Raw genomic sequence first — 72,089 nt, forward strand, 5'->3', positions numbered from 1 at the left:
CTAAACTAGCACTAAACTAGAATTAAATATGTAATGCAAGAATAGAGGTTATCTTAAAATAAAATAACAAAATTTCTAATGACACAACTCAAGCTCCTAACCTCGAACACAAAAGCAGAGCACCTATCCACTTATACATTGACTTAATTACGACGGAATCCAATAGTCAAACATTCAAATTTTTGGGGCGTTACAACACTCTCTCCCTAAAAGAAATTTCGGCCTCGAAATTTACTTGACTCAAACAGATATGGGTATTATCGCCGAATAGATTCTTCGAGTTCCCACGTGGCTTCCATAATGCTATGATTCTGCCACAAAACATTGATTAGAGGAATAGTTTTATTCATCAATACCTTAACATCACGATCTAGAATCTGAATAGGTTCCTCTTCAAAAGCTAAGTCCACTCGCACCTCAATTTCCTCAATCAGAATAATATGTGACGGATCAGATCGATACCATCTCAGCATCGAGATATGGAAAATGTCATGAATCTGCTCCAACTCCGGCAGTAACTCTAATTGATAGGCAACAAATCTAACATGTTTCAATATACGATATGATCCAATGAACCTCGGGCTCAACTTGCCCTTACGTCCAAATCGAATGACCTTTTTCTACGGTGACACCTTTAGGAACACCTGATCACCTACAGAAAATTCAATATCTTTTTTCTTTAAATCGACATAAGATTTCTGTCAATCAGAAGCAGTTTTAAGATGTCACGGATCAACTTGACAATATTCTTAGTTTCAAAAACTAGCTCGGGGCCCAAAACTCGACTTTCACTTAACTCAATCCAACACAGAGGAGGGCGTCACTTACGACTATACAGAGCTTCGAAAAGTGCCATCTAGATGCTAGACTGAAATTTGTTGTTGTACGCAAACTCAACCAACGGTAACTAATCTTCCTAATTATTTCAAATATCAATTACACAACCCCGAAGTATATCCTCCAAGATCTAAATAACTCGCTCAGACTGTCTGTTGGTCTAAGGATGATATGCAATACTGAAATAAAGTCGGGTGCCTAAAGCCTAATGAAACTTCTTCTAAAATTAAGACGTGCAACGCAGATCTCTATCAGAAATAATCGAGATTGAAATCTCATGTAGTCTCACGATTTCAGTAATATACAGCTTAGCTAACTTCTGTAGAGAGTAATATGTTCTGATAGGAATGAAATGAGTGGATTTGGTCAATTGATCAACGATGACCCAAACTGAATCTTTTTTAATAGGGGTTAAAAGTAACCCACTAACAAATTCCATCGTTACACGCTCTCATTTCCACAGAGGAATCTTAATCGGCTGAAGTAAATTTAAGGGTAACTGATGTTTGGCCTTAACCTTTTGGCACGTCAGATAGTGGGATACAAAAGCAACCACTTCCCGTTTTAGTGTGGGCCACCAATAGATTTCTTGAAAGTCCCGACACATTTTATTTCCACCAGGATGCATAGCGTAAGGGCTACTATATGCCTCTTGTAGAATCGATCGCCTCAGCTTCTTATCATTAGGCACACAAATCTGACCCCTGAAACACAAGACTTTGTCGCTGTTCAAACTAAAATCTAAAATCTAAAATTTTGTTCGAACCAATCTACAATTACAGAACTAGAGACTCATTGTTCAACTGTTTAACCCGAATCTGTTTGACCCAAGTTGGTTTAACATGTAATTCAGCTAACAGTCCTCCATCCTCAACTAAACTCAGACGAGTTAACATTGCTCTCAGGTCAGTCACCGCTCTACGGCTAAGAGCATCGGCTACCACATTAGCCTTACTTGGATGATATTCTATCATACAGTCATAATCCTTAAGTAACTCAACCCATCTACGCTGTCTAAGATTTAACTCATTTTAAGTTAACAGATATTTGAGGCTCATATGATCGGTATAAATGATACATCTCTCACCATAAAGATAATGCCTCCAAATTTTTAGAGCAAACACGATTACACCCAACTCAAGATCGTGCGTAGGGTAGTTACCCTCGTGTGTCTTAAGCTGTCGAGACACGTAAACTACCACTTTACCGTCTTGTATTAAAACACATCCTAGTCCAACGTGTGATGCATCCCTAAAAACCACAAACTCCCGACCCGATTCAAGTTGCACTTGAACAGGAGCTCATGTCAGAATAGACTTGAGCTTATCGAAGCTAGACTGTTGTGTCTCAGACCACACAAATGGAGAATTCTTACACAATAGCTTCATTAGAGGTAATAAAATCAAAGAGAATCCCTCAACAAACCTTCGGTAGTAACCTGCTAAACCTAGGAAACTACGAAGCTCATGTATATTTCTCGATTGTTTCCATTCAACTATAACTTCTATTTTCTTGAGATCAACCTGAATCCCTTCAGCAATTACCACATGACTAAGAAAAGAAACCTCCTGTAACCAAAACTCGCACTTACTAAACTTAGCATACAACTATTTTTCTCGGAGTATTTGGAGTACAATATGAAAATGATTATCATGCTCAAACTAGATCTTGGAATAAATCAATATGTCGTCAATAAAGACTATCACAAGTTGGTCTAAATACAGTTGGAACACCTGATTCATTAAATCTATGAATGCCATTGAGGCATTTGTCAACCCAAATCCCATTACCAGAAACTCGTAGTGTACAAAACGAGTCCTGAAGGCGGTTTTGTACACATTAGTCTCTTTAACATTGAGCTAATAGTAACTAGAACGAAGATCAATATTGGAGAAAAAAGATGCCCTTCGAAATTGGTCGAACAAGTCGTCAATCCTCAGTAGTGGATACTTATTCTTAATTGTCAATTTATTCAATTTTCGGCAATCTATACACATCCTTATCTATCCATTTTTTTAACAAACAAAATTAGTGCCCCCCAAGGAGACACATTCAGTCGGATAAACCATTTATCAAAAAGTTCTTAGAGTTGAGCCTTTAGCTCCGCTAGCTCTTTCGGTGCCATGCGATAAGATGCAATAGACACTAGAGCAGTACTTGATAACAGGTAAATACCGAACTCCACCTCTCTATACGGGAGTATTCCGGGCAATTTCTTGGTAAAGACATCCGGGAATTCCCTTACAATATGAATATCTCCCGCAGAAAGCTTCATAAGAACAGAATCAGATACAAATGCTAAATATGCCTCGTACACCTTTTAGACTAACTTGTCAGCCACAAGAGCGGAGATTACATTAGAAAAGTAATCTCGACGCTCACCAACCATAACAACCTCATTATTCTCATCCGTCCTTAGAATAACTCTCTTAGCTACACAATCTAGACTGGACCGATACTCTACGAGCAATCCATTACCAGAATCAAATAAAAATCATCAAAATACAACTCTATTAAATTGGCTGGAAATACTATACCCTAAATCTCTAAGGGTACCTTTCTGTATACCCTATCAATACGAACTAACTGACCCAAAGGACTAATCATAGAAAACTCTCTAGCAGTTCTTTCAGCAGTTATACCTAGACATGCAGAAATAGTACTAGTTATATACGGGTGATTAGACCCAATGTCAATGAGAGCAAAGTACAGAATAGAATGAATAAAGAATGGACCTGCTATGATGTCAGCATCATCACTATTCTCACGGTGTCTCGTTATATAAAATAGTGCCAGCTGTCGTACCTCAGTCTAACCCACACATCTGCCTAGTGCTCTCTATTCTCTCCCCAAACCATTACATCCTCTAACACTACCATGACCTCTAGGTGGCTGCTGACCTACTCTTAAAGGCTGAACAGGACTTGAAGCTGAAGTCTATGCAGCAGCTGGCACCTGATCAGGTCAACAGGGGCAGTCTTTAAACCAATACTCCATCGACCCACAACGAAGGCATGCTCCTAACTTTTTTCAGCACTTGGCCGGACAACACTTCCCATAGTCACCACAGAGCTGAATTTTGGTCACTGCACTGACGCCTTAGACCTTGGAGGCCTATCAAACCTCGCTCGTTTCTTAGGGAGTTGTCTAGAACCAGAGGGGCCTGAATCCTTTTTAATCTTACTCTGATCTCTCTCACAGTCACACCGTTCGCGCTCATTACGCTTTACATCTTCTACTATTTTAGCCTTATTAACCAAAATCACAAAAAATCGCTCCCTCTGAAAGGCATTCTTGCTCTGGAAGGCATTCTTGAAATAGTCTCAATTTACATGTTCGGGCTGAGCACATTACTCAACCGTCAGCCATCACTGGTAAACCTTATCCCGGAGTACGGATACAAGACCCCTCAATTTTTTAGTGGGAGTGCAATCAATTTCAGTCATGATACGCTCAGTGGCTTCGAGCTAATACTCAACAATAGTACGAGCGACACCAATAACGCCCCTAAGCAACTCAGCACCATTCGACCGGAGTCGTTCAGTAACCAGCCCTCAACCTTCATATCTAGAATGGGTCTCAACGACCTACTCAAATGCCTAAATCATGGTCTAAAACAGTATGTCATCCCTAGCCGTCGGAGTCTGGGACCTCTTCTCAGTAGTAGGAGTAACAATTGTCTCATTAACCTCCATATTAGGCATACTGCCTATAGAGGATGACTCTGCTTAAGCTCCTCCTCAGCGTTCATGATGCCCACAAGTTCTACGTCCACAACTACCACATCAACTCATAATTGCAATCTATCTACAATGTTAGAGTGCACAAATCAGTTCAGGATTTCAACAGAGTGTTCGTACTAGTTCATATCAAAGTATTTAACTAGATAACAATTTAATCACTACAGTGTTTCCATTAATCACCATAACAAAATAGAAATACTTACAAGTTTGACATCAGAGGCTCGGTCATTTAATAAGAACCAGTTTTCAGATTAACTCAGATATCGTATTTTCATTAAACTACATTGTAAAACACATTATAAGCCCAAAACATAGCTCGAGTTTTGACTAACCCGGTTCTAATACTACTAAATGTAACATCCTAAACCCAACTTAAACGTCTAGATGAAGTCCAAAGAGTTACATTACCGATACTGGAAACTCACATTTATAAATGCAAATATATAAAAACATTTAACATGTTATAGCAATCATAGCAATCAACCAACCATTCAATCCTTCTAAAATGTCGTATTATTAGAGAAAACTGAAATTACTAATAGTATAACCAAAAGCAAGGATAAAGTGGATTGACCGAGCTCCCTCAACATCGACCAGTTTAAGTCTATGAACCACTTGAAATTCAATCAACAACGAAATGAGTTGTGAACCCAATGTATAACAGAAATAAATTTAACTAAAGCACAATTATAAAAATAGTTCTCGAACCCCAAGTTTCAGTTGGAATCAGAAAATATTCAGTACATATTTAACATATCAGTTATATGATAGAAATAAATTCCAGTTCAGATACAAAATAGATCAGAAACACATGCAGTTATTCCTACCTATCCGCTACACACCATCTTTGACCATCCCAACACACCGTTAAGGGCATTTAATACCCATCCAACCCTACACATTATGATAGTATTAGTATGACATGTTTACTGATGCGCAAACTAGTTACCAAATCGAATAGCGACAAAGTGCCAGGTTCACATATAAATCGTGGCTAAGCCACTGAATCATAACAGATTGCTTTCTCCTTCATATAATTCCCAACCAATGCAAATGCAAATTTCAGATATCGATAACATACGTACAGTTATTCCGATTCAATTAATAGGTAGGTAATGTAGAGTAATATCATTAATAGTCATTACAGTACGTATACATTTATATAATTCATATCACAATCTCAAAGCATCAAATAGTACTCATAAAATCTAATTCTAATCATAAATACATTATAGAGAAAACAACACTTACGGCCTCAGAGACAAGTTTCAGATTTATCTACACACCACACAGCCTAGCACACAGTCTACCCGAGTGTCACACACGGCCTAACACATGCTCGTGCTGTGTACCCGTGTGATCCTAAATCGTAAACAGTGAGTTACACGGCCTGGACACACACTTGTGTCTCTGGCTCATGTGGTCTTAAATTATAAGCAGTGAATCACACAACCTGGACACACGCTCGTGTAATTCTTATCTTGTACTCAGTGAGTTACATGGCCTAAACACATGCCCGTGTCCTTGGCCGTGTGAACTCTGCACTAACATGGCCACATGCGCCTAGACACGCACCCATGTCCTTTGCCCATATGGCTCGAATTGGATGAACAGTATGTTACATGGCCTAACACACGGCATGTCACACAGCCTACTACACTGCCTGCCACACAGTCGTGTGGCATCGACAACCATTCGTAAATTTTAAATGATTTTGAAGCGGTAACAACGTAAATGATCTTCGAAGCCTAAATTAGACAATTAATAACCAATTAACGATAAATCATCACATTTACTAAGTTTAACGCGACATTGACATATTTCGACACAATATCCCAATTCAACAAAACTATTACCTCTGCACCCAAGCGAAATTCACGAATTACGAACGTTAGAAGAACTGTAGTTCTCGAGACTTCCTCCTAAAGACAACAATCAAACACGCAAACAAAGAATTCCGTCATTAATCATGAAACTAATTTCTTGGCAAAAAGGACAACAACCAAAGATTTCAGAAATTGCACAACCAAATTCACAAAGTTTACCGAAAATGAACTCACAATGAGCATGAATCTACGTAGATGGTAAGAAGAAAAAGAAAGAAACCAATGACAACAACAAGCGAAAGAAAAGAAAAAAGAGAAGCGAAAGGAAATAAGAAAGAAAAAATAAAAGATTATGGAGAAGGACGTTAAATTAATTTTTTAAACCACCAACCAGAAATCCGACAGTTATTCAAACACAAGACCAAACAGAATACAAATACTTAACCAATGAACTAGCAGTCTCATTCTTAACATAGGTTTGCACTAAACTAGGCTTCAATATGTAACACGAGAATAGAGGTTATCTTAAAATAAAATAACAAAATTTTTAAGAACACAGCTCAAACTCTTAACCTTAAACACAAAAGTAGAGCACCTATCCACTTATACAGAAACTCAATTACAACAAAATTCAACAGTCAAACATTCAAATTTTTGGGGCATATAAATACTCTAACAACATTCAAATTCTATGTATAATTTATTAGAGCAAAAAAATATATTAAATTTTAAGTATCATATTTATGATTAAGCACTTAAATTTTAATCATTTTGTACTGACAACAATGTCGATGTCAACTGAGTTAAGAGTTTATTCAATCAACAATAAAAATAAAAATAAAATACTATAATAAATTATGTAAAATATAGAATAATTTAAGATGTGATAAAAATATATAAAATAATTAAAACATGTGGGTGTTATAAAAAATAATATATATATATAAAAACACATACTCGAACACCATTTAAAATTTACGCAAAACAAGCCATTGATGTCAATGATGTAAATAATAATAATAATAATGTGAACACAATATGAATGATTTTTTATATAAATTGAATCAACATAAAAAATATATAATAAATTTTAAGTATCATATTTATTATTAATATATTTAATCTAAGGATAAAATTTTGAAGTCAATGAAATTAAAATTAAAATACTATAATAAATTATTTAAAATATGAAATAATTAAAAATGTAACAAAAATATATAAAATAATTTAAACATGTGGGTGTCATAAAAAATAATATTATATATAACACAAAGACTCGAACAACATTTAAAATTTACGCAAAACAAATCATTGATGTTAATGATTTATACAGCAAATAATAATAATGTGAACATGAATGATTTCTTTTATATATAAATTGAATCTTCATAACAAATTATGAAATATATGAGATAATTTAATACATAACACAAGCACAAAAGTAATTTTTTTTAAATAATTGAATTATTGTGAAAATTATATAAAATATAATACAATACGAATATAACATAAAAATAATTTTTAATTGAATCACTATGATAAATTATATAAAATATAATATAATACAAAAAATAATTTAAACACAACAAGCATACAATACGTTAAAATGTACATATAACGAATAGTGTGAAAGTTATATATAAGTTTATAGTATTCTTAACACATAAATATAACACAAACATGAATATAATATATGTGAGGAGTAGCGGAGATTGAAATTTTGTTGGGGGCCGGAATTAAATTGTATATTTTTACAACAGTAAAAATGTAATTGAATCATTTTAATAGCCTTTATCTCTATAATTTTTAAAGGGTTAAATCAAATTTTTATCATTTTTGGGAGGTCAAAGTACAATTTTATCATTACTAATTTAAAATTTTATAAATTGTAAAAGGCATAAATTAATAATTTACCATTTTAGGGGAACCATGGTCCCTTATGTCTCCGCTACGCTCCGCCACTACATGTGAATATATAAAAAAATATAGAGAAAAAATTGAACACAAATTAAATGCACAATGAAAAGAAACATGATATAAAATTAAAAATTGAATTGAATAATTAAAACAAATAATATCACAAAAAAATAACAAACATAATATAAATATATAAATATGTTAAAATTTACATAAAATTAATTAAAATGTGTTACAAGTCTTTGTACTTTTTAAAAATTAAGAATTTAATCCCTATATTTTTATTTTCTAGAATTTAGTGATCTCTCCCCTTTTCAGATTTTAAAATTCAAGTACAATTATTAACTTTGTTAACTTCTCTTTTTTTTTTTTGTTAAAACATGTATAAATATGATAATCAACCAAAATATGTGCAATATCTTTTTAAGTCACATGAGAATAGGGATAAAGTCAGAAAATATTTTTAGGGGTCGAAATTAAATTATAATTTTTACGATAGTAAAAATACAATTTTATCATTTTAATAATTTATAATTTTATAAAATTTAAAGGATTAAATCAATTTTTTATCATTTTAAGGGGACTCAAAGTGTAATTTTACCTTTACTAATTTAAAATTTTAAAAATTTTAAAAGACCTAGATAAAATTTTCCTATTTTAAAAGGATCGAGTCCCTGCCGGTCCCTAACTAGTCACTTGCATGGGAAGCTATTAACGACATTTTGATAGCAATGAAACTATTAAAAGAAAACATTATTGGATTACTTTGAATCAATTTAGTACATAAAACTAGATATCTAATTCATAAACAAATTTAATCCATATTAATGGACACATTATTTGTAACCTCCCAAATCCAGCCTAGACATTATTGCTAGATTGAGAAGGCTACATTAGCCACCGAAATGGCTAAGCTAACTTACATTACTTTTTAAGACTTAAATAAACTCATTTTAAAGAAAACTGTAGTTGTACTTTGAGTTAGCTTAAAAGCATTCATTCATTAGGTCGTGTATGCTTAAGATTCATTTTATTATTGACAGTATTTTTTTAGAAAAACTGTTCGCTTGTCGCTCTCCTTTAAAAAAAAAACTTGAAGCTAAACTAATGCAGCGGAAAAACCATTTTTCAAGTCATTTTGGAAAATTAGTTGCCTTATCGATTTGTTTTTCAAAAACAATTCCTTTGCAGTGTAGTGGAAACTAGGGAACAATATCAAATTTTACTTAAGCCCGATATCATGCATTATTCGGTTATTATGCTTGAGTAATCCATTCATGCAAAAATCCCCAAAAGAAAAGTTACCAAGCCACAAACCAAAAATAATTAAAAATTACAAGCCAAAACCAATAAAGACTTAATAATACTTAATTAAAATAATAATAATCCGAGGCCCAAGTTGATTTTCCGAACGCCGAGTCCGGTCCTAATTTTGAAGTTTGCTTGAAAAGTTAAACACTATTGGGGTGAGCTTATGAAAAGCTCAGTGTGAGTCAAACAATTATTTAAACGGGAAAAAACATCAAATACAGTGGAACGTATTAGCATTAACAAAAGAAAACAGAACCATCATAGGAATTTCATGTCATTACATAACCATTATCAAATTGAAGTCAAATAGTGTATGAGCATAGGTCATCATTCATTCGAGTAACAATCATTAATTTCGATACCATTCAATATAACACAATACACCACATATCATAAATCAATAACATTCGAATACGTCGTAAGCATGATGCAATGCAAAAAGGTTCCTACCCATACCATCCGCTACACACCACGAGTTCCCCAAAACCCGTCATCCGAACTCCAAAACATTATGGGCTTAAGCCTATTGTGGTTAAAACCACCGATAACAATATGTAGAAAATTCTGCCAAAAAAAATGCAGACAAGCTGCCAGTAAAAATGCTATAAATCACCATTCCTCTCGGTACTCCAAGTGCAGTGCATTGACTACGAATAGTGCCGACTTAATATGCCGCCGGTACCCCACGGAACTCATCCGTCAACCACAAAATCCCAACCCAATGCTTATGCAATATGCCACACAATCTCATACATAATTATATCTCAATACTTTTCATATTCATTTGACATGCTTAGCATGTCCTTCATATTAACATATTTTCAGTAAATGGAAACAATGTTCCAATCTTTCAAATTACCATTGAGTTGATATCAATTAATATCGTTCAATTTCACATACCATACAGATTTTCATTGTGCATAAATAGCACCCTTTTCAATACACAATATAGCAAATATCTCATGCGTTTAAATCATACAAAATCTTAATATTTCAACACATTGTATCATTCAGTCAACCATTCTCATATCTCATAACTCAAATATGCAATTACAAACTCAATCAAACATTCATACTATCAAACTAGCAATTTTGCCAACATGTTAATCTTTTAAGGCTCGAAACATACCTAGTTCGGCCACTCAAAAAATCAATAATTTGGCTATTAAGACAATCCAAACAGCAAGCTAATTTATCATATATAACATGATATTTAACATTTTCAAACAATTTTATGAGTTTAGGACCCACACTTTATTTTTCGCTTCCTCGCAGTGTACTAGCGAATCTTCCAATTTTCCTTAATAATTCCTTAAACAAACCTAAACAAAAATTCAGTATGAATTCAATCAATTTACCATTAAACCAGCCCCCAAACACCCACTTATGAGTTCAAACCAGTCGTTGAAATTATAACTATTTTATTAGTCCAAATTAGTTAGATTCCTTACACTGTATCGATGTGAAACGTACGTACAATCATTCTTCGCCTTTACGGATGATTTGGGGCATTTGGGTCAGCACCTAATTCAATAATATAATGGAAAATCAGTAGCTAATTAATGATTAAATTCCTTCATTTAATCAATTCATAACCTTTACCCAAACAAACTAGTTACCCTTAATTGCACTTACGCTTCATGATTTGTGGGATCCGAATGGCCAATCGATCAAGAACATTTTTCCCTAATTTAAATGGGTTTAAAAGCTTATTAGGAGGGTTCAAGAACTCAAATTAATGCTGGAAAAATATAGGCAAGAACCAAGAAACAAAACAATCACTTTTCTTGCCCATAGGTGCATGCACTACCACTTGTGGTAGCCAAAATTGGGGTTGAATTTTAAAACGGTTTGAGATCTCATTAAATTCTGGAAAAATACCTTTGAAATCATTAAAAATCCCCAAAATTCCAGATCTGGAAATTAGGTTTTTAATGGACAATATTAATTAAGAAATTGAAGAGTGTAGAGACCTTACCCAAGCTAGTCAAGAGAAACGGCAATGGCACTTTCTTGGCAATGTTCGGGATCGATCTTGGAGTTCAAGATTTCAGATTTGGGGCTGATTTTAATGAGAAAAAATGACAACAAATCTTGTGGCAAAAAGAAAAAGAAAAAGAAAGAGATGGTAAAACCAGGTGTAGGCGCCGACAACAATGGGAGAAAGAAAGAAAATTGAAAAGAAAAGAGGAGAGGAAGAGGGTGAACAGCTTGGGTAGGTAAAAGTTGAATTAAAGGATGAAAAATGCAATAAAAAGTTATATTTATACTTAGGGTTCAAAGGTATGGATGGCACATGCATTAAAAAAACAAGGGATTTTGTAAAATTTAATTATTTCACAAGGAAAGGGATTCGATCTTGGGACCTCATTTAATTTCCATGTTTTCTTATATCTCGTTTAACCATTAGGATTTTTCCTCATTCTTAAAATAATTTTGCAATATTTATTTTAAAAACAAGGCATGTCGCATACTAGGATTTAAGGCAAAATTTGCAAAATAATAAAAATTGTGAGAGAGAAGGGATTTGAACTTGGATTTTTAGGAATGTTTCACTAACACCTAACTAACAAACCAATATCTCATTTATTTCCTAAAAATGCATAGATAATCTTAAAAAATTAAGGCATGACCACTCTCTCTCGATTCCCAAACCTAATTCTAATAACCCCTAATTTTTGGGATGTTACTATAACAGCCCGGTTTTAGCTAAATCCTAACAGTGGTTTTGAAACCACAAATCTGAGGTTGTAAAATTTTTTTAATATTATTTTTGATGTTTAAAATATGTGATTATATATGTGTGAAAATTTCGTATGTTAATTTTATTGTTTAAGTGGTTAATTTAACTAAAGGACTAAATCGTGTAAAATACAAAATATGCATTCCACTTGTTAAAAGTACTTAATTGCCATGACTTATAAAAAGAAAGGTCCTTATGTTTCAATTAGACCATGGTTAGTGGAGATGGACATATATGACCTTATATTAAGTGATTTATATGTTTATTATTAAGGGTTAAAATTAGAAATTGATAATTAAGTTAATATTAATAAAACAAAATATGAAAAGTAATGTAAATGTTCATATTTGTCACTGAAAATCAAAAGAAGAAAGACCATTTGAAGAATTTTAGGGTTTGAAAACTTAAAAGCTTGATTAAGGTACGGTTTTGACTCAGTTTTTGATGATTTCTATATTTTTGTGATCGTTGCTTTGAGTACTAGCTAGCCCGTACCCTAATTTCTGAAATTTTTGATGATTTTGTGAAATTCCATTGATGAATCCATGAGTTTTATGATGTTTGATGATGAATTGTGCAAGTTTGGTGTTTGATATACATGTTTTGTAAAGTGATTTTTGACAAAAATGTCAATTAGGGATTAAATTGAGAAAAGTGTAAATTGAGGGGTTAAATTGTGAAAATATGAAAAGTATGGGCTGCTAAGGACCTATAAAAAATTCTACATAGCATGGGTTTTGTCCAATTTTGTGAATTTTGTGTATTTATGAAATAGGGACTAAATTGAATACATGTGTAACTTTAGGGGCTAAAGTGAAAAAATGCCAAAATATATGTTTTTGGATGAAATTGAATGTGTTGATGAATAAAAGAGTTAATTATGAATGTATATAGATCAAGAACAAAAGAAATCAGATTTAGATCGGGGGGAAACGAAAGTTATCGAATAATCGAACCCGTCCGTTACTTCCGACTACGAGGTAAGTTCATATGCAAATGAATGTATTTAAATTGAATTATATGTGTTTACTTGATTGAGTTGTTATGAATGTTGAATGAGCAGTTACGAGCAAGAATCTATGAAGTTACGACATCCGAAAGTCCTGTACGAACCTTAGGAATAACACAGGATACGAATGTCATGACATTAGGATATCGAGATGTGATTACATGTAAGACCATGTCTGGGACATCGGCATTGTATTGAGATTACGTGTAAGACCAAGTCTGGGACATTGGCATCGTTAATCGATTTCGTGTAAGGCCCTATCTAGGACAGTGGCATCGATATGTGATAACATGTAATACCATATCTGGGATATGGCATTGTACGAGTTTATGTGATTTTCGAGTATCCTTAATGATTCTGAATGGTTCAAAGGGCAAAGACAAGTCGAGAAAGAATGTCTTAATGAGTTGAATGACTCAGGTACTTGCGAGATTCATACCAGTATTGGAAAGTGAAGTATTTGATGAATTCAATGGTGAAATTGAATATGTGTACCATGAGAAAGGTTTGTGATCATGTATGTGGTTAATTATGCTTAGCATATTTAAATTGATATGTAAATATTCATATGATGATTTTATTTTCATATGGCTTACTAAGCTTTTAAAGCTTACTTTGTGGGTTTTTCTTTTCATGTTTTATAGATTATCGAAGCTAACTTGGACTCGGGGATCATCGAGAAACGTCATCATACTATCGACTACTTGTTGGTACTTTTGGATCTTTGTATATATGGTATATGGCATGTATAGGCTAATGTCATCTTAGTATATCTTAAGTTGTGATTATAGCCATGAGATTTGGCTTGTAAATGTAAATGTGTTTATAGCCATTTAAGTTGGCTTGAAATATGTGTTTGATGACTAATATATGATGTATAAGTTGCCTCATGTTTTGGTATGGTTATATGGTTGCTCATGGAGTTAGTTGCCATTTGGTAAGTTAATGCTTGAAAGATGATGTGTTGTGGATTGATTTTGAGGCATAAGATAGATGACAAGTTGATGAGTTAATGCATTTGAAATTATGCAAGTTTTTGATGAATTTGGCATATTAAAATTGTATGTTTTGATTGTGGAATTGAGTGGTTGTATAGGTTGTGAATAGATGGCATGATATGAGTATGAATTTGGCATGTTTTTTGGTTGCCTAAAGATGTATTGAAATGGTGTTATTTTGGTTGCTATGTGTGATTGTGAAAAGGGTGGTAAATTGGTTTTTCAAATGGCCTATTTTTGTCCACACAGGCAAAGACACGGGCGTATATCTCAGCCGTGTGCGACACACGGTCATGTCACAAGGCCGTGTGTCCCCTGGGGTAGCCCTACGAATTAAGTCAGTATACCCTATAGGTTTGGCACAGCCTAGACACACGGACGTGTGACTGGCCGTGTGATATAAGTCAGTATACCCCCTAAATGGTACATGGCCTAGCACACCCACGGCCATGGCACACGGGCATGTCTTCGACCGTGTGATACAAGTCAGTATGTATGTCCTGTTTTCACACGGCCTGCGCTAGGGGCATGTCTGGTGGCCGTGTGAGGCACACGACTTGTTCACACGGGCGTGTGACCCTTAAATATTGGAAAATTTTTTATGTTTCCCTAAGTTTGCAAATGTTATCGATTTAGTTCCAAACCTTTTTTAAGCATGCTTTAAGGCCTCGTAGAGCCATAAAAAGGGGACGATATGATTTTGTTGGATGGGTTATTATATATGAAAGCATAAATGTATATGTTATGTATGTGAATAATGTGTATTGATCGGTAATGCCTCATGACCCTATTCCGGTGACAGATACGGGTTTAGGGTGTTACAGTTACATTATTTATCTATAAAAACATTACATCTTAAATCGAAACAATTTATTAAATCAAATAGTAAATTATTGAATAATAAATAGCAAGCGCCACATTATTACTAGTTGAATGATGCCGTCATTATTGGTGTATTGCAGGATGGATCAATTATAAGATTAACTAAGTATCCATATTTAATATTTCTAGCTTTATATTCAGATACGTTTTGATCTGATGATTCTTTTACCGAACGCCTATCAATTCCTCTTTCACTTACTTTATTAATTTTACTATACACCTATAATTTATATTTAATACATAAATAAAATAAATTAATTATTATTTGAATTTTTAAAATGTTAAATATTAAAATTTTATATTAATTTTATATTTTTTATAATTGAATTTAACTAAAAATTATTTTATATTTACTTCATGAATGTGGTGACGGCTCAATAAGCATGACCTTTATAAATAGGATTTCAAATATATATATAATTTAAGTTGACTTTGCTTAATTATTATGCAACAATTTTTTTTTAAATTGGTTAAAATATGTTATAAGTTTTGTACTCTATGTGAATATGAAATTTAGTTTATACACTTTTATTTTCTTGAATTTTGTTTTTTTTTTATTTTTTAGATTTTAAAATCCAAATACGATTATTATTACCATTAAAATTCTTCTGTTAAATTTACTCGTGTGACATTTTGCAATAAAAAAATACTCATTTGGTTGACAAGGTTGAAGCTAGAAATTTTTTTATTTTTGTAAGGGTTAAAATGTAACTCCACCATTGTATTGGTTTATATATTTATAGTTTTAAGAGAACTAAATCAAAATTTTATCAATTTTTTGGGCCAAATTATAATTTTACCATTTTATTAACTTAAAATTTATAATTTTTGACATATTTAAAGTACAAATTTCTAATTTTGGGGGGGCAAGGCCCTTGCTTCCCCCCTATGTCCCTATTGGTTTTCATATAATAAAAAAATATGTAAAAAAATCAAGATTTTATTAAAGAATTTTATTGAAGAATTTTATTCGAAATACCTGCAGCCTGGAGGGAAGCATCAATAAATTCCCAACGAGCTCGATCATATGCATTCTCAAGATCAATCTTGACAGCCAACCATTTTTTTATTCTTTTGTTTGCTTTTCATGGAGTGAATCAGTTCCTGTGTTATAATAATATTGTCTGAGATGTTCCTACCTACAATTAACCCAGTCTACTCTTTCCCAATAATTCTAGGAAAAATCATTTTAAACAGATTAGCAATAACTTTCATAATCAGTTTGTAGAGAACCGAACACAGACTAATAGGTTGAAATTGTGAAGAACTCTATGGAATTTGAACCTTTAGAATAATGACAACCAAAGTGTTGTTCAACTCAGGATCAACGCACTCCTCTGCGAAAATCTTCATAACCTATGTGCAAACAGAAGCACCAACACGGTCCCATTGACTCTGAAAGAAAAGAGATGAAAATTGTAGCTACCTGGAGCCTTTAGAGGGCTCATACCAAACAAAGTAATCTAAAGCGTGCCCCTATGAAAAAATTTTGTATTCTGGTCACCTAAAAGAAGCCAATCACATCTTACCTTCTATTTCCAATAGAGTTCTTCATGCTGAAGAACATTATCTAACTCCTCATGAACCTCTATTTCTAATTGAACTAAATAGTCAGACAATTAATCCTAAGCCTTCTAAATACAAATGAGCCATTGAATTAAACTTTTTTTGTGAATCTCGATGTGACCGTAAACATCCTTATTTCAGTTTTTAAGCTGACTGATAAAATGAGTAAGTGAGGCCGACATACATCCATTAAAACTCCATTTATCTTGAACGAACTCCGAAAAATCCGAGTGTTCTACCCATCCTATAAGAAATCGAAACGGTCATCCCTTAGGAGAGTGAAGTGAAGGCCTAAGGGACAACAAAAGTGGTCTATGATCGGATTTGAGTCTATGAAGATAAGCCACCACGCAATTATGGAAATGAGAGACCCTCTCCAACTTTTAAATAAGAGTATAATGCGCTTCAGTGCACTCAAACCCACGTCATCTTATACTGACAACAATGTCGATGTCAACTGAGTTAAGACTCAATCAGCAATGAAATTAAAATTAAAATACTATAATAAATTATGTAAAATATGGAATAATTTAAGATGTGATAAAAATTTATAAAATAATTAAAACATGTGGGTGTCACAAAAAATAATATATAAAACACAAATACTCGAACTGTAACATCCCAAAAATTAGGAGTTACAATTTTAAAATTATTCAAATATTATGTTTTTTTTAAATAAAAGATAATTTAAATAGAATTAAAATTCCATCACTTTTTTTATCTTCTTATCCTAATTTAAAATCATATCTTATCCTTGTTTAAAATTAAAATTCCATATATTTTTATCTTCTTATCCTAATTTGAAATTATAACTTATCATTTTTTAAAATTTAAATATAATTAAAATTTCATATCTTTTTATCTTCTTATCTTAATTAAAATTTCAAATTACTCGTTTTCAAATCCTAATAAAATTTATCCTTCTTCATTCTATTTATTCTCTATTTTTCTTCAAAACCCCTATTGCAAAATTCTTTCAAATTATTGAGTTCTTTCTTTTTCTCTTCCATTGTTAAATCATGTTTCAATCAAGGAATTCAAAATCTTCAAAATCATCCCTCTTTTCTTGAGTAGATCATCAATCTCTCCAAAGCTAAGGTTTTTAAGTCTTCAAATCAGGTGTGGGATCTAAACTTAAAACTTTATGTATAATTAATTGTAGTATTAGGGAGTAAAAAGGGTTGTTATACAAACTATGTATTATGCAAACCTATAGGAATAACATGTAAACACTATAAGAATTGTAATGTGAACACGTAGAAGTTATATGTGAACCCATAGAAATTATATGCGAACCTTAATTGCTTAATCGGTGAGCTGTGCATATTTATCATGCAAACCCTATACATGCTATGTGCAAACTCTCTATATGCTTTTTATGAAACCCTGTATATGCAATATTATTTTTTTTTACACACACCAATTATATGTAGGTTTATGTGAGATTGATTGAATGCATGATTGCATGCCTTTTGATGATAATTTGTGACAATAAATGTGCTAAATAAGCATATTATCAAATATTGACAATGAGTATGATATGATTAGTATATGTGCATAATACATGAAATTGGGAATGGAAAATGGAGGAGTTCAGTTTGAGACAGTGGCAATTTAAGTCCACACCAAAAGTCAGTATTGCACGAAGTAGGAGGTAAAAAGTCATCAAAATCGGTCAAGCTATGATGGTAGGCCAACAAGCCACCAAACCAGGAATAATCGGGATGGCTAAGTTATTGTAGTAAACCATCTAAACCGGATAGGACCGGATGGTCGTTTAAAACACCATCAAAATTGGAGCAAATCGAGGTGGTAAGTTAGTAAAAAACATCTTCATCAAATGTCAAGTGGACGGCCATCGTCACTGGAAATCAAACTGGGATGGTCAGTATCGTAGTGGGTTTTTAGAGTGTCAAGCAATGCTCGAGGGCGGTTCGAATGGACGGGTAGGAAATTAAAACATGAATTTGCATTTATATTTACATTTACATCTTGAATATATTACGTTTATACATTGATTTAATATATGTTGGTTACATTATACTTTCAATTGTTATTATGTTGAATTTACTATTATGTTATAAATTTTATGTTTTACTATTTGAATAATTATATATAATGGTTTAAGGTTAGTCTTACATTGAGTCATTGTAAGCTCACGCCTCATTTTCCTTACCTCTCAAGTAGCAGAAATATAACACCCCTAACCCGACCTTAACGTTATGGCCGAATTTAGGTGTGTTACGAAGAAGGGTTTTAAATTATATCTTTTAAGTTCAAACGTATCATTTTATTAGTTTACCAATCGGAGTCTTAATATCTCGAAAAACTTGAGTTTATAATCTTATTTGAAACCATTTTAAGTTATCAAGAATTTGCAATGGAAGTTTGAAAAACGTTTTATTCGAAATCAAGCTCGTGTTTCCAAAAACCATTTGTTTGCGTAAGATGTTTTTGTCAATGTTGCGGAAAAGAAAGCAAAACAAAAACCAAATTCAAAAGTTAAAAACCATACAGTCTAGAGAGTCCCAAAAATTACAAACTCCCAAGAAAAACCAGATTTTAAAATAAAATCGATATTACTAAATAAAAATAGTTCTTTGTCGAGTGCTCACCGCTAAGCCTCCGTCTCATCGACCCACCTAAGTCTGTGGATTACCTGAACAGAATAGACAAACAGATGTGAGTTTTCGTAAACTCAGTGTGTAACCCAATAGAAATAGTCATGCAATATACACAGAATTTGATTTACATTCAGATACAGATATCAGAATCAAATAAATAGAACAAATATACAGAATCCTACCCCCATCCTCTACACACCATCTTCGACCATCCCATCACACCATGTGGGGTTAAAAATACCCACCCATCCCAACATACCATATAGTGTCAATGTGACACATAATAGAATAATATACAGTCAGCTGCCAGAATATAGGCGAAAGGTCGCCGTACAGATCACTTTCTCCATATATGCAAATCCTACCCTAAACACAGATACAGAATACAGAATTAACAGAATTAGCATGCTTAACATGCTCGTATACAGATAACATATATACTCCAACAAAACAGTCAGACATACCTATCAGTGTCCTACTCAGATCAGATTATCAGATCACATGAATTAGGGTTTGGTTAGCCCTTACCGACCCTACAGTAGGCCCACAGTCGATCGGAACGACTTGTATGACCCTAGGGAAAATTTTAGAATCCTGAGCCCACATGCTCATGTGACTCATACGGCTTGGACCAAAACCCACACGCTCGTGTGGCATGCCCATGTGGCCCACACTCCCAATCTGGCATAGCCTGTGTAGCCCACACGGCCATACTCACACCGCCACACGACCGTGTCTAGCGCATGGCCACACCTATGACATTCACACGATCGTGTCTCGCACACGGCCAGCCACATGGCCGGGCATGCGCCTGTTTGGGGCCGACAATGTCCTTTTTTGGCTTTTACCGAACCTTAATTTTTCGTGTTTAGGGTATATACCTAGTACGATTTTGATACTACTGCAATCCTGAGCTTACCAGAACCATCAACGAAAATAACTACAGACACGGTTTAAGCCGTTGAAGTAAAATTCACTGATTCAGCACCTTTTCCTACGAAAGAAAAATCCTTAACGATCAAAAACTTCCAACCACACCACTACGCCAATTCCGAAAAGAAAGAGACGGTCACACTAAAGTCAAAACCACCATCAATAAAGCCCTACTTACCTAAACCGAATGGGAAGCAATGATTTTACAGATGCAACGATAGGAATTCAATAGATGAAAAGTAAAATTTGAGAGAAAACAAAAAAAAAGTGGAGAAGGAAGAAAGGGAATGTCAGAAACAAAGGGAAAATTAGGAAGAGAGAGGAAAAAATAAAAATAAAAATAAAATAAGATAATAAAACAATATCTCAACTCCCCTCATTATCCCACTAACTAACCGACCCACTATCTTACAACTTGACTCTCATCCAAAAACTTCAGAGTTTCGATTCCATCGAAGCAAAAATTATCACCCACACTTACATAGGGATTTAAACACAAAATCTCCAACACACTAACTCCTTACCACTCGAACCAATAAGCTCATTTTGATATAAATTTACAAACAATATTACAAAAGCCTACCCAGTAAGGATAAGGCTAGGATCAAAAATAATAAAATTGCCAAAAATGAGACTTAAACCCAAGACCTCACACACACACCTAGAACACTTAACCACTAAAACAGATACACATTTATGCCAAATTTCACCAAAATCAGACTTAAATTATTCAGGGCATTACAATTAAAGTTGTTCATGGGCCAGGCTACCCGGCCCGGCCCGAAGGCCCGCCGGAAATGTGGGACGGTTTGGGCAAAAATATAGGCCTAAAAAATGAGTTTGGACAAAAAATAAGGCCCGTTTAAAAAATGGGCCGGGCCTCGGGTAAGATATATTTAGCCAGGGCCCGAATTCACTAAAAGACAAAAAATCTGCATTTTTTTAATTTTTGAATGTTATTTTCTTGTTGTTTTCTTCCTATTTTGCTACCATTTTACTTACTACTATTTTGTTGTTATTGTTTGGAAATTATATAAAACTTATTTTATTGTTAATTTTGTTATTATTTTAAAGGCATTTGTTAATTTTTTTATTATTTTAGAGGTATTTATTTGTTAAGTTACATCAATCTTAATGTTATTTAAGTCTACTTATTTTTTAAAATTTATTTTCAATTTGTTGGAAAATATTTATTTTGATGTTTTTAGTATTTTTAATGTATTATATATATTTAAAAATAATATAAAAAATTAATACGGGCGGGATGTGTCGGGCCCGAGTTTTAGTATTTTTATCTGGGTAGGGTTTGGACAAAATTTTAGGCCCATTTTTTGGGCCCGGCCCGAGCCTAATAAATGGGCATTTTTTAGTTGAGCCCGACACAAACCCGGCCCGGCTTGACCCATGAACGCCTCTAATTACAACAAAAGAATAGGATTCGATTCCACATCATAGGACCTTTAGATTAGCAAGTTGTTTTCTTTATTTATTTCTACTTTTAAGTTTTATTCAAAAATTTTCTTAATCGTTTATTTTTTTGGGGTTTGTAATTATGTAGTATTTTCCTCGTTTTTATATCTTAGGTTTGGGATTGCTAGTTTATTTATTTTATGCATGACATTTAAATATTGCTACTAGTATTTGCATGCCATTTGGTTCTGCTTTACAAAATACTCAAAGTTTTGATAAGACTTTTCTTGAAAAACCTTACATCGTTCTATTTAAATCCTCACATTAATATTGAATTACTAAATAAATTTGGTTTAAATTAATAAATGGTTCTCCTAAAAAATAAAGTGATTTTCAATCAAATCGACTCAAGTAAAAAGAATGGCTTTACGGGACTATTTCGGTGACCGAATGTAACGTATTTAACTTTGTCAAAACTCTTAAACCGGGTTGAGGGCGTTACACGAACAACATTTAAAATCTACACAAAACAAACCATTGATGTCAATGATATGTACGGAAAATAAACCATTGATGTCAATGATGTGTGCCGATAATAATAATGTGAACACAATATGAACGATTTCTTTATATAAATTGAATCAACATAAAAAAATATATTAAATTTTAAGTAATCTTGAAGTCAATGAAATTAAAATTAATATATGAAATAATTTAAGATGTAATAAAAATATATAAAAAATTAAAACTTGTGGGTGTCATAAAAAAGAATATTATATATATATATATAACACAAATACTCGAACAACGTTCAAAATCTACGCAAAATAAGTTATTGATGTCAACGATCTATACGGAAAATAAACCATTGATGCCCATGATGTGTACGGAAAATAACAATAATAATAATAATAATAATGTGAATTTAATATGAATGATTTTCTTTATATAAATTGGATCAATCTAACAAATTATGAAATATATGAGTTTATTTAATACATAAAACAAACAAAAAAATTATTTTTTGAAATAATTGAATTATTATGAAAAATTATATAAATATAATACAATACGAATATAACATAAAAATAAATTTTAATTGAATAAATAATATAAAATATAATATAATACAAAAAATAATTTAAACATAGCACACAATACGTTAAAATGTACATATAACGAATAGTGTGAAAGTTATATATAAGTTTATAGTATTCTTAATATATATTTATTCAAAAATTAAGAATTTAATCACTATATTTTTATTTTATGGAATTTAATTTCTCTACTTTTCAAATTTTAAAATTAAAGTGCAATTGTTAATTTTTTTTTGGTTAAAATATGTATAAATATGATGATTTATAGTAATTTTAAGAAGTAGCAACCAAAATATGTGCAATACCTTTTTTAAGTCACATGAGAAATATTTTTAGGTGAGACCAAAATTAAATTATAATTTTTACGATAGTAAAAATATAATTTTATCATTTCTAATATCCTATAATTTTATAAATTTTTAGGAGAAGCCAGAATACAATTTTACTTTTACTAATTTAAAATTGTAAAACTTTTAAAAGACTTAAGTAAAAAAAATTTCTATTTTAAAAGAGTTGGGCCTCTACCAGCAACCTAGCTACATCCTTGAGAAGCTATTAACAACATTTTAATATCAACAAAACTATTAAAAAAAACATTATTGGATTACTTTGAATCAATTTAATACATAAAACGAGCTATTTAATCCATATTAATGGACACATTATTTATGTATAAAAAAAGTACATCTTAAATCAAAATAATTTATTAAACTAAAGAGTAAATTATTGGACAATCAATAGCAAGCGCCACATTTGAATGTTGCCGTCATTGTTGGTGTATTGCTGGTTGGGTCAATCATAAGATCAGCTGAATATCCATAATTTTTATTTCTAGCTGTATACTTGGGCACGTTTTGATCCAATGATTCTTTTATCGAGCACCAGTCAATTCCTTCTTCACTTACTTCATTAATCTCACTATACACCTGCAATTTATATTTAATACATAAATAAAATAAATTAATTTTTTATTATTTGAATTTCTAAAATGTTAAATATTAAAATATATATTAATTTTATATTTTTATAATTAAATTTAACTGAAAATCATTTTATATTTACTTCATGAATGTGGTGAAGTTCCTCTTCAAGTTACTTTTATAAATAGGATTTCAAATATAGTTCAGGTTGACTTTGACTAATTATTATGCTAACAATAATTTTTTTTAAATTGATTAAAATATGTTATAAATTTTATATTCTATTTTTTTTATAAATTTTGTCTTTTTATTTTTCAAATTTTAAAATTCAGATACATGCGATTGTCATTATTATTAAATTTTTCCTGTTAAATTTACTTGTGTGACATTTTGTAATAAGAAAAAATACTCATTTAGTTGGCAAGAGTGAAGCTAGAAATTTGTTTTTTTATAAGGGTTAAAATGTAATTCCACCCTTGTATTGGTTTATATATTTATAGTTTTAGAAAACTAAATCAAAATTTTATCAATTTTTAAGACTAAATTATAATTTTACTATTTTGTTAACTTAAAATTTTATAATTTTTGACAGATCTAAAGCATAAATTTTCAATTTAGTGAGGCCAAGTCCCCTGCTTCCCCCTTTTTTCCTATTGATTTTCGTATAACTTAAAAGATGTTGTAATAAATCAGGATTTTATTATAATGATATTAATAATTACTGTAATGAACTAAAAAAACATGTTATAATAAATCACGATTTGATTAAATAATTTTAATAATTGAATTTATATTTTTAAATTAAAAATAAAAAAATTGAAATAAAAATAGGTGATTAGCAATATCTGAAAATTATAGCATCTTTTAATAAAATTTTTTTTATAAAATTCAGGATCACATTGCATAATTATTAAGTAATAATAGAAATATTTTTATTTAAATTTAATTATAATATATATTAATATAAAATGAGTTTTAAAAATTAGATTGCAGTTTGTTTTATTTATTTAAAAAATAAGTAAATTAATTTATGTATGTCATATAAAAAATAAATTAGTCCTTTTATTAAAAAAATTATGTACTTTATGATTAAAAACTAATTTATTTATATTATGAGATACAAGTAATATGTCACGTGTTACTGTCTAATTATTTTAGTAGTGACATTAATTTTTAACTCAACTTACTCTTTTATATAATATATAAAGATTAATTAATTAATTTTTTATTGTAAAGGGTTTCCAAAAATAACTGAATATGAATGAATATGATACCTTGTTAAGCTTGAGCGTATCTTCTCCGCTGTTGCTCCAGGCAATAATCCACCTAACCTTATCTCTGACAAGATACGAAACAGCTCCAACTGAACCTACGGTGTCACCCGAGTGCCTAAACTCACTTGCCGACTGTTGAGCTATAGTTTCCGGTGGATCTCCATATCCATGCCAATAAATGTGGTCTTCCAGCTTTAAATCCTGACCGTAACGGTTCCGAAACTGGCACTGCGTAAAAAACAGAACCCCCATTAAATTTGACGACGACGGTGACGACAAAACTTCAGGGTTGGCAGCCATGATTCTCGTGTCTGAGCTTCTGCTGGGAACCGAATTTCTACGTAGTAATGGGGACTGTGTCTGTGTGGGTGTAGAAAGAATCGAAGCTGCACGTCCGTATTTCACTGCTGGATTGGCAGCCGCCATAACTTTGTGGCTTTGGGTCGCTGTATTTCTATGAACACCCATAGAATATGGTGCTGCTACTGCTGGATTGATGGCAGCCATGGTTAAGAGCTTAATTTCTTTTTTGGTTTACCCAATTTCTAAAACCTTGAAATGAGTATTTAGTTTTGATTGCTTTGTGCTTCCAAAGTTGTGTATATATATATATACTACTTCGTAGCTTGAACCGGCTATGATATTGACAAGTATGAACTCTTTTATTTTTATCTATTTTTATCCTTAAATATGTAACAATTAAGTCTATTTTTTTACCTAAATTTAATAAATATAATAATTTAATAATACTATACTATAAAGATATATTATGTCATCACTTAAAAATTAAAAAAAAAAAATTTAACCATGATATTAATGGCTCCCAATCACACCCATGTTTAACATATTGACAAAATTGGACCGTCACATAAAGGTTTGTCAATCCTTATCTATTCACGTAAACGACAATGTGAGGTGCATGTTAAAACTACAAACCGACCACTATTATTATTTTTTATCACAGCCACCCATGTGTAATTCATTTTGTTTTACAATTAATTGTTTATTATATTTCCTACTTAATCAAGCAGATAACTCAAATTTAATTTTTAATTTTTTAAAAATAATATTTATTATTTTTAAACTTATTAAAAAACAATAAAAAATAAAATTCCAAAAGCCCCAACGATTATGCAATTTTTCAAAGGCGGATAAGTAAAAATTTAAAGGTTATGATATTCTTAAAATTTTTGTACTCTTTATCTATTTAGAATTTGTGATAATAAAATGTCGATAATAATAATGTGTTGCAAAGAAGAAAAGAAAAATAGAACACATAAGATTTTACATAAAAGTTCTTTCGGGAAAAAAATCACGGCCAAATGAGAGGAAAATTTACTATATTGAATTCGAATAATATAAGAGAAGAGACGATCGATTACGTCTATTTATAAATTTGTAAAATCATATTCTAATTAAAATCAAGTAGAAGTAATGAGGTGAAGTTAAAACACATTATTCTGATCAACATCAAATAGGGGTAGTATACTTCTATACAAAATTCACTTGTGTAGCCTGTACTGTACCGAGGCCCTCACCCTCTTAGATCCCTCTATCATGCCACTTGTATTTTATTTTAACAAGAATTTGAGTTACATATCTTCAACAGGGTTTAATCTTTATATTTTTATTTTCAAGAATTTAATCCCTTTTTTTATTTTTAAAATTTAGGTACATTTGTTAACACTATTAAAATCTTTATGTTAAATTTATTGGTGTGATATTTTGAAATTAAAAAAAAATCATTTGGTATCCATGTAATAAAAAATAACCTTATAATGAACTTGAATTTAATAGAGAATTTAATGGTGTTAACAATTTTTAAAAATTCACCTCAGCATTTTAATCAGAATAAAATATTTAGACTAACTAATTTGAGCGAAATATATGGATCAAAATTAAAATTTAACCATTCTTGTATAATTTTAAAAAAGTAGATGGATTAGAACTGAAATTCATTATTTTCTCATGTCAAGAGAAGAGAAAAGAAAAAGAACGAACAAGTGTCTAAATTATGTCAAAATTAAAGTATAGAAATTAAATATCAAATTTGAACCAAATATAAAGATTGAAATTGAAATTTAACCATACTTATATAATTATAAAAAAGTAGAGAGGTTAGAACTGAAATTTAACCATTATTTTTCCATGTGAAAAAATAGTCGACATATGTCTTTTAAGGAATCTGACACAGGTAAAATTTTATTATTAAATCCTGTACTTTATAAAAGCTTTGAATTTAGTCCTTATACTTTAATTTGATCATTTTTAGTCTTTGTACTTTTTGAATTGGTCAATTTTATTCCTTATACTTTTTGAAGTTTGAAATTTTAGTCCTGTACCAAATTTAGCAGCTAAATTCATTTAGTTAACTTCAATTACTAGTTGTGTATATGCGTACAGTTGTAGATTTAGCTCATGTTCTCCAATTGGATCATTCTAAGTCCCCATGCTTTTTAAAATTTGAAATCTTAATCTTGACACAAACGATAGTTGTTAATCCATTAATTGAAAAAATATTATCATACGTGTAATGTTATGTTAGCTTGTTACTTTCACAAAGTACTTACTAAAAACCCAGATAATCAATTAATAATTGTCATTTGCATGTCAAGACTGAAAATTCAAATTTTGAAAAGAATAGGGACTTAGAATGATTCAATTGGAGAATATAGACAAAATCTACAACTTACATATAGTATAGAACTAGTAATTAATTTTAACCAAATAGATTTAACTATTATTATTTGGATTAGGACTAAATTTTCAAAATTTTAAAAGTACAGGGGCTAAAAGTGACCAATTCAAAAAGCATAGGAATTAAAATTGATCAAATTAAAGTATATGGACTAAATTCACAACTTTTACAAAGTAAGAGACTAATAGCACAGTTCAAATTTAACAAAATAGTTTTAACTATTACTGTTCAGATCAGGACTAAAATTTCAAAATTTGAAAAGTAAGTAACTAAAAGTGACCAATTCAAAAAGCACATAAACTAAAATTGATCAAATTGAAATATATAGGCTAAATTCATAATTTTTGCAAAGTAAGGGACTAATAGCTAGTTTAACCTTAGCAAAACAAAGCTACGACTTTCTGAATAATAAAAAAGGATTATAATATTACATTGCCGGGAATAGAACCCGGGTCTCCTGGGTGAAAGCCAGATGTCCTAACCACTGGACGACAATGGATTTTTGATAAGCGGTAGTGTAAAACTATTTTTAAACTGTATAAAGTTGTTGAAGTCCAGAATATGAAAAATTAATCTACCTTTGATTAAATAACTAAATTTAAATTGATTTTTTTGGATTATTTATTTGATTAAATAAATAAATTAAAATTAATTTTATCATTTTAATTAATTAATTTTAATGTTTTAATAATATTATTTAATATATTATAATTTTTATATTATATATGAAAATTAGATTTACAATAACAGTTTAGGATTAACTAAGTATATTAAATCTATTTGGGGATAAATTTAAAATTATATATAAAATTTAGTTTAATGTGTAATTTTATATATAGAATTTTGATTTTAATCAATTCTCACAATTTATTAACACAATTATTGGTATAGCATAATTTTATGTTTATATAATACATACATAAATAATTATATTTATTTAATATAAAAATACATTGATGTATTTATTTTTTAAATGTGTATGATCGAATCAAAATTAAAGTTTCATATATCAATTTCGTATTGAGTCAAAGTTCATGTATAATTTTGAGTAGTGGTGAAGCCAGAAATTTGTTTTAGGGGGGTTGAAATTAAATTGTAAATTTTACGATAGTAAAAATGCAATTTCACCATTTCAATAGCCTATTTAGTTATAATTTTAAAGGATTAAATTAAAATTTTATCATTTTTAAGGGGCAAAGTACAATTTTACCTTTACTAATTTAAAATTTTAAAAATTTTAACGAGATTAAATAGAAAATTTTTCATTTTTAGAAGATCGAACCCTCTTAACTACTCCCTTGATTTTGAGATTAATTCCACTCTACTTATGAGTTAAGTTAGAGGCATAAAGTGGAAAAAATCTTGTTGAATTTGAATATTAAATGAAGCTCTAAATAAATCTAAAAAAAATATTTTAATTTTTTCAAAAAACTACAAACAAATTAGGTATAGATTAAAAATATAAATATTAAAAATATTATATTTTTTAATTTCTAAAATTAAATTTATGATAATTTATAAAAATATATATATACAATTATTATTTTAAATTAAAAAACTTAATTTTTTTTCTAAATGACTAAAGAACAAATACTAAATCGATTTGAGAGCAAACAGATGGATTAACTTAATTAAATACATTATTTAAATATTATTTTTATAAATTTTTTATCATATTTCTAATTTTACTTGTGAAATTAAATACACTATTTAAATATTATTAGTCTATCAACTATCATTTTAACTTTTTAATTTCACAACCAAAATTAAAAAGAAAGTACAAACTTTTATTTTTTTCATTTCTATTTTACTTTTCTCGTTTTTTAGCTTAATTATATCCTCGATCTTTATACTTCTCAAACTTTTGAAATTTAGTTATACTTTTAATTTTAAAAATTTAATTTCTCTAATTGATTGGTTTAAAGATTAAAGTTCAATCGGTGACGTTTTTATTGGATTTCTGTTGATTTTGAATATGTGACATTTTAATATTCAAAGGCTTGATTTAAAAATTAAAATTTAATTAATAACATATATTCAAATTTAATAGAAATCAATTAACAACGTTATAAAAAAACAATGAAGCTAAATTTCAAAAGTTGAGGGACAATTAGACTCGTTTTTTCCCTCTACTTTCCGTTTTGTCCAAATGCTTACATGTCAAACATTTGAAGTTCAATTTTATGTAGTACTCTTTAGTATTTCTTTTTTATTCTTTATGTCCATTTTACCCCTATATTCAGGGTTTATGGTTGTCCCTTCCAGTGATATCGTCTCTAAGGTTCGAACTTACGTTTCTCCATGAAAATGTAATGTGCCTTACAGTCGCATGCAACACTTATTTTAATATATATATTTATAGATGTTTTGTTTTAGGTAAGATATTTTGGTAATGTACATTTTGAAAAGTTTAAAAAATAAAAGTGAAAAGTTAAATTTGCATAAAAAAATTATAAGGATTAATTATATAATTTGACCTAAAATTTTATCCAAACAATAACATTATCATGTCACATCAGCTTGCATTTATACACTAAATTAGAGTTAAATGACCATAACGTAATAAATCAATAATATTAATAATCATATAATTTTTTAAAGTTCAATGGTCAAAAAGTAATTTCAAGCAAAATCAAGTGGCTAAATTTGAAATTTTCCCTTTATATTTGTTTTGGGCTTATAGGTGATTTGGAGTTGGCCCAATAACAGCTCAAAATGCTTAATTAACAGACATCGGCGCTTCGTTTTTGGGGTTTTAGGGTTTTGCTTATTGCTTCTGCCTTTGCTTTTTGCTTCTTACTCTCAACCAAAAATGACTGCTCAGGCCGACAAAGAGATCGAAGAGATTCTGGCAGCCCATCTCGACCAACAAAAAATCGATGTATTTTCTTAAGATCAGGATTTCTTCTTTTCTCCTGATTTTTTAATATTTTTTAATTTTTTTTTCTGATTTTCAGTCCGAGAAACCAGAGCAACCTGTTGTTGAAGATGACGACGAGGAAGATGACGATGACGATGATGATGAAGATGATGCCGAAGGTCAATATTCATTTTCCACTTTCTTTTTCATTTTCTAAACTTAATTTTTTTTTTAAGATTTGGCTTGAAGTAACCTGAACGACGCTATCGTATTTGGTTATTGTAGTACCTTTAGTTCATGGATTTTTATTTGATCTTTGGTTTGTGTTATGAAATGTGCTTAAATCTTCTTTAAGATTCACTAGTCTGAGATTGATTCTGAGATGTGCTCCTACTTGGCTTCCCGATCTAGTTTAACTCAAATAGTTCAACTAGTCGATCTAGCCCTATTTGAGTATTTTAATAGGGAGCTGAGTTTCTCGAACCTTGAATATATGCATACTCGAGCTTCAGAGAAAGGTTTATGCTCTTTTGACTTGGATTGACTCAATTGCGCTCCTGTATAGGCTTACCTCTAAGCTGTGTTGTTGATATTATTTAAATATTTGTGCTTGCAAGCTACTCGGGTTTGAGTAAAAAAATAACTTCAATTTTTTCTATATCTCAAGTATCGATTGGAGTAACTTGTGAGCCGAATAGAGTTTTTTTTTAAAAAAAAAAAGAAAAAGAAAAAGAAAAATTGATATTGAGAAAACTTAAATCGAACTTGATCTTGAGTTCAAGAATCAGTTATGAATTTGAAGTCAAGCATCTGAATCGAGCACATATTTTACTAGGTAAGCGAGTTTAATCAACCCTAATCAGATAATATTGAGTTTTTAGAGTGAAACTTGATTGAGCATGAAACTAATATTGAGTCTCGAATTTTGAGTCAAGTTTGATTGTAGCTCTACTTCCACTTGTATGGGTAGTTTTACTTCTTTGGAATGTACAAAGAAAATTGGCTGTCATAGTTGTGTATTAAATGTTCATTCATATGGATGTAGATACTGTATCATGAAGTGTTTTTAAGGGTTTAAGATGCACTGAAAGGCACTTAAAATCCTTATTGTCGTTTGAGGCAAGAGACAAAAAAAAGGCTAACTCAATCAAGCACAATATGTATATTTGTGGGTTTATGCTGAAGATGTAAAACTTTGTTTCAAGTTTGTTGTTGAATATCCAAGTACTGAATTATAATTGTGTGTATAAATGTTATATATGCACCAATTCCTTATATTTTTAAGTTTATTGTTGCAGTGTTATCAAGGCACGTGCCAAGGTATGCTTGTACCTTGCACCTTAGTGCTAGACAACAAAGCGTGCATGGTGTCTTGACTTATAAAGGTTGAGATGCTTTTGTTGTCTAGTGTTATGGTGCTGCACCTGTCATGACAACATTTGTCCCGTGTTAATCTTTGAAAATATTAAAACATCAAATGCATAAAGGTCTTCAAGCAAATTGTTTTAAGCATTTCCTTTTGGCATGCTAAATGTATCTATTATCTTACCAAATTAACATGACAGGATTTTCGTGAATCACTTTATTCATTAGTTTCACATTCAGGGAATTCATATGTCAATGTTTATATTGTTGTTTATGTCTTAGGTCATCATGAGGGAGAAGGAGATGGAACTGTTAGGTCAAAGCAAAGCCGAAGTGAAAAGAAGAGTCGCAAAGCTATGTTGAAGCTTGGGATGAAACCGATCTCTGGTGTCAGCCGGGTCACTGTGAAGAAGAGCAAGAATGTAAGTCGTTCTCTTTTCACATTGTTAATCATTTATCTGGATTTAAATAGCTCTCCTAATATGATACTAGGACCGTCTTTTGCAATTTGTTCTTTTGGCTACCATAATGGCATTTATTGTGTTTTCAATCACGATAATTGCCCCACGATCACAATTCTTTGCAGCAAAAGTAGACTTCAGTCGTTGAGATTTGAATTCTAAACTTGAACCAACGTTTATTTGTTTTGATAACTGATATTTACATGTTGAATCCAGATCTTATTTGTCATCTCAAAACCAGACGTGTTCAAGAGCCCAGCATCAGATACTTATGTAATATTTGGAGAGGCTAAGATTGAGGACTTAAGCTCACAACTGCAGAGTCAAGCTGCAGAGCAATTCAAGGCTCCTGATCTAAGCCATGTGATATCGAAACCGGAGTCATCAACAGCAGTCCAGGACGATGAAGAAGTGGATGACACAGGGGTGGAGCCCAAGGACATTGAATTAGTTATGACACAAGCAGGAGTGTCCAGGTCAAAGGCTGTCAAGGCACTCAAGGCTGCTGATGGTGACATTGTTAGTGCTATAATGGAGCTTACTACCTAATAACGGTGTTGATTTAGCAATTGTTTTGGTTGCTGAAAGTCGTGTGCTTCATTTCAGATATTCCTACTGTTTTTTTGAGAATGTTATTGTGTCGTTTTTCTTCTTGTCGGTTGTTGTATTAGTAAAAAAAACCATTTGTGAGGACGTTTCTGTTATAAAAATGGTCTCGGTTAAGAATTCTTGGTTGAGGGAGAGAATCCCGTTACCAAGAAATTTCACAAATTTTCTTAGCTGTATCGACTGAGTTCCTTAACAATTTTCCTCATGGCACAAATTGAAAGAGAATTTCTTGAAAATGTCGAAAGGCAATACCTTTTATTACAAGAGAAATAACCAATAACAGTACAAACTAAAGAAAGAGTAAAAAGCTTCTCTTCAGAGATGCCAAGAAGAATGTCCTATTTCCAAGGATCAAATTGTGATTTAAGAGGAAACAGAAATGATAGCAGAATGATTAGAACTCTCCCAGACCTCAATCCCTTCCACATTTTCTCTGCTAACAAACAATCTCTCCCCACCTCCTTCAATTCTCTTTATCAACCCTCTCTCTCCCATCTCCACTTTATCCACATAATTCCTCTTCAAACTCATCTCATCTCTTCCATTTTCACTATCCCCTCTTTGCTCACTCCAACCACCTCTCTCATTCAATCTCGACCAAACCTCCAATCCTCCATCTTTCCCCACGAATACCTGCCTTTTATAGCAATGCAAATGAACCTCATTCCCACCATAGCTAGCTTCTCTCATGCTAGGATTTGTATCTTCCATATATACCCAAGGATCATCCCCTAATTTACGAATATCTGCCATTGCCAAATCCCCAGATTTTGAACATATCTTGAAGAGTATCGAATCGTCAATGTCGACACCGACGTCGGCGAATGAGTCTCCGAACCTACTGCTCCGCCCTGAACCTGGCTCGTTCGTTTCCCATACCACTTCCTTATTTCTCGGGTCCCATATCCTAATATAACCTGAATAACCAAATGCCCCACATGTGACAGCACTTCCGATAACCAAACCAGTTTCCGGTAGCCACGTCAGTTTTCCGGGGAATGTGTTCTTGGCGGCGCTTCCTGATTGGCGAGTCAGCTCTGATGAGACCTGAAGCGTTGATTTGTCGATAACGAGGACGCTGTTTTCTCTATGGGGACAATCGAATGATACGAAGACCGAGTCGGGTGAGTTAGCGATGGCGCAGACTCGGGCTTTGTATATCCGTGGATCGTCCTGGTCGGTCCAGTGAACTGAACCGGTATAGTGACCGCTGGAGAGGTCGTAGATATGGAGACCCGATGAGGATTCGGATCCGACAGCGGCTATTTCTGGCCATACCCGGCAAATCGAGGTGATATCATCGAGATGCGTACGGACGGCGGTGGAGTATGATAAGTAGGAATCGTATATTGAAATTTGACCACCGTGAGCGATCCAAAGTGAACCATCTTCTCCGGCGGAGAAAGTGGAAGGAACAGCGTCTGAGGCAGGGCGGATGGTATCGACGATGGCGGCGTCTATGCCATGAAGCGGCGAGGGCAAAGAGGCAGAGCGGAGACGGGACTCCACGCCGTAATAAAGAGCCTCTTCGGCGAGTTCCTGGATAGAGAAGCGGCGGAGGGCGGCGGAAGGGAGGCGGTTAGAACGGAGGAGGGAGAGAAGGACGGAAAAGATTTCAGGATCCCGGTCGATGAAGATAGGGTTATAGGCAGCGCGGTTGGAAAGGGCAGCTAGGAGGGAATCAGGACCGGCGGACTGGAGGGTGGAGAGGGTAGTTTCAAAAAACTTGCCCCCGACGTTGAGCTTTATGCGGCGGCAAGGCGCGATTGGATTGGAAATTTGGGCAGCCATTGAAGCTCATATAATTCAATGATTAAAGCTTTGAGATCCCCTTTAAGAGACCACAGCTTTGTCTTTAAGCTTTAAAGTCGATGCTTTGGGTTAAATATAAAATATGAAAAAGTAGGGAAACCTCCCCGAAATCATCGACTTCAACACTGTTACATTTCTCTCAAACATTTCATCGAACAGTTTATAAGCAAATGTTTAACGTTACTTCCACCACACCGCTCGGCATGATAGAAGGATTAAAGCTTTTCATTTAACTTAAATAGTATGCTTCATGATTCGATTTGGAAGCTTACCGTGAAACGATTAACGTTGATTTATGTTATTGTAGTTTGCAATCTCATAGTAACATATATCGCAATTCGTACCACTCAAAGAGCTTAACATACATTCCACCAGCTCACAAAATTACAGAGCTTCACTTTTTTTTTTCACCACACATGTAGTGTGAAAATCCCATCCGCCATTTAAGTAGCTCATCTAAGCTTCCCCACAGCTTTCAATGACACACGGAGGCCATTTGGGAGAGTGTATGTGATCAATGATCCCTCGACAAGACATCTCAAATAAGGCTGACCGAGAAAACCCTCATATAGATTTCGTTCAAATACTACTTAAATGTATTAGGGTCGATTTGATTTTCAGTTCACAAGTTGAAACCTCGTAAGCATACATGATTGGTACGATACAAGGGATATGGGTTTCGACGGTGCAACAGAAGCTATAACATTCTTAAATGCAGTTAGAGAACACCCTTAAATGCAAGCTTTATAATTCAAAATTAATAGACTTGGCAACATCACCCAGCAATGAAACATAATCAACTATTCTTCGAGGAAGTGTCATATTTCCATATCTATGCCTGAATATGCATTGGAGACATGAGTGTTCAAACACAAGAAAAAAAAAGAATCGGAAATAAAAAATCTCGGTGACGAGAACAAACAACTTCAGACCTGGATAATCAACCTCCGGTATAAATGAAAAGTAACCAAACCATATCATCACCAAATAAGTAAAGCAATCATTTTCCATATGTATGATTGTAATTAGAGGAACACCAATGACAAGGGAAAAAAAAAATGCTCATGGCTGAGAAAAGCATATGGAGCTCCTAATAGTTTCAGATTCCAAACAAAATGATGACCAACTACCCTGGCCATGATTTACCACATAAGTTGATCTATGAATAACATCATATTGCTAAAAAATATATAGCACATGTTAATGTATCTCAACCATTAGAGTAAAAATTCTCCCATACTTGATACCAACCAGTATAAAGGAATAATAAACAACCACAACATGGATCCATCAAAACAACACACTGGATTCATCTCAATTATGGCAGCCAAAACTCCTAAATAATTTCTCCAACAAGTAGGGTAAGAAGCAGATTTGCAAGTTCTATTCAAAATTTAAACATAGCAAGAGAACAGTAATGTCACATGTGAAGTTCCAAGATAAAAGCCAATATAAGAAAATATTTTCGCTCGGTTTAGTACATTATTTCTCGACTACCATGACAAAAAATTTAACATTTGCAGAAGAGAAAAAAAGCTGATTGTAATATATTTTTTATATCTCACTTTCTATAGAAGTGTTGCCAAATTTATAATATATATATTAAGGAACAAGATGACAAGCAAGCTAGAGACAAGATATTACACCAGAGAATTAATATGGAAACTACTACTTGATAACCCTGAAGTGATTCTTCAAGTACAAGAGATCAATTAAAAAAGGGGAAAAGAAAAAACCTTAAAGCAAGAGACCTTGAAGTTAAGGTTTTAAAAATGATGCCTAGGAAATGAAATTAATGATTATCTCATAAATCTCACAAAAATGGGGGTGAATAAGTGGTTGAAAGTTTAGCCATAAAACTAATACATCATGAAACTTATAGTTCGTAGAATATGTCAGTCAGCCGAGACAAAAGTAAACAACCAGTGACAATTAAATAAGGGATCCATCCATTTACATGACAATCAGGTCAAGGGATGAGGAGAAAAAAACAGATAAAACCTATTGTAGTCATTATTAGACCCGTACGAAGTTAATCCTTTGCTCGTTAGGCCTTTGAAATAAAGGTGCAACCTGAACATTACATGTAAACAACTCTATTTCAGTTTTCCACACAAATGGAACCAGAGTTAAAGCTAAAGAACCCGAATTCATTATAAAAAGAGAAAGCCCAAAACTGAGTGTCAACATATCAATTACATGAGCACATTATTCACATTATAATACCATTTCATCCCGAACGAATAATACATACCGATATGTAAATGAGCAATGCAGCTATATCATGATAATATCAAATCTTAACTAGAAGCTAACCTCGAATAGCTTGATCCTTTATATAGACAAATCTGAAACAGAACAATAACCAGTCATGAAACGAAATGTGATATTCTAGCAGCCATATTTGCCACCTGAGCCTGCATTTGAGCTTCCTTAACTTTGGAGGCAGTAGCCCTATGGAAGAACTGCTCCCTTGACAACAACCTCACATTCCTCAAATACTGATCAAACGGCACAACCCCATCTTGCACTGCCTTATCCAAGGAATATACCACATCTTCGATAGCTAAATCAGCAGCTGTGGAATCCAAGACTTGTTTAGAAAGAACATCGACGCAATGAATCGCTTCATCAACAGCTACATTATTATTCTTCTTCCCTAAGTTCTTTATTTTCCCTTCATTATCTCTAATCCAACTATCCAACACATCTGTATTCATCAAAACAACCTGTAATTGTTGTTCTAAACCTTCTTTTTCATCTTGCATCTCTTTCAACCCTTTATTAATCTCTTCCTCTCGCCTTCTTAAAACAGCTTGAGCCGAAAACATTCCTTCCATTTCAACTTCCCTTGCTTTTCTCATCCCAATTATATCCCCATGAACCATCTCCACCAACTTATTCATTGCGTTCCTCTTATAAACCTCGGCGGCATCATCCGTTGAAGTAGGACGAGCTTGCGAATGCTGTGGATGCTGTACCCTCCCATAAGGTGATGGGGGGTATCCTGCCGCCGCGGCCGTAGCAGCCACCCTAGGTCCTGGCGGCGGTGGATGTTGCCCATAAGTAGACGTCATGGAGGAATTAATCGAAGGGTTAGGGCTGGGGCTAGGGTTAGGGTTAGGATTGGGGCGGCGTTGCGAATAAAGAGGCGGATCACGAGAAAAAGCAGAGCTTAAATGAAGGACTAAATCGACAAGATTAGAACTTGGGTAAATCCAATTATGCAAATAAGGAATCGAAACTAACCCAGAAGGGGAAACATGAGGATGGGGTCGTTTGATGATCATGTCGCGCGTGGGATTGACATAGACGGCGGGGGCGTAACGAGGGTAAGATTCCATGAGCCAGATAATGATGGGGATGTTGTAAGTGACGCCTTGGAAAGGCATGGGGATGGTGCCCTCGGCTTGGAGGAGGTTAACGGATCGGCCGTCGTTATGGGTAAAAGTGGCGGTCTTAGGTTCGAGGGAAGGGTAGTTGGAGATGAGGGAAAGGAGTTGTTGACGGATTAGCCATTTGGTGTCTTCGGAGTAAGGGAGGGCGGAAGGGCCGCGTTGGGAGAGGACGGAGGAGAGGAATTGTTGGATTTGTTGGGGGTTTGGCGGCGGTGTTGACGACGGCGGAACCATTGGTGGCGGTGGGCGGTGGTATTGGTAGGTTGGGTACGAGAGATTGTATTTGTTTTTGGCTTTGGGATTTGCCTCGGCTTAGCGATGAGAAGCCTTGAGAAGTTTCCTTTCCTTAGTTATGAATCCTTTGCATTTTTATTTTATAAAATTACTATTTTATATGATTTTTTAGTATTATATGATTTTATAGGGTTAAATATAAATTTGGTACTTAAATTTATTCACTTTTTTTAGATTGGTATTTAAGATTTTTTTACCCCAGATTGGTACCTGAACTTTTTTTCCATCAACTAATTTGGTACTTTTTCTGTTAAATCTTAAACAAGTGACAGTATTTAGACCACACCACCATGATTGGCCATTTTTCTAGCCCGAAATGACACCTAATTGTTACTCTCCATTCCCTCTTTTGAATGCTTCAATTGGTACTTATATAACGTCGATCTAAAGATTCGACTGTCGAACCATCATATAACTTCGACCATGACTTCTCTTGGGTATGATGAACTTCTTCATTGCTCAGATCTCTCAAATGGGTTTCAAAAAAACTTACATTAAAAATCTAAAACATTGGGTTTCAAGTGTTTGATGGGTTGGCTATTACAACCATTGTGGTGGGTATTTAGCCTTTTGCCAAATCATTTTCTATAGCAACGGGATTTAAGGGTTTAAGTATAATGAAGGGTTTTAGGGTTGGTTGATGGGGGTTAAGAGTTAATGATTCAAGTACCTTAGATCTCATTGTTGTAATTTCTTGTAAGCAAACAAAATTGTTGCGGAATTAGGGTTTTCATTTTTCACAACTCCAAATTTAAGTTTTTCTTTTTATTTCTTGATATTCTAATTGATTTTAGATTAAATGAATGACGTTTTCCTTTTTTTGTTGAATATTCATTTTAAGTATTCATTTAATTATTTTATTTGTTTGCATGTCTGTCTGTTATCTTGAATCAATGTATTATTGGACTATTAATGAATGTTCTTAAACTTTTTTCAAATTTATTTGCAAAATCTCTGCTAGATTTGTAAAATAAATCTGAAATAAAACCTAATAAACTAGGATTTATCATGTCAAATCATCAAAAATAAATCAAAAACAAATCAAGAACAAAACTAGATGCGAAAGTGTACCTATATCCATAAATTTCTTGAAGTTTTACCGGATCTTGGGGATCTGATCTTCCAAATTAGCACACAAGAAATTTAGAGAATATCTGCTCTCTCTTTCCTAATGATGGGATATTAGAAAAGATATCTTGTATATAATTTAGGGACCATAACCCTAATATTTATAACCTTGACGTATTAGTTCTAATCAAATTCTAATTAGCCCATCATTAATCAGAATTTGATTAGAATTCAATTACTAGAGTATCTACACATATTTGACCCATACTTTATTTAATAATTAAAGCCCAATAAAATTTTAACCAAATTAGATCACTTCTAATTTGGGCTAACCTATCATGATAGTAAATAATAACATGTAATTACCCTTATTATATATGTGATGTCCATATTTTTCAACAATCCCCACTTGGACCACATATATATACTAATTACTCTATAATTACATATCATTATATAACCTTATGAGCTCAAAATTTTCCTATCATATCCAAAAGGTATTCCGAACAATCTCATCCATTAATTATGTTAACATAGAACCAATGCAACTTTCGTTACATATATCATAACTAAATCCATCCATGATCATGTATATTAACACAACTAAATGACATAGATCAAGTATGGATGTGTAGCATGGAAATTACATGCAATATGATCTAAACATGTCTATTTCCAACTGGTCCTCCTTAGTGAGATCAAACCTTACCAAAATCAAAGTGTGAATAAACCAAATAAACTTTAGTTCTGCAGCAAATAAACTTTATTTCTGCAGAAAATAAACTTAATATCTTTAAACTAAAATAACTAAAAATGTGTTTATAACATAAAAGCATTTAAAAGTACAAACTCTCACTAAAACCAAATATCCTTAAATGATATTACACCCATATGAGCAATGTGCTCATGAAAAACCTTGGGTGTAGTCTCTTAGTAAACGGATCCGCAATCATGGAGTTTTTCCTAATATGGTTTATAGACACCTAACAAGTTTGAACTTTTACTTTAACAACCAGGAACTTAAAGACTATGTGTTTTGACTTTGATGTGCTCTTGTTGCTATTGGAATAAAAGACTGCAATTTGTTTTCACAATTTGCACCTTAGTGACAAAATCTTGTATCCATATTCCATCAAAATCGGAGTCTGTATACCTGATGATATCTAAATGGTTAGACCTCCGATATGTGAGCACGTAATCTTTTGTTCTCTGAAAATACCTTATAACTTTCTTGGATGCTAACCAATGGTTCAAACCAAGGTTGCTTAAAATATCTCCTAACATTCCAATAGTGTACACAATATTCCAATGTATACAAACTTAAACGTACATTAGACTTTCCACTGCTAAAATGTAAAAAATCTAATGCATTTTTGTAATCTCAAAAACATTCTTAGGGCATTGATTGAGTCTATACTTATTATTGACAATCAGTATACCATTAACATATAAAACCAAATATAAAACCTTACTCCCACTAAACTTATGGTATATACGATTATCAATAAAATTCATCTCTAAACCAAATAAGATAATCATTTGGTAAAATTTGTAATATTATTGACGAGAAGTTTGCTTAAGCCCATAGATGAAGTTCTTTGCAAACCATTAACTTTGCATCATTAGACACAAAGCTTTCTAATTGCACCATATAAATGTATGATTAATGTTACCATTGAGAAACCATTAACTTAATATTCATCTGATGTAGGTTAATGTCAAAATATACCACTAAAGCCATTATAACCATTTCTCTAGTTGACATTTTTAATGACATTCAGTCTGGAGGTTGTTGAGTTTTTCTTCTGGAACAATTACCTCATCTTGAATAAGGAGTTGTTCAATATTGTCTTATTAAAATTCTAGATTCACTTCTTAATCAATAATAGGTATGAGAACCTAAACATCATCAAAAGTGATAGTAGGAACTGAGTTAGAATCCAATTCCTCCTCAAAAGCAATGTCTCTAACCTTATTTCTCCCCCAAACTCAACATCCTCAAAGAATGTTGCAATTCTCGTCTAAAAAATATTCCTAATTGTGGGATCATAAAACTCATAGCCCTTAGATCGCTTAGAATTTCCTTAACCCTTAACTTTACAGACATCAAAGAAGTTATAAGTGATGTCATTTCAACCTTATCGTTTTTAGCAAAACGTTTCTCAATTTTGTCAAGGAAACCTTGGCCTGAGTAATCTTTTCAGATTCTATGCCCCTAAAGGCTTCTAAAATGTTGTGCTTCATGATCATTAGACTTATGCAATTTGAACGATCCCATCTCTCAAAATCCCTTTTAACATAAGGGGTGTTTTCCGCAGTAAGAGGTGCGGGTTGTTCTTCCCTTAGTGTAATGTCTATGTTCATACAGCCAAACACTATAAATAAGTGCCTTTTCCATTCATTGAAATTAGTCCCATTAAGTATGGGTATAGAATTTATATTAGCAGATATTGTGGCAGTAGAAGATGAATTAGCTGATTATAGAACAAAAAATAAGCTCACATCAATATTCATAAGTAAACAATAAATTCAAGATAATGACTAATCCCATCTCAAGATACCAAACACAACACTAATATCAAGTCTTTGTATAATAATATTAACAGTAAGCAGTACTCTTGTTGTAGCAATCAAACATTGACAATAAATTATGTCAAACAATTAATCAATCTTTGGACTAACTTATTGCTCACATAAAATACCTTATAATTGTCACACATTTATCACTACAGATGTCGTTGAAATTCTGTCAAATATTAACTTACCTTTGAGTCAATTAATAAATGCATGAATCACAAAAACATATAATCATCTTAATATTTCAAACAAACTAATCTACACAAAAGAGGTCACTTTGGCAACATTTTGTTTCAACTAACCTATTTTAGAGGTGATCATGGGCCGGGCTGGGCCGGGTTTGGGCCGGGCCAATATAAAATTTTAGGCCCATTTACTAGGCCCGGGCCCGGCCCGGCCCGAAAATGGGCCTAAAATTTTGTCCAAGCCCGACCCGAAATAAAATTACTAAGCCCGAGCCCGGCCCGGCCCAGCCCATATTAATTTTTTTTCTTATTTTATTAAATAAAAAATTTAAAAATTTAATAAATCAAATATATTTAAAAACATAAAAACAAATATTAAAACAAATAAAAATAATACTAAAACAATTCTTAAAACAATACACAAATTAACAATATAATAAAAAATAGTTATATTAAAAATTTAAAATAATAAAAAATATATATTAATATATAATTCGGGCCGGGCCAGGGCCAAAAAACTCTTACCCGAGGCCCAGCCCGTTTTCTAAACGGGCCTCGTTTTTTTGCCCAAGCCCATATTTCGGGCCTATATTTTTACCCAAACCCTTCAATTTTTCGGGCTGGCCTTCGGGCCGGGCCGGACCACCCGACCCATGATCAGCTCTAACCTATTTAAAATATTAGACATCATTAATTAAAACCCAAAGCTAAAATTTGAATTTATTTGTTTCGAAATATTTCTTTTAATTTCATCTTTCAATCAAATTAAAAGATACTAGTATATATATGTAAATATAGTTATCCTAAAACAACATACAGTGAAGTTGGCAAATATAATAATAGTTGAATAAATCATAAACCATAAATAACTTCACATAAGACTTCAAATTTAAACCAAAATAATTTGAATAAATGTAAACCTCATCTTAAGATATCGGACACTCCATTAATATTTTATCTTTGGACAAAATATTAGCTTGCAAGTGATATCTTGGTGTAGTAATCAAACATTGACAATAAGAACATGTCGAATAATAAATCTTCCTTTGGGCCGATTTATTACTCACATGTAAAACCGAATAATCTTCACATATTTATCACCATAGTTGCACATGTAATATTATTAACATTCATTGGGGCCGATCAATATCAACATAACATAAGTTACATGCACAAAAACTTTTATATTTTAAAACAAAATAATTTATACAAAAAAAAATCATTTTGGTGACTTATTGCTTCAATTAAGTTATTTTAAAATATATATAAACATACCAATATTCAAATTTAAAATTTCTGCAATTGTCAAATGTCAAAACTATTTTCTTATTTCTTTATAGGCTCCGAAATAACGCAAAATAATGTTGTCTTAATAATGCAATAAAAAACCGAAAACCTTAATTTTTGACTATTTCTTTTTTGTTCCAAAACCATATATATCAAAGCCAAACAAAAATAATGTAGTGGTTCAAAGCTAAATAATTAACAAGCACATGTATTCATAATTTTGGCATGGATAAAAACACCAAAGCAATTCACGCATATATATGTATTCATAATCAAATAGAAAAAAAACTTACCCTACATATATTACGTAAATCCAAACTTGTATTTATAATTAAACAGAGATTCAAATGAATAATTAAAATAAAAATTTCAAGTCAATATATCTCATAAATAAAACCATAATAGTTGACATATCCCATAATTCATACCATAGACTATATCAATATAATTTAACTGAATATTAAAAATAATAATTTGTCAAACCCAAATATTATTCGACCAAACTTAAAACTAAATATATATGTGTTTATATCTTGGCAGCATAGATAATTGAAATTCATCGACTAATATTAATAACTTAAAAATAAGCAAATATGCCAAAAACAGGAATCAAAGGCGGTACAATTGGTAAATTTCAACAGCAACTATGATGCAAAGCATTAAACATTAATGATTAATTTATCTTGCACCAAAGCGCCCATAAAATTGAATATAAAACCATAAAAAGAAACTAAATTCAATGATATCCATCAAAATTTAATTTCACCAATTAAACTATAAAAAATATCTTATTGAATAATAGTTATAAACACCTATTCATGCCAACAATAATCATGCATTAATCCTCAAAATTATTGATATGCATATAATATATATACACACAATTATATAAAAAAAATACTGGTTTGCCTAACATATTTCATGTAAACTCAAATTTATATTCATGGCTAATTACATTACCATAAAATTTCTTTATACACACAAATATTTTAAAAACAAATCCACAACCACCAATTATAAATTCATGTAACACCAAAAAAAAAAACTTATAACCTTTAAGGTAATTCGCAGTCGCCGATCTTAATATATATATTTTCTTATAAACAAAACTTGATTCTTAAAGGAATTGATAACATGAAAATTCGTCATATAAACAAATCATAAATATTACTAACATAATCAAACTGATATGTTTCGCCAAAACATAATAAAAATGTTATGATAATAAATCCATAAAAAAATTAATGATTAATAACCGATCACCATTAATGATTAATTATCAATCACGTTTTAATAGTCAAGCATTAACTTATATTTTATAAGAATAATATTCATATATAGTTAATAAATTACCGGACCAAATCAATTGAACTCAAAATCACATGGGTTAGGTCATTGTGAATTGAAAGACAATAATTTACAAAAGACAATATCAAAAATTGAAAGTAGAAATTACGTAGGTTTAGTCCACAATAATTTCAATTTCAAAGGAAAAGTTAAATCTTTTATGTATAAACCCTAAAAGGATTGAATCGTAATTAAGCAAAACTTAAAAGAAATTTATCAAGAATTTAAAAAATTCAACATGAAATATCATATCTATGAAATTTGAAAATCGAATCAATCAAAATTAATAGAGCATCAATTCATTCTCAATGATTCAACATGACGAGGTTCTGATACCACTTGTTAGATTTGTAAAATAAATCTGAAATAAAACTTAATAAACTAGGATCTATCATGTTAAATCATCAAGAATAAATCAAGAACAAAACTTGATGCGAAAGCATACCTGAATCCATGTATTTCTTGAAGTTTTACCGGATCTTAGGAATTTGATCTTCCAAATTAGCACACAAGAAATTTAGAGAATATCTACTCTCTCTTTCCTAATGATGGGATATTAGAAAAGATATCTTGTGTATAATTTGGGGACCATAATCCTAATATTTATAACATTGGCATATTAGTTCTAATCAAATTTTAATTAGCCCATCATTAATCAGAATTTGATTAGAATTCAATTACTAGAGTATTTACACATATTTGACCTATACTTTATTTAATAATTAAAGCCCAATAAAATTTTAACTAAATTAGATCACTTTTAATTTGGGCTAACCTATCATGGTAGTAAATAATAACATGTAATTACCCTTATTATATATGTGATATCCATATTTTTCAACAATCTCACAATTTCTCAGAATGTGATCTCCTTTAACGTGAAAGACGCTTGGTGGAAATGAAATTGATTAAAACCCAAGTTGATTCAACACATCAACTCAAATAGAAAAATAATAAAAGCTAATGTAAGACAAATAAATGGAGCAAGAGATGAAAGGCAAAGTAAGCAAATGAAAATGAAACAAATCTGATGGAGATGGCTTATTTGAATCCTATTGAGAAAATCTAAGGAATAATTTTTTTTAATTTATTTATTTTATATAAATTTTAGATTTTCAAAATTTAAAAAATTATGATATTTAAAAATATTTTTATTTATTTTTAATATATATTTTAAATTATAACATCATTATGATGTCATTAATGTCATGTGTCACAACTATATTCTATCACTTATCCTACACTTAACGACATTAAAAAAAAGTATCAAACTAGTTGACAGAAAAAAGTTCATGTATCAATATGGGACAAAAAAAAATCTTAAATATCAATCTGAAAGAAATGGACAAGTTCAGATACCGATTTTATATTTAACCATATAAAAGATAAAATATTATGAAATTGATTTTTGCAAGTCACCCTATTATAATTTTGAAAAAAAAAATCACTCCATTAACTATTTTAAAATACATCGATAAGAAAATCACTTGTTGCATTTGGTATAATAAGTTAAAATAATAACATATTTGATCAACTAAATTATCATAATACCTTAAAAATAATAAAAAAATAAAGGGTAAAATTAGGCAAAAATATTAATTTGAAACGAAAATTAAGGAAATAGGACAGTTCTTTTGAAATTGAGGAAAAAAGTTGTTTTTGCAAAAGCGCGCAAGGAAGGATGTGGGATGAAAGCACGCCTCCTTGCCACGTCAACCAAAATGCAATATAAAAAAGGGAGTCCCTGATTGAAATTTGAAAAAATCGAGAAAAATTTAATAATTTTTTGAAAACTTAAAATGACTGTCGAAACCATTTTTTTGAAAAATAGGAATCGACTTTTTAAAACGAAAGTTTGGAGTCGCCACTGATTTTTTTTGATAAAGTGTGATCGGGTCACCTCAAATGTGGTCGTTTTTCAATAAACAAATTGACTTATCAAAACAACGATTTTGGTCTGCGAATTGAAAAAATGAGTTCGGGAGTCGATTACGTGCGAGGAAGGGTTATCACCCTCGTCACGTCCAAATTTGGTATCTAATTGATTATTCAGTGTCTTAATGTCGAAAATTGAAAAATTGATAATAGTTTAAAATACGATCCCTCTTAGTGTTAATGTTTTTTTAAAATACTTGGATGAATTAAAACGTATGTCAATGACCGTTTCATCTCAAGATAAAATGTTATATCCAGTACGTTAGGACACAACACTTCGACCCTCGAGTATGAGCTTGCCTTCTATTTCATTTAAAACTCATGTATTTAAATTTTAAAAATGTTATTCGGATATTTAGATCAAACGAAAAATCGAAACCCAGTACGTTAGGGCACGACTAGTCGAATTTCTAAATACGGAATATTGCCTTTATTTTATTTAAAACCCATGTATTTTAATTTAAAAGGATAATCTGTTACTTAGATCAAACAAAAAAATTGAAACCCAGTATGTTAGGACACTATTTCTCGAATTTCCAAGTACCGAGTATTGCCTTTACTTGAAAAATCCAGACAAAAATAATAATAAATAAAATAATCCAGAGATAGAAAATGGTATAACAAAGAAAATTCAAATGAAAATTTAATTTAAATCGGAAGTGGGCAAATAAACATATGTACAACAAAATATTGAATGAAATAGTTTAAAAATAGGACGGATAATAAAAATAATAGTAATGATAATAGGAAAAATATAATGGTAATAATATTAAAAAAAGTAAAATAATGATGATAATAATGTTAAAAATAATAATAATAATAAACAAACGACATATTAATGATAATAGAAAATAACGATAATAATAATAGAAACAATAGTAATAAAAGTAATAATAAAATAGAAAATAACAATGATACATTAATAATAATAAAATACGTGATAATAATAACAATATAAAAAAAGAAAATAATACTATATTAATAAAAATAATAATAGTAAGTTAATAATAATAGTAATAAAAAGGTAAAAATAATAATAAAATAATAAAAACACTATTACCTTACTACTAATAAACAAAAAGAAAAGAAAACAATAATGGTATATAGAATAATAGTAAAACTAATAAAAATAAAAATAAAATAGTAGTAATAATAATATAAAAATAAAATAGTAGTAATAATAATAATAATAATAATAATAATAACACTCTTCCCCTCCCTTCTAAATTTGGTCATTGGTCTGGCCTTGCTCCGATCACTGGACCTCCACCCGCCGCCGTCGACGCCATCGTACACGGCCGCCGAACCTGAAAAAAACTCTTTTTTGGTAATTTTAAAATGGGTAAGCTTCTTCCCCTTTATTTTTACATTCGTATGTAAAAAAATAAAATAAAATTGAAAGATAAAATAAAACAAACAAAGAACTTAAAACGAGAATAGATGAAAAAAACACCTCTTTTGTTTTGATTTTTGATTAATCTCGTGTATTTCTTGTATTGAAAGTCTCTATTCGAATCTCTCTCCTTTTTTTCTCCAAAAAAAAAGAACTCCCCGTTACAATGGTTTTGAATGGCTTTTATAGCCAAAATTTACAACTTGTTTGCTAACCAATTGCCTCTTCCTTTTTGCAGGCAAGTGGGGTGATGGAGTTAGTGGTTGGTTTAGTGAGGTGTTTAGTGGGGTGTTAATTGGACTGTTAATTTATTTGGTGTTTTGGGCTTTGCTTGTTAGGCCCGGGCAAAATTTGGGCTCTATAATGACATTTGCACGTCTCATCTTTTCTATTGCAGAACCTTCATGTCATAATAATATTAAGAATCTTGGGAAAGAAAAACTTTTCAGAAAAGTGCTTCTAAAAGAATCCTGAGTCATGTTTGATCTTTTCTAACATTTTTGAAAAATGTTTTATATCCGACGGTAGAGTTTTCCTATAAAATAAAGATTATATGGAGAGCGTTTCATAATTAAATTTTGAGCAAAAGATTTGCATACTGAGGAGAAAATTGTTGATGTTAAAAATCTGAAGTTGGAAAATCAACCCAACAAACTAAATTAGTTCAAGTAAGTAAATTTGGTATCGTTGTTTGAATTTGGTTAATGAGCATGTGAAACAAGATTTTTTTTGGTGAAGATGAGTACACAGATTAGAGTCGTTATTTATTACGACAATTAAATTTGTGATACCGAAATTAGGGTCATTTTTTTATCAGCCTAATCTATAGAATTGACTTTCAATGGGAGCATCAAATTGAACAAGTTTCTGTCAAGAATTAGAAGGAAAGTTTTAGCTTCAAGTCAGAGGCTTGAAATAGAAATATCTAGCATCAGTATACCTTGTAAGATATGATACATTTGAGCTCAAACGCGACATGGATGTCGAGTTAATGCTTGATGCGCATTGCTCAACTGGAAATGTTATACTAAAGTTATATGCCTAGTTTGTCGATGTAGAGGAAGGTAGTCTGAGTTCGACAAGAGTTCTAGTTAATTTGTTTTAGGAACAGGAAGCAAAAAACCCAACTATATAATAGTACGGTGGTTTCACGATATTGTTGCAAAGCTCGTATAAGGGAATGTCAGAATCATCAATGGGAAGACATTTCTCTATTTTAGCATTCGATTGCAACTTTGACATACAATTGGGATTAGTTTGTAACCCGAATGCAAAGATCCCAATACGACATTCTATGAGTGTCTTTGATTTCAACTTCGGAACATTGATGTCCTATGCTAGAACACTTATGTGGGTATGTCATCAAGTTACACGGGTGGACAATCCATAAATAATATTGGTTTTAATGTAGGGTTGCTAAGTACGAATGATATTTTCCCTACCATTTGCACTGACGAAAGGACATCGAATTTGTATGTATGGCACCCTTCTAATTTTCGTATTTGCCACTGTTGAGTCTTTTATATAAATGCAGCCCGAACTCGCCAACCACACCCTTCGTCAGCTCTCCAACATTCCCCAACATATAATGTTGGTGTAGATTTTGCGACCTTGTTATCAATCGAAACCTTTATGCTGTATTGTTTGATGGCAAACACATAGTCCGCATTGTTTCGAAATGTTTCCCAACGAACAACTCTTCTAACTGCGAATTTGACGCTAATCTGTGATCAGGGACTATATTAGCATACTCGGGGAACTCAGATGCATGCACTGCATCTGGATCTACACTCAACATGTCGCCCCTAAGGTCATTCCGTAAAATAATGCCATGACTCGGGTTACTGAAAGAAGAGGGAGTGAACATCTTCAACCTCCTTTGGGCCTTTATCGTTGATATCGTTCGAAGCCTCATTAAGATTGGGGTCACTACATCTTACAGGCCAATTTTGGGCCATTCATAAATTACCCAACCCAAATACAAACAATAACCTACCCTCAGCCCAACACTAACCTAAACCCATTTATCCCCTTAACCCATTTGAACCCAATTCAAAAGCCCACTAACCCATACCCACTAACCTAAACCAACCAAACCCACCAAAAATAAAACCAAACCCACCGAAACCCTAGCCCCATTGTCAGCTCCCACTTGCCCACTTGCACCTACCTGTATTCCATCCACCACAGGCCTCTGCCACCACCAGCACCGGCCATACCCTGCAAGACAAAGAGCACACGCAAACAGCAAATTCTAGGGAAACAAAACAATGTAAAAATGGCTATAAAGAAAAAAAAACAACAATTGTAAAGGATGGGGCAGTTTGAAAACACAAAGAAAATAAGAAAATCATTTCAAATCCAGAGCAATAATAGCAATTCCATCAGTATTTAGATACAAGGATAACATCAAAGCAAATCGAATATCAAAGGTTGAGGAATAAAAAAGAAAAAGCCTAAGGTAATTTTTCATTTTAATTACTGTTTTATGTCATTTTTTGCACATAAACACTAAAAAAACATTAAAAAAATACATAGAAAGATATAAAACAAATAAATATAAAAAAATAAAAATAAAAATAAAAAACTTACCTTTTCGGCCACCGTGTACGGTGGCCGGCGCCAGCGCCGACGATGGTCCGGTGACGGACCGATGACCGGCTCCCTACCGGATTTCCCCCTTTCCCCTTCTTCTCTTCTTCTTTCTTTTCTTTTTTTTTTCTTTCTCCGGTGCAAATGATTTTTTTTTAAAAAATTTGTCTTTTATAAGGGACCAAAACGCACCGTTTTGGTCCCCCCTGGTTAAAACAAAAACTACGTCGTTTAGCCCCACCCGACCCGCTCCGAGCAGGATCCGCGTGTTTTTAAAAACGGAAGGGCTATTTGCGCAATCGGCCCTTTTGCTTTTTTATGCATTTACAATTAAGTTTTTACGTTTTAATTTGGCCCCAGAATTTTTCATGGTTTTCAATTTAGTCCCTCCGTGCAGCGCAGCGTTTTAACAGTCGGGAATATTGCGCTTTTGGTCCCTTTAAGTCACACGCGCGTTGCAATTTGGTCCGATTTCCCTATTTTGTTTCCAATTTCACCCCAAGAATTCTGTTTTGACTTCAATTTCGTCCTTTTTTGTTTTTTTTATTCTTAAATAGCATTTGTAATATTAATTTCACTAGATTATTATATCATTGTTATTGAATATTATTATTATTATTATATTTACTCTTATTATTTAAAAATATTAGTGTATATTTTATTATATATGCATACGTATATATTTGTATATAGTATCACTTTCTACTTTATTTTAATATTTTTGTATTATGTCTATGTATGTGAATTTAATATATTTATGTATCATATTACATATATCTTTTATATACGTTATATATATGTTTAATACCATACTTTTATATATTATTATGTACACACATTAATATTATTAGTTATGTATCTTTATACTATTATAATATATTCCTAACACCATTATTATTTATATATATATATACTTTATGCAACATATTAATAGTTATTCTTTTATTATTATTATTATCTTCTTTGAAATATATGTATATTATATGTATTCTTTTAACATGTGCTGCATATATATATTTTTTATTCTATGTCTTATCATCTTATGTATATATTTTTAATATTCTTAGTTATATTTGATATACTATTCCCATGTATATATTTTTATCCTTATTTATTGTCATTAATCTTAGTACCTGTTTTATTATGTATGTATATTTGATATATATAGATGTATATTTACGTAATAGGATTTTTATATATATATATCATTATTCCCAATATGTATATATTATGCCAATATTATATTACATGCGCATTTTTATGTATATATACTTTTTAATAACGTATTTTTATCGTGCATATATATATATATTTTGAATAACTATGTTATCTTTTTGCATATTATATTATGTATATATATATTTCTTATATATGCTATGTACATACATCTTTCAATATTTATTATTATGTATATACTTTAACATTACTAGTTATATATTTTTATCACTTCATGTATAGTTCAAATAATATATATAGTATATTTTTAACATTATTACTACTTATATATATGTGTGTACAAAAATATATTACGTACATACTCTTAATATCATTTTTTATATATGTATATTCATTGTTTTCTCGTATTTGATACTATTATTACATTTAATCTTGCATGTATTGTTATTGTTTTTTTATTACTGTCATATTCGTTATTTGCTTCAATGTATTTCTGGCTCTTTTATTTATTTTTATTTCACATCAATTTGCTTTGCATTATTTCGAAAATCTTATTCTTATTTTTTTAATAAGTGAGGCAATGTATCGATTTAACATTAAGCCGTAAGTTTCATCTGTTGGATGGAATTTGTCGGCTCGTGTTAAAACGGTATATCCTTCTCAAAAACCGAAAATTAAAATTTCATGCCTTTTCAATCGGATCGCGATTAAATCTTATATTGAACTTGTATTTTTGAAAATCAAGACAACACATGTTTACAAGATACCAATTTTGGTCGTCGCGAGGGTGCTAATACCTTCCTCGTGCGTAACCGACTCCCGAACCCTAATTTTTATCTGGCTTTTGACGTAGACCTAAACTCGGCCTTCTTTTTGTTTTAAAAAAAATAATAGGTGTCCGATCACACCTAGGAAAAAGGATCAGTGGCGACTTCCTGTTTATTTTAAATCAAATTTCAGTTTGTCAAGTTTTCACTCAATCGCCACAATTAGCGGCCGAGATATCAAAAATTTTTACGTCGCTACAGCTGACGACTCCGCTGGGGACCCCTTTTGAGAGTCGTGTCTGGAATTAAACTCGCGTTGTCAAAATTTTCAAAATCCTTTGTTCAAATTAATATTTAGTCGTGATCCTCAAATTTTTGTTTTCAAAAAGTCATGCATTCGCATTATGTTGTAAATGTTTTTTTAACTCGCTTTGTCTTTTTTTGTTTTTCAGCTTTAAGTTTTATGGTTTTAGTTTTTTAGTTTTTTAAAAAATAAAACGTGAAGGTTTGTGAGTTTCTCCCCACAAACCGTGCACCTGCATCTTTGCATAACATAAGCTCTCTACCCGGGCTCCATCCGTTTAAGTGAAAGTAAACGCTATGCCTTCGTGAGTTAACTCGTCCCTCCGCACAGGCTAGTGAATACTTTCGGGTTACATATGACTTATGCTTTCGCGAGTTAACTTGTCCCTCCGCATAGGCATAAGTAAATGTAATCCCTCGAATTGAACTCGTGAGCCTGTGATAGGCTACGATCGAGGCTTCATACTAGTCTTAGTAGACGATAGTACGAACAATTCAAGTACCTGTATAGAACTGAAACCGCAAATAGTGAACCGTATGAGCCACCTAATTAGAGCCATGCCGAACCTCCGTCTGTCAATAGACACCAAAATAAGTACATGGGAAAAACGTCTCTTACCTTTTATTTCTTTGACATTTATGCTTTCTATGTTGATTTTCCGTAATTCATATTTGTTGTACTAACCAAGATATTTGTCTGTGTTCTTATTTTGCATCATGCATTATAGACATCATATTAGAAAGGTGTTGACTAGAGATTGGTTGCCAAAAAACGGGTTTCTAATGGAAGAGTCAATTATACAAACAATCGAGAAGAATGCCGTGGTTCGAGACTGGTCTCTAAAAACTCAGAAAGAAAAAGGGGATAGTCTAGTGGAGGGATGTATTGCCAATCTGCCTGAACACGTAACTGTGAATGTTCGCCAGAATAACCTTGAAGATTTGGTTCGGGTTTGGAATCAATGGGACTCAGACACTAGGGGTATCTTTACTAAAAGATATGGGGACATAGCCAACTTGATTGCTGTCAACGTAGACGAACAATTGATCCAAGCCATGGTCAGATTTTGGGATCCGGCTTACCAATGTTTTACCTTCAATCGAGAAGATATGACTCCGACTATAAAGGAATATGTTGCTTTGCTTCGTGTTCAAAATGCGCAATTCTATAAAGTATATGCGAAGGAGCCTAAGTCGATGACCTTCAAGAAAAAGTTAGTGAGATTGACAGACATGACTGACACATGGGCCGAAAAATAGATAAAAAAGAAGAATGAAACCATTTGCATCCTATGGTCTTCCCTACGAGATTTGGTTCTGAACCATCCCGACATGTTGAAAAGGGTAAATCTATTTGCTTTGGCCATTTACAGTTTGATCATCTTCCCGAAGGTCCTTGGACACATAGAAGTTGCGGTGGTGGATTTCTTCGAAAAATTAAAACAAGGAATCAACCCTGTCCCGACTATCTTGGCCGAGACCTTCAGATCCTTAAACAATTGTAGGAAAATGGGGAAATGACGCTTTATCGGATGCGCACAGTTACTAAATGTCTGGATTTTGAGCCATTTCTGGAAAGTAGAGCGCACACTGTACCACATGTTTTCAAAAACTTTCGCCCCGTTGGAAGCTTATCTTGAGAGAGAATGGCCAAAGGATGTCACCGAAGAGCATTGGGTTTCAGTTTTTTAAAACCTTCGAGCTGAAAATGTAACCTGGAGGGCACCATGGATCCGCCATTCGGTTCTATTATACAAGGTTGGAAATCAAGATTGGATACCATTACTCGGATTATGGGGAGGAGTTGGATATGCCCCGCTATTAGTCCAAAGATAATTTTCCTCGCGACAATTCATATCCGCCACTGGAGGATTAGCACAGTCCGAGTTTGCTTTTACGGGTGAGGGATATATGAAGAAGGTTTGAGATACCGTGAAGTCTGGGAAGAGAATTCATCTCATGGAATTAGCTCTATACGCTGACACTCTCACCCAAGATTACGACATATGGAGGAAGCAACGGGTGAATAGTCAGCAAATCTCGTCCACAAACTACACTGTCCATAATCCTTTCTCGGAGGAAATGCCGTCTGAGCTAGAAATGGCAAGACAGGAATTTGAACGAGAAAAGGCCAAGATGTCTCGGGACCTTAGTGCTCTTCAAGAGGAAAACTACCAATTGAAAATCGACGTTCAGATTGAAAGATCCAGAACCGAGAAAGTGCAAAAAGAGGCTGAAGTCATAAGAAATGACTTAAGAGATCTTCATTTGGAAAATAAAAAGTTAAGAGGCACAATAAATAATAGTGGGCTGGGCAAGTCGTCGACAGAATGGAAAGAAGAAATAAACAACGTCAAGGGCGGGATGGAATTTTGGAAAGGAAAAGCGAAAAAAGGAGGAAAAGGCTGCGCCGGCTATGATAGAACTAAGGAGGAAGAGCGCCGAATATGAAACTGTGTCTGCCGAACTTACGATTAATCAGTCCGAACGCCGAGGGTTAAAAGAGAGAATACGGGAATTTGAAGATATGCTGCAAGATCATCAACAACAGTTAGATACTCTCTTGGAGACTTTGGAAGAAAAAAATAGTCAATATGATAGAGACATTCGTGCTTACGAAGAGGGCCTCCAAGAAAAAGGAATGCAACTTAGCTATTTGATTAATGAAATTCGTGGGGTAGCCATGCATGTGGTACAATTATCGAAGGAAGCTGAAATTCTCATTTGCCAATTCCCTCCAAGTCGAAGATCAAACATATCAGAATTCTTAGCACGAGTAAAGAAATATGGCGATATAGCTAGGAAGTTTGTGTAATAGCTGAATCGAAAATGGCAAAATGTTTTGTAATGAACTCTTTTGATGAATGAAATGCCTAAATAGGGGCTATCTTGAAATCAACACGAACTTCTTGCATTTCTTTCATGACTAACATTCATTTGACATTTATGCATTCATTCATTCATTCATTGCATATCCCATAATCGTTCGCTGAGGTTAAAACATACAATTCGCAGTTGTAATACCACAAGACTGGAACCACGTCATTCGTATAGAACGCGCCGACAAGCTAGAGTAATGGAGGCCGAATTCAATGAAAGGATTGAAAGGATGGAAAGAATTCAAAGGGAATTACAAGAGCAGTTGGCCAAATCGCAGCAATAGACAAGAGACTTAATGGTGACATCTCGAGAAGAATCGCTCGAACAAATGGACCAAATGGCCAAGATGATAGAAATGATGTCAGCTCTAGTAAAAGAAAAGGGACCTATGAACCCTAACGTTGCAGAACCACAGTCACAGGTTAATCACGATCAGGATCCGCCCCATCCGCTAGGATTTACTCCACCGCACGCCCACGCAACACAAAGAGGGTACGCTCAATGGGAACCTACAAGCCTGGAGCAATGATCTGCGCCATCTACTAATCTGGGGCAAGAAATGTTCGTATCAAACCCGGGGGCTAGTCCTGCTGATCTACTCGTTTCAGATCTGGACGATCCAGCAGAGATAGCCAGGTTAAAATTGGATAATTACGATGCGAATGAGAAATATAGGAGCCTAAAGGAAAGACTCAAAGCGATAGAAGGCACTGAAGTCTTCTCCGTACTAGGTGCAAAAGAACTCAGTTTGGTACCCGATCTAATTCTACCTCCGAAGTTTAAGGTGCCTGATTTTGAAAAGTACGGTGGGACAAGATGCCCAAAAGCGCATCTCATCATGTTTTGCCGGAAGATGACCGGCTATGTGAACGAAGATAAGCTACTTATACATTATTTTCAAGACAGTCTAGTAGGATCGACTCTTCGGTGGTACAACCAGCTTAGTAGGGAAAAGATCCGATCCTGGAAGGACTTGGCATCAGCATTCTGTGAGCAGTACAAGCATGTATCGGATATGATGCCAGACCGGATGACTTTCTAAATGATGGAGAAAAAGCCGTCAGAAAATTTTAGACAGTATGCGTAGAGATGGAGGGACGTCTCGGCCCAAGTGAAACCCCCACTAACAAAAACGGAGATAACTGTTCTCTTTATCAATACCTTAAAGGCGCCATGTTATGACAAATTAGTGGGAAGTGCCACGAAGGACTTTGTGGATATTGTAATATCCGGTGAGCTTATAGAGAATGCCGTCAAGAGCGGTAGAATGGAAGGTCAAGAAAGTTCAAGAAGGGTAGCACCCATGAAGAAGAAAGAACTAGAAGCCCATATGGTGGGAATGGGAAGCCGTTACACCTCTAATCCAAACTCATATCCAAACCAGCCCTGACCTCGAAATTATCCACATCCGAATGTCTATTTCCCTCCTCAAAACCCTTACTATCAAACACTACCTCCTTACCCATCCTACCCCGTATATGCTACGAACAACCAAAGACCCATCGCCATATTCCCACAAAGCAATGTACCCGCTCAAAGTCAACCCAGAAACGAACAAAGGCCAGCAAGACCCAATCCTGAGAAACCGCAATTTACTCCTATTCCTGTGTCATACGGGGAACTGTACCCAAAACTCTTGGAGAAGCAATTAATATCTCTCCATTACATGGAACCCCTTAAGCCTTCATACCTGAAATGGTACGATCCAAACGCTAGTTGTGCATACCATGTCGGGAACCAGGGGCACTCTACGAAAAACTGCCTTGCCTTCAAAAGGAGAGTTCAAGAACTCATCGATGCGGGCATTCTGCGATTTGATGGTACTGGCGGTACGACCAGAAACCCCTTCCCAAACCACACCGAAGGGAATGTGAGCGCAGTGGGAGAAGAGGACAAACAGCAAAGTAGAAGATCGGTTTCTGAAATAAGAACACCTCTGCAGAAAATCTGGGAAGTGCTAGTTGAAAAGGGGTTGCTCTGTCATCTTAATTGAGTATTCGAAGGAAGAAATGTAAAAGGTCAAAGTTTTTGCGAATTTCATGGAATTGAGGGGCATGACATTCAATCCTACGAGGAGTTCAGGAGATTACTATAAAATATGATGGATAATAAGGAGATTGAGATTTTTTATAAAGGCAAAGAAGTCGATGGAGGAGAAACATGCGCCTCTGAAAATCAATCGTCAGGTTTCCTGTATAGCGCCGACCGACCGTTAATAATTTATTATGACGCGAAGAAGGAGCCGGTGAAACTAAAAGTGATAATCGAAGTACCATCTCCTTTCCTTTACAAGGACAATAAAGCAGTACCATGGAAATACGACGTCAATATCTTCACACCTGAAGATGAAAAACCCAAAACCATGACTGGAAGCGTTGGGGAAGTAGGTCATTTCACTCGTAGTGGAAGATGTTATTCAAAAAAGGTCGAACCAGTGAAGAAGAATAATGACTTGAAACAGAAAGGAAAAGCACCGATGCACGTGACCGAAGATGAGCATAAAACTGTGCCGGGACAAGAAGCTAAAAAGCCTGTAGACGAGGAGGAAGTACAGGAGTTCTTAAAATTTATCAAGCATAGTGAGTATAATGTGGTGGAACAATTGAGTAAACAGCCAGAACGAATCTCGGTATTATCTCTACTATTGAATTTAGAACCACACCGGAACGCTCTGCTGAAAGTGTTAAATCAAGCTTATGTGGCAAACAATATATCTGTTGAAAAGCTGGATAGGTGGGTGAATAACTTGAATGCGGATAATTTCATTTCTTTTAGTGATAATGAAATACCGCCCAATGGTAGAGGCTCCGTGAAAGCATTACATATCACAACCTGCTGCAAGGGTTACATAATACTGAATGTGCTCATCGATAATGGGTCAGCACTCAACGTCATGCCCTTGGCCACGCTTTTCAGAATTCCGATGGATCTATCCTATTTAAGGCCCTGTCATTCCACAGTAAGGGCATTCAATGGGACAAGACGTGAAGTCATGGGGAAGATTGAGATCCCTCTAGAAGTGGGTCCCTACATATATGATGTCGAGTTCCAAGTCATGGACATTACACCGTCATACAATTACCTTTTGGGAAGACCCTGGATCCATTCCGCTGGAGCGGTCCCATCATCCCTCCATCAAAAGGTGAAATTTATCATGGATGGCTGTTTGGTCACTGTCGAGGGAGAAGAAGATATTGTAGCATCTATTTCTACCGACACACCATACATTGAAGTGAGTAAAGATGCTATAGAATGTTCCTTCCGATCCCTTGAATTTGTCAATGCCACATTTGTCGCTGAGGGAAACAAAATTCCCGCCCCAAAACTGCCAAGAAATACCAGGATGGGTATCAAAATGACTGTGGGAAGAGGAGCCCGAGTAAGGAAAGCTTTGGGAAGGTATCTGCAAGGAATAGTTAGGGTCTTAAAGCCAGTACATCACAAAGCTCGATACAGTTTAAGGTTCCAACCAGATGTGCGTCAAAAATGGAAACAGTGGAAGAAAGATCAAGAAAGAAGGATCGCAAGAACTTAGGCCGAGAAATAGAATTGGAGCCCATAACGTTCCCTCCTTTGTCAAAAACATTTACATCTGCATGAATGATATACCCCGAGCAAAACAATCCACGAAGCACACTGTTAATTATTGAAAGGGGTCTTCAAAATATTAGTATAAATGTCATTGACAAAGGAAGTGATGCAATTAAGGATGTTACAACGATACGCCATTGTCTTCCTGGATTCGTTTTGAACAATTGGACTGCTGTGGAGCTCCTTGAAGTTTCTAAATATTCTCCAGAGTAATGCTCAATATTAACACTATTCTTTTTGTGTGCCCCTATGTAATAGTAGGGATTCTTTTGTAAGAGCTTATGATTTGCTCTTTATCATTTAAATGAACATCAATGAAGATGCATTTTGTCACGATCTTTTACATTATCACTAATTTCATAATCATTTTCTCAGCCTATCCTTACATTTGCCTCATGCCATGTCATAACATTCCGTTTGTTGGTTCCAATACTTTGATACTCCTCTATAGTTTCCTTTTCCATTTAACTTTCAAATGCTCAGATATCAACCACATGAACAAACCCGTTACGAGTCTTGAAATCGATTTTGAGAAGGCTGTTTGTTTAGGAGAATTCGAAGCCGAAGAAAATACTGAAGACTATGTCTCGTCTCCTGACTTGCTAAGAATGGTGGTACAAGAGGATAAACAGATTTTGCCTCATCAAGAATCTGTTGAAATAATAAATTTAGGAACTGAAGAAAGGAAGCAAGAGGTGAAGATTGAGACCTCTATTTCAGGGGGCACCAGGCACAATTTGATTGCTTTGCTCCGTGAGTACAAAGATGTATTTGCATGGTCATATCAGGATATGCCAGGATTGGATAAAGATGTAGTGGTCCATAAGCTCCCATTAAAGCCAGAATGCAAACCTATTCAACAAACGCTAAGACGAATGATACCTGAAATGCTGTTAAAGATAAAAGAGGAAGTCCAGAAGCAATTTGATGCTGGCTTCCTACAAGCCTCCAAATATCCAGAGTGGGTGGCTAATATAGTCCTGGTACCAAAGAAAGACGGCAAAGTACGAATGTGCGTGGATTATCTTGACCTGAATCGAGCAAGTCCTAAAGATAATTTTCCTTTGCCACACATCGATACATTGATGGATAATACAGCCAAGCATTCATTGTTTTCTTTCATGGATGGATTCTCGGGGTATAATCAGATCAAGATGGCCTCTGAGAATATGGAGAAAACTACTTTCATAGCAATGTGGGGATCATTTTGCTACAAGGTAATGCCGTTCGGATTAAAGAATGCTGGGGCAACATATCAGAGGGCTATGGTAACGTTATTCCATGACATGATGCATAAAGAAATAGAGGTCTACGTCGACGATATGATTGCTAAATCCCGAGGGGAAGAAGAGCATGTAGTGAACCTGAAGAAGTTGCTCGACAGACTGAGAAAGTTCCAACTAAAGCTCAATCCGGCCAAATATACGTTTGGGGCTACCTCGGGAAAATTGCTAGGCTTTATCATAAGCGAAAGAGGCATTGAAGTTGATCCAGATAAAATAAAAGCCATTCAAGAGTTACCACCTCCGCGCACGCAAAAAGAAGTCAGAGGATTTTTAGGGAGGTTGAACTACATCGCCCTATTCATCGCTCAACTTACAAACCAATGCGACCCAATCTTTTGACTTCTTCGAAAACACAACCCGGGAGAATGGAATGAGGAATGCCAGGTGGCCTTTGATAAGATAAAACAATATTTGTCTAGTCCTCTAATGCTAGTACCGCCAACTCCGGGAAGACCATTGATATTGTATTTGACTGTGTTTGAAAATTCAATGGGTTGCGTGCTGGGGCAACACGACGAGTCAGGAAAGAAAGAAAAAGCGATCTACTACCTCAGCAAAAAGTTCACTGAATATGAGGCAAAGTATTCGTCCATTGAAAAATACTGTTGCGCTATGGTCTGGGTAGCTCGGAGACTCAGGCAATATATGTTGTATCATACGACATGGTTAATTTCAAAGTTGGATCCAATAAAGTACATGATGGAATCACCTGCACTCTCAGGAAGAATAGCACGATGGCAGATCTTACTATCAGAATATGACATTGTCTATGTGAGCCAAAAGTCGATAAAAGGAAGTGCAATAGCTGATTTCTTAGCAACTCGAACAACGGAGGAATACGAGCCATTGAGATTTGATTTCCCGGATGAAAACTTGATGTGCATCACAGAAAAAGAATACGAGTCACCAAAAGAGAAGTCATGGAAGATGAGCTTTGATGGTGCATCGAATGCATTGGGGCATGTGATTGGAATAGTCTTAGTATCACCAGAAGGGAACCATTATCCGTTTACTGCCAGGCTGAATTTCTTCTGCACCAATAACATAACGGAATATAAAGCCTGTATCATGGGACTTCGTGCAGCAATTGAACGAAACATCGAAACCTTAGAGGTATATGGAGACTCAGCATTGGTGATTTACCAAATCCGTGGAGATTGGGAAGTGAGGGATTCAAAATTAGTCAAATATAGTGATCTCGTGGCAGGGTTGATTAAAGAATTCAAAGAAATAACTTTTAATTACTTCCCACGAGAAGAAAACCAATTGGCTGATGCCCTGGCCACTTTGGCTTCAATGTTCAAAGCAAACAGAGAAACAGAAATAATGCCTCTTCAAATGAGCATATACGAAGTCCCTACACATTGTTTCAACATTGAAAAGGAACCAGATGGACGACCATGGTTTTATGACACCTTAGAATATATCAAGAATAAAAAATATCCCGAACAAGCAAATGAGAATGACAAAAGAACAATCAGAAGAATGGCAGCGGGATTTGTTCTTGATGGGGACATCCTGTACAAAAAAAAGGAAGGATCAAGTGCTCTTGAGATGCGTGGATGATGTTGAAGCTAGAAAAATGCTTGAAGATTTCCATGAAGGAATTTGTAGGACACATGCCAATGGTTTCACTATGGCCAGGAAGATTATGAGACTCGGTTACTACTGGCTGACAATGGAAAGTGACTACATTAGTTTTGCACGATAATGCCACAAATGTCAAATTTATGGTGATAAAATTCATGTAGCCCTTCACCCCTTCACGTCATGACTTCTCCGTGGCCCTTTTCTATGCGGGGCATGGATGTTATAGGGCTAATTTCCCCAAAAGCTTCTAATGGACACCGATTAATTTTTGTGGTCATTGATTACTTCACAAAATGAATAGAAGCCACTTCGTTTGCCAATGTGACAAAGACGGCAGTTTGTAGGTTTTTGAAAAAAGAAATCATTTGTCGATATGGTTTGCCTGAAAGAATCATTTCAGATAACGCCATGAATCTGAACAACAAGATGATGAAGGAGGTGTGTGAACAATTTCAAATAAAGCATCATAATTCATCCCTATTGCCCGAAAATGAATGGAGCTGTTGAAGCGGCCAACAAGAATATTAAGAAGATTATTGGGAAAATGACCGAGACATATAAAGATTGGCACGAGAAGCTACCATTTGCTTTGTATGCATATTGTACATCTGTGCGGACATCTAAGAGAGCAACTCCTTTCTCTCTGGTTTATGGAATGGAAGCTGTGCTACCTATCGAGGTTGAGATCCCTTCTCTACGAGTCTTAATGGAATCGAAACTAGAAGAAGCAGAATGGGTTCGAGCTCGATATGATCAATTGAACCTCATCGAAGAAAAACGTTTAAAGGCAATCTGTTATGGACAGATGTACCAGAAGAGAATGATCGTGGCCCATGACAAGAAAGTACGACCAAGAAAATTTCATGAAGGAGAACTCGTGCTGAGAAAGATTCTCCCAATACAAAAAGCCCTGCGAGGAAAATGGGCACCAAATTGGGAAGGTCCATACATCGTAAAGAAAGCATTCTCGGGTGGTGCTTTAATTCTCACCGAGATGGATGGGAAGGAGTTACCGAATCTAGTGAACTCAGATGCTGTGAAGAAATACTATGCTTGAAAAAGAAAATCAAGATGAAAACCCGAAAAGGGTATATTAAAAAAAAGATTAGGATGAAAACCCGAAAGGGCATTCTAATGAAGCAAACCCGGGCTTAAAGAACAAGGCGTTTCGAACGGTGGGTCAAACAGTGAGACTATAATATTTGAAGCATTTATGAAAGCTCGAAATCTTCTACGCAAGAAGCCATGCTCGAAAAGATTATTGATGAAGGAACGTAGAAGAGTTCATGTGTTGAATATCTAGAGCATTTGTATCTGTTGAATGCGATCCCGTTTCTCTTTATGATACCTTTTACTATTTGTAGTTAATTTTCTTTGTTTGTTGCCTTTGAAATAAAGGTGAGGCATCCTGTTTATCCCTACCTGATCATTTTCATGCATCTCATTATGCGGTTTATTTACATGATAAATAGTGAAATGACATACTCTAAACAAAAGTAATGTTAAGCATTACCTGGATGAAAATTTGACAAATACAAGACCCTCCAAGCAAGGACAAAGTTCAACCAGGGGCAAAAGATCGATATCTGATAAACACGGATTACTCGTGAAACTTATAGACGGGTATAAAGCATGAAGAGAAAGTCAAGAGTCAAAGCAATGAACGCAGATCATCAAAAATCGTGAGGAAAAGACATACGACAAACATGCCTAGGGCGCATAGCATAATCATGTAGGCATAAAGGCATTTAAGACAAACATGTACATATCATGATAACATCATGCATGACATATACATGTACTCTAATATAGCAAGAAGATGTGATGATAGCTGTACTGAATCAAAGGAAAAGACACCTGAGCTCCATCAGATGACAGGTTTTGGTATTTTGATGTTTTTATTTTTCAAAATTCAACTCATATTGCGAGAAATGAGTTGAGCCTCAGGATACGCTGAGGTATTTCAATTTCTGTTTTTCAATTTATATTTTTCAAAAATCAACTCATATTGCGAGAGGTGAGTTGAGCCTTAGGGCACGTTAAGGAATTTTCATTTTTGCTTTTCAATCTCTGCTTTTCAAAAAAATTCAACTCATATTGCGAGAGGTGAGTTGAACCTGGGTTCACATGCTGAGGTATTTTCAGTTTCTGCTTTTCAAATTTCTGTTTGTCAAAAATTAACTCATATTGCGAGAGGTGAGATGAGCCTCAGGGCACGCTGAGATATTTTCAATTTATGTTTTTCAAAAATCAATGCATATTGCTAGAGGTGATTTGAGCCGCGGGTCACATGTCGAGGTATTTTCAATTTATATTTTTCAAAAAAGTCAACTCATATTGCGAGAAGTGAGTTGAGCCGAAGGTCACATGTCGAGGAATTTTCAAAATCTGTTTTTAAGTTTCAAAACTAACTCATATTGCGAGGAATGAGTTGAGCTCAAGATCACATGCCGAGTAAAGAATAAAGATTGAAGTTGATTAAAGACACCAGATTTGGCCTCCCTGAAGTTGCAGTGAAACAGGTCAAAGTTGCAAGTCTCGACTCCCTGAAGTTGCAGTGAAGCTGATCAAGGATATCAGATCTTGCCCTTCTAAAGTTACAGAAGAGAAGACTACAAACCTTATCTCACTGAAGTGATAGAAAGGCCAATTGAAGCTGTAGATCTCATCTTTCTGAAGTTCAAAGAAGAACAGATCGAAGCTACAAATCTCATATCCTTGAAGTTACATGAGTAGATTGAAGCTACAAGTCATAGCTCTGAAGCCGTGATGGATTGAACCAAAACTACAAGATATGGTGGATTAGAACGAGACTATCTGAACAAGAAGAGCACCAATGAAATCAAGACTCAGCAAGACGGGGCAAAATTGGCCTTTCTTTGTGTCTTTGCTCTATTCTCGTTACACGACAATGAGCAAAGAGGGGCAGCTGTTACAGGCCAATTTTGGGCCATTCATAAATTACCCAACCCAAATACAAGCAATAACCTACCCTCAGCCCAACACTAACCTAAACCCACTAATCCCCTTAACCCATTTGAACCCAATTCAGAAGCCCACTAACCCATACCCACTAACCTAAACCAACCAAACCCACCTAAACTAAAACCAAACCCACTGAAAACCTAGCCCCATTGTCAGCTCCCACTTGCCCACTTGCACCTACCCATGTCCCATCCACCACCGGCCTCTGCCACCACCAGCACCGGCCATACCCTGCAAGACAAAGAGCACACGCAAACAGCAAATTCTAGGGAAACAAAACAATGTAAAAATGGCTATAAAGAAAAAAAAACAACAATTGTAAAGGATGGGGCAGTTTGAAAACATAAAGAAAATAAGAAAATCATTTCAAATCCAGAGCAATAATAGCAATTCCATCAGTATTTAGATACAAGGATAACATTAAAGCAAATCGAATATCAAAGGTTAAGGAATCAAAAAGAAAAAGCCTAGGGTAATTTTTCATTTTAATTACTGTTTTATGTCATTTTTTACACATAAACACTAAAAAAAATTAAAAAAATACATAGAAAGATATAAAACAAATAAATAAAAAAATAAAAAAGAAAAATAAAAAACTTACCTTTCCGGCCATCGTGTACGGTGGCCGGCGCTGGCGCCGACGGTGGTCCGGTAACGGACCGGTGACCGGCTCCCCACCGGATTTCCCCCTTTCCCCTTCTTCTCTCCTTCTTTCTTTTCTTTTTTTTTTCTTTCCCCGGTGCAAATGATTTTTTTTAAAAAAAATTGTCTTTTATAGGGGACCAAAACGCACCGTTTTGGTCCCCCCGGTTAAAACAAAAACGACGTTGTTTAGCCCCACCCGACCCGCTCCGAGCAGGATCCGCGTGTTTTTAAAAACGGAAGGGCTATTTGCGCAATCGGCCCTTTCGCTTTTTCATGCATTTACAATTAAGTTTTTACGTTTTAATTTGGCCCAGAATTTTTCATGGTTTTCAATTTAGTCCCTCCGTGCAACGCAGCGTTTTAACAGTCGAAAATATTGCGCTTTTGGTCCCTTTAAGTCACACGCGCGTTGCAATTTGGTCCGATTTCCCTATTTTGTTTCCAATTTCACCCCAAGAATTCTGTTTTGACTTCAATTTAGTCCTTTTTTGTTTTTTTTATTCTTAAATAGCATTTGTAATATTAATTTCACTAGATTATTATATCATTGTTATTTAATATTATTATTATTATATTTACTCTTATTATTTAAAAATATTAGTGTATATTATTATTATGTACGTGTATATATATATAGAATTATCTTAATTACTTTATTTTAATATTATTATTATATTATATTTATTTTGTATATTACATCATCATTTTTTGTATTAATGTTATATAATATTAGTGTATATTTTATTATATATGCATACGTATATATTTGTATATAGTATCACTTTCTACTTTATTTTAATATTTTTGTATTATGTCTATGTATGTGAATTTAATATATTTATGTATCATATTACATATATCTTTTATATACGTTATATATATGTTTAATACCATACTTTTATATATTATTATGTACACACATTAATATTATTAGTTATGTATCTTTATACTATTATAATATATTCCTAACACCATTATTATTTATATATATATATACTTTATGCAACATATTAATAGTTATTCTTTTATTATTATTATTATCTTCTTTGAAATATATGTATATTATATGTATTCTTTTAACATGTGCTGCATATATATATTTTTTATTCTATGTATTATCATCTTATGTATATATTTTTAATATTCTTAGTTATATTTGATATACTATTCCCATGTATATATTTTTATCCTTATTTATTGTCATTAATCTTAGTACCTGTTTTATTATGTATGTATATTTGATATATATAGATGTATATTTACGTAATAGGATTTTTATATATATATATCATTATTCCCAATATGTATATATTATGCCAATATTATATTACATGCGCATTTTTATGTATATATACTTTTTAATAACGTATTTTTATCGTGCATATATATATATTTTGAATAACTATGTTATCTTTTTGCATATTATATTATGTATATATATATTTCTTATATATGCTATGTACATACATCTTTCAATATTTATTATTATGTATATACTTTAACATTACTAGTTATATATTTTTATCACTTCATGTATAGTTCAAATAATATATATAGTATATTTTTAACATTATTACTACTTATATATATGTGTGTACAAAAATATATTACGTACATACTCTTAATATCATTTTTTATATATGTATATTCATTGTTTTCTCGTATTTGATACTATTATTACATTTAATCTTGCATGTATTGTTATTGTTTTTTTATTACTGTCATATTCGTTATTTGCTTCAATGTATTTCTGGCTCTTTTATTTATTTTTATTTCACATCAATTTGCTTTGCATTATTTCGAAAATCTTATTCTTATTTTTTTAATAAGTGAGGCAATGTATCGATTTAACATTAAGCCGTAAGTTTCATTTGTTGGATGGAATTTGTCGGCTTGTGTTAAAACGATATATCCTTCACAAAAACCGAAAATTAAAATTTCATGTCTTTTCAATCGGATCGCGATTAAATCTTATATTGAACTTGTATTTTTGAAAATCAAGACAACACATGTTTACAAGATACCAATTTTGGTCGTCGCGAGGGTGCTAATACCTTCCTCGCGCGTAACCGACTCCCGAACCCTAATTTTTATCTGGCTTTTGACGTAGACCTAAACTCGGCCTTCTTTTTGTTTTAAAAAAAATAATAGGTGTCCGATCACACCTAGGAAAAAGGATCGGTGGCGACTTCCTGTTTATTTTAAATCAAATTTCAGTTTGTCAAGTTTTCACTCAATCGCCACAATTAGCGGCCGAGATATCAAAAAGTTTTACGTCGCTACACTATAATTTTCAACGTCGTGATCAGAATCTTCACCATTATTAGACCCTTCTTCGACGTTTGCATTAGTGCCTATCACCTCCGGATGCATTTGTAGACGGGGACCAGGGACAGGGTTGTTATACGAACTCCCACCATAATTTGGATTTTTGGGTATCTGCAATGTCCCTCCTCAGTTTGATTGATCTGTCCATCCGACATTAAGACCAAAGTCAAACCTGGGATGTTGACTTATTGGACTAACATTCTCAACAAGCTCTAAGTCGGCTAACTCAGCAAATAACTTAATTGCTTGGGGGTTCTCATTCCCGGCTGACCACAAATTTCCATCATAATGCCCAAGTCATCATTATTTAACAGTTGCATCTCACAAATTTTCAACGAATTTGTAGAGACTGAAAACTTGTGAAATAATCTGGATATCTTCTTTCCATAACGGATAGCTATTTTCGCACTGATATTTCTTTTTGTTTCTTTCAACTTCACAGTTTTATTGAATTGCAATCCTACTCTCTACCGACCTTGAAATATATAACCAACATAACCTTCTACAATTTCACCATAAAAAAGAACGTACACCAAAAGCACCAAATTATTCATCTTCAACACAATTTGTGAGTTTTCCCACTAAACACAATAATTTCTCTCTTTTCTTCTTTTTCAATGCAACTGTTAAAAGAATGTCAACAAGATTTATATATGTAGCACCATCAAAGTGATCATGCCAAAGAGAACGGCTCTACTAAAATAAAAAAAAATCATTTTTATGGAAGGTGGTGGTGCCATTCTCTATTGCACCACCTAATAAAATAATAATTTCACTAAAAAAACCAAAAAATATGTTAAAAAAATTTAACACTAGTGATGCCATTCTATATAGCTCTACCAAATAAAATATCATTTTTAATTTTAAATTAAAAAAAACCATATTTAAGAAAAATGGTAGATTTAATTGGTGGCACCATTCTCTATGGCACCGTCCAATAAAATAACATTTTTTAATTTTTAAACTAAAAAACTTTAAAAAAAAATTAACCCTAACACAATAAAATGGTGGTTCATTCTCTATAACTCCACCACCATTATTTATTTTTTAGCCCCCAGTTATTGAAAAATATTAGTATTTTCCTAATATTTATACGGGTAGCGTCATTCTCTATAGCTCCAACAAAAAAATTATTTTTTTATACGTGACATGTTGGAGGCGTCAATATCTTTAGCTCCACCAACTTTTATTATTTATTTCAAATTATTTACATATATAATCAAGAAAGTGAGTCATTTTCGTAATTTATTAAAACTTTAAGGCCATTTTAATAAAAGCCTCACGAACAAAACCCACTAACATTTAACGATTTAACAAAAAAACTGATTATATTAAAAAAAACAAAAAAAAAGTAACTAAAATGGAAAATGTGCTTTTACAGTCTCTCTTCAAAATCGTCCTAGTTTCCCAAATTTAAAAAAAACGACTTATTATGCCAAATAATTTTTTTTAGATATTTATATTTTCAAAATCATAATTCTTAAGACATTTATATTTTCAAAATAGTAAAATTGGCTATCCAAGTTGCCCGAATTTGATTCGAATGAGTTTGTATAAGAAATTTGAAATGTCGGGCCGCGACCCAAGCCATGTACAGCTCTTGTGCTTCAGTAGTTTCACCAATAAAACCCTGTGCATCAGCTCTCAAGAATCAATCTCTTAGAAACACAATTTCACCAATAATCTCCACAAGAACAGGTTCCATTCTTGAAGTGATGAAATCGCTGCATATCTCGAACTATGATTTCTCGTCCGGTTACGAGCGAAATGTATTTAGTTGCGGTATGACAGTCGCCACAAACTCTCAGGTTTTTTCTGATATGTATAGGTGTGCCTTGGCTGGTATTCAACAATCCAAATGCGATTGCTAGCCTCTCACTGTGTGTGCTGTTCAATTGCTCTTTAATGTCGTCTTCCACATCATGAATCGAACTTGTGTCAGGAACATAACCGGCAGCTTTGATCTTATTTCCTAGCTCCTCGAGGTAAGCATAGATCTTTTTAGACTGAGGGTGGTTTGTGGTTCCAGAGTAGAAACTGTGAACTTCATTTCTCAACTCAACTACACTGCAGCCGGGCGTTTTCTGAAGCCCTTTCTTTTTCATTGTAGTTCGAACTTTGGCTACTTCACCCCACATCGAAGCTGTTGCGTATATGTTAGCAAGCAGTACATGGTATCCACCTTCATCCGGATTTAATGCAAATAGTTTATTTGCAGCCTTCTCACCTAACTCGACATTTTTATGGATTTTGCAAGCTCCCAACATGGCACCATATACATTAATCCCTGGCTCAATAGGCATCTTTCGAATGAAATTCCAAGCTTCGTTTAGTCGACCAGCTCGACCAAGAAGGTCAACCATGGCTCCATAGTGGTCCATACCAGGCTCTATGCCATAATCTCTCTTCATGCTGGTAAAGTAGCTAAGCCCCTCTTCCACCATACCTGCATGGCTGCAAGCAGACAGAACACTTAGGAATGTCACATCATTTGGCTTCACGACGCCCTTTTGCATTTCATTGAACAATTCTAAACCAGCTTTTCCAAGCCCATGTGTCCCATAGCCATCTATCATAGCATTCCAAGTTGTTACATGCCGCTCATTCATCCTATCGAAAAGCTTCCTGGCAGTGTGAATTGCTCCACACTTTGCATACATGTCAACCAGTGCGGTCATCACGAAAATATCATCATCCAAACAACTTCTAATACAAAATCCATGAATCCACTTTGCTTGCCGTGTAACTGATAATTCCGCCAGAGCAGGAATCACACTCACCATTGTGAACGTATCCGGTCTCATGTTTCGAGAATGCATCTCGTAAAAGTAGTTCAAAGCATCATTAACGCATCCATTTTGCGCAAAGCCTAAAATCATAGCATTCCAAGAAACAAGGGTCTTACCAGGCAATTTTTTGAAAATATCCACAGCAAGGTCAACTCTCTTACATTTGGAGTACATGGAAATCAAAGAGTTCATAACAGAAACATTGGTAGCAAGTTTCAACTTATCCGATAACTTATGAACAAACATTCCTCGGTCAAGATCACCCAAATCAGCACAAGCACGAGCAGCTCCCATTATAGTAACATCAGTCGGTTCCACTCCTTCGTCCAACAACTTCTCAAAAATAGCCATCGCTTCCTCAGCATACCCACTTCGAACATAACCATCGATCATTGAATTCCACGATACCATAGTCCTCTGTTTCATCCCATCAAAGATCAACCTCCCAATTCCAATATACCTGCATTTCGAATACATATCAACCAATGCAGTATTCACATTCACAAGCCCTTCAAAACCCGCTCTTAAAACATAACCATGAATCGACCTCCCTATCTTAACCAATCCCATATCAGCCACTGAAGGCAAAATGGAAACAAGGGTAACAGAATCAGGTCTTTGCCCTTCCTCTTGCATCTTAACAACTAAACCCAAAGCAAGTTTAGCCAATCCATTCTGTGCAAACCCAGAAATAATCGTATTCCAAGAAACCAAATCTCTCTCAGGCATTCTATCAAACATCTTATAAGCTTCCTCAATTTGTCTACATTTCGCATAC

General features: G+C 33.4%; 5 protein-coding genes, 1 long non-coding RNA gene and 1 other non-coding gene across 7 annotated transcripts in view; 1 reads left to right on the forward strand and 6 right to left on the reverse strand.

The window, feature by feature from the left end:
- Positions 1 to 9,908: 9,908 nt before the first annotated feature.
- LOC121230786 (uncharacterized) lies at positions 9,909 to 11,867 on the reverse strand. The gene is made up of 2 exons (XR_005928903.1): positions 11,613 to 11,867; positions 9,909 to 11,158 (listed from the first exon to the last, which is right to left on the reverse strand). It is a non-coding gene; the product is annotated as an uncharacterized lncRNA (long non-coding RNA).
- Positions 11,868 to 23,482: 11,615 nt separating this feature from the next.
- On the reverse strand, positions 23,483 to 25,751 carry LOC121203159 (uncharacterized). The gene is made up of 2 exons (XM_041116180.1): positions 25,091 to 25,751; positions 23,483 to 23,822 (listed from the first exon to the last, which is right to left on the reverse strand). The coding sequence occupies exons 1-2, from the start codon at positions 25,595 to 25,597 to the stop codon at positions 23,631 to 23,633; spliced, it is 699 nt and encodes a 232-aa protein (XP_040972114.1). The 5' UTR covers positions 25,598 to 25,751; the 3' UTR covers positions 23,483 to 23,630.
- Positions 25,752 to 28,215: 2,464 nt separating this feature from the next.
- Positions 28,216 to 28,287, reverse strand: TRNAE-UUC (transfer RNA glutamic acid (anticodon UUC)). Its single transcript has one exon. It is a non-coding gene; the product is annotated as a tRNA-Glu (tRNA).
- Positions 28,288 to 30,344: 2,057 nt separating this feature from the next.
- LOC107955342 (nascent polypeptide-associated complex subunit alpha-like protein 1) lies at positions 30,345 to 33,245 on the forward strand. The gene is made up of 4 exons (XM_016891092.2): positions 30,345 to 30,669; positions 30,746 to 30,827; positions 32,296 to 32,435; positions 32,691 to 33,245. Exons 1-4 carry the CDS (start codon positions 30,601 to 30,603, stop codon positions 33,021 to 33,023), a joined length of 624 nt encoding a protein of 207 aa, XP_016746581.2. The 5' UTR covers positions 30,345 to 30,600; the 3' UTR covers positions 33,024 to 33,245.
- Positions 33,246 to 33,319: 74 nt separating this feature from the next.
- LOC121230787 (protein ENDOPLASMIC RETICULUM-ARRESTED PEN3) lies at positions 33,320 to 35,545 on the reverse strand. The gene has a single exon (XM_041116181.1). The coding sequence runs from the start codon at positions 34,872 to 34,874 to the stop codon at positions 33,447 to 33,449; it is 1,428 nt and encodes a 475-aa protein (XP_040972115.1). The 5' UTR covers positions 34,875 to 35,545; the 3' UTR covers positions 33,320 to 33,446.
- Positions 35,546 to 36,682: 1,137 nt separating this feature from the next.
- LOC107955341 (protein ELC) lies at positions 36,683 to 38,655 on the reverse strand. The gene is made up of 2 exons (XM_016891091.2): positions 37,212 to 38,655; positions 36,683 to 36,968 (listed from the first exon to the last, which is right to left on the reverse strand). The coding sequence occupies exon 1, from the start codon at positions 38,525 to 38,527 to the stop codon at positions 37,265 to 37,267; it is 1,263 nt and encodes a 420-aa protein (XP_016746580.2). The 5' UTR covers positions 38,528 to 38,655; the 3' UTR covers positions 36,683 to 36,968; positions 37,212 to 37,264.
- A 31,219-nt stretch (positions 38,656 to 69,874) lies between these two features.
- Positions 69,875 to 72,089, reverse strand: part of LOC121230788 (pentatricopeptide repeat-containing protein At1g11290, chloroplastic-like) — a 2,844-nt gene continuing 629 nt past the window's right edge. Inside the window, 1 exon segment of the mRNA XM_041116182.1 lies at positions 69,875 to 72,089. This exon segment is cut by the window's right edge and continues 101 nt beyond it. Within this exon segment, the coding sequence (XP_040972116.1) occupies positions 70,196 to 72,089 (1,894 nt within the window). The 3' untranslated portion in view covers positions 69,875 to 70,195.

The sequence above is a fragment of the Gossypium hirsutum genome, chromosome A06 (genome assembly GCF_007990345.1).
Source record: "Gossypium hirsutum isolate 1008001.06 chromosome A06, Gossypium_hirsutum_v2.1, whole genome shotgun sequence".
Taxonomy (NCBI): Eukaryota; Viridiplantae; Streptophyta; class Magnoliopsida; order Malvales; family Malvaceae; genus Gossypium; species Gossypium hirsutum.

What these genes read in the sequence shown, in the direction of transcription:
- LOC107955341 (XM_016891091.2), bottom strand. Translation starts at nt 38,527, where the DNA reads ATGGTTCCGCCGTCGTCAACACCGCCGCCAAACCCCCAACAAATCCAA.
- LOC121230787 (XM_041116181.1), bottom strand. Translation starts at nt 34,874, where the DNA reads ATGGCTGCCCAAATTTCCAATCCAATCGCGCCTTGCCGCCGCATAAAG.
- LOC107955342 (XM_016891092.2), top strand. Translation starts at nt 30,601, where the DNA reads ATGACTGCTCAGGCCGACAAAGAGATCGAAGAGATTCTGGCAGCCCAT. An exon ending in TCGACCAACAAAAAATCGAT is followed by an intron (nt 30,670 to 30,745) that starts GTATTTTCTTAA and finishes TCTGATTTTCAG; the next exon opens with TCCGAGAAACCAGAGCAACC. An exon ending in TGATGAAGATGATGCCGAAG is followed by an intron (nt 30,828 to 32,295) that starts GTCAATATTCAT and finishes TTTATGTCTTAG; the next exon opens with GTCATCATGAGGGAGAAGGA.
- LOC121203159 (XM_041116180.1), bottom strand. Translation starts at nt 25,597, where the DNA reads ATGGCTGCCATCAATCCAGCAGTAGCAGCACCATATTCTATGGGTGTT. An exon ending in ATACGCTCAAGCTTAACAAG is followed by an intron (nt 23,823 to 25,090) that starts GTATCATATTCA and finishes TATAAATTGCAG; the next exon opens with GTGTATAGTGAGATTAATGA.